Below are 72089 nucleotides of genomic sequence, written 5' to 3' on the forward strand. Positions count from 1 at the left end.
CCCCAGTCTGTTTTTTTTTTTTTTTTTTTTTAATATTGAGACAGAGTCTGGCTAAGTTGCTGAAGGTTCTTGCTAAGAGGCCTGTTGCTGAGACTGTCCTTCAACTGGCCATTCTCCTGCCTCAGCTTCCCGAGATGCTGGATTATAGGCTTGTGCCACCATGCCTGGCAGCATCACAGATTTTTTAAAAAAATCTTCCTTTCACTTGTATGCTGTCGAATCCTAGATCGTTAAAACCTGTGCTATCATTACTCAATAGACTGTATTTTAGCTTTACTCTGTGCTGCCCAGGGTAGGCCTGATGATCTGAGCCTTTCTCTTTTCATTGTGCTTTTGTTTAAGCACTCAAGTCCATTAGTGATACACCAATCCTGGAGTCGGGATGGAATTCAGACCCAAAACTTCCTTTTACCTTTGGTGTCCTTTGTATCTTAGTCTGTCCTCTTCTCTAAATGCCCTTGGTCAGACTAGTTCTTACTGGTCTCAAAAATAGGACTTCCCCAGCCCAATGAGGCAGCAGACTTCACATTTCAGTCATTAACAGGTACCGAAATGATTATCTCTGACACTACTGAATTTGTCTTAGTAACTATGATGCACTTTCAGGAATGGGGCAGACAGGAGGAAGAACGTCCTGCTTGGGACATTTGCAGGCTATTTATTATTCAAATAATGACCTCTGTTGGCCTGTCACCCAGAAGTAACCTTCCTTTCTACCTCATGCTAATTGATTTTTCTATTGATCTAACTGTCAATTCTTTCTCTTTTAAGACATCTGTAACACATAACTCGAAGAATCTGTATATACTGGGTTTTATTTTAGGACCCTCGGCCTTGGTATCCAAGGTCATCATCATCATACAGTTTACTCCAGCTGAACATTCAGAACTTTACACACATGCAATTTCTAAAAATCTACCAAAGCAAGCTAGTGACTTGAAACTAAGAAAGCATAAAGCATGCTTTAAAGGTGCAAATTTTGCATATTTTTACATATGTATTAACACATTGGAATAGTAAGGCTGAAAGATTACCCTGACACATTTTTGTGTGTGTGTGTGATGCTCTACCCTTGAACTATTTCCCCAGCCCTTTTAAAATTTTTGAATTTTATTTCGAGACAGGGTCTTGCTAAGTTGCCTAGGCTGGCCTTGAATTTGTAGTCCTCTTTCCTCAGCTTCCCAAGTAACTGGGATTATAGGTATGTGCTACCACATTAGCTTTGGAGTCCTTCAAATTCAGTATAAAGGAGGGAGGAGGCAGTGTGCACTGAGCTTTCATTTGGAATGTACGACTTGTCTACTATTTTTTTCTTTCCAGATTTTTTTAATACTGTGGCTCCTTAGTCTTATACAAATATGCTCGTGGAAATATTTGCACTAAAAGTTGAGGATTTAGGGATTTTCAAAAGCTGAGGTTCCTCATATATTAACATATATTAATTTCTTTTTTAAATTTTCTTTTATGAAACTAGAGATTGAACTCAGGGACCTTTTACCACTGAACTATACATTCTTTTTCCTTTTTATTTTCTATTTTGAGACAGGGTCTCCTAAGCTGCTGAAGGTCTTAATTTTTTTTTTTAAATGTTAAAATAAGTTTAAAATTGTGATTTCTTTCTTTCTTTCTTTCTTTCTTTCTTTTTTTCTTTCTTTCTTTCTTTCTTTCTTTCTTTCTTTCTTTCTTTCTTTCTTTCTTTCTTTCTTTCTTTCTTTCTTTCTTTCGTGCTGAGGAGCAAACCTAGGGCCTTGCACTTCCTAGGCAAGCATTCTATCACTAGGCTACATCCTCAGTTCAATTGTGATGTTTTAAATGTTTATATTTTAACAAATTAATGCCACTAACAGAAAAAAATTACTATACAGAATAGTTGTGCCAATGAGAAGATTAGTTAAAAGACAATTTAAAAAATTCCAGGTATACTAGGGTAATTCATTTTAGTCATGGATCTCAATTTTAAATCTGGTCTGGTCAGGAAGGGTGTTTTCTTTCAATCCTGTCCAAGTTTCTTTGTGAAACCTTCTTTGGAGGCAACACCAAGAGTCTAAATTCATAGTCCTTTTAAAATGCGGGGTCTAGACCAGAAGGCCTTTTGGCTCTGTGCTCTCTTGTTCCCCTTTCTCTTGCCATAAGCTGAGAATAATCAGTTAACATTGGGAGAAGCATGTTATTATTCAATAATAAAGAATCGAAGATGATCAGCAACAAATCTTATCCATTTTAACTGTATCAAGAAAAACTGAATAATCCTATCTTGGAGAAGAGCAACAAGAGGCAGATTGTAAGGCAAGTTTCTCCCTCAAATGCTGAGGCCTACATTTTCTTTAGCTAATTTTCCTATGTGCCAGCTTGCTATGTCTTGTTTAGATTACTGGTCCTCACAAAGAAACTCTATCCTGAGATAGCACTAAAAGAATAATTAATGTTATTGATTAATGCCCATTTAAACTATTTGAAATTTAAGCTGGAAAATAATGTTCCACTTACGGTATGCTATGCTAACATTTACTCGTCTTTATTTATAGATGTGGAAATATCCTGAAGTTCATACTTGTGAACACAGACACCAGCGCTGCTAGTCAGCACACAATACATATCCACATCCACACATCAGTAAGTATCACTCACCAAATGATTGCCTTTCATTTGGAAGCACCCTGTCTCAATTTTAGCTGCACAAAAGAGATTCAACCATCTGTGCATAATTTGTAGCTGAAACCACCCTTTTGTGTAGATGAACTGGTTGATCCATGGTGTTGATAAAAACAGATACGGTTGAACATAGGCCATTAGCCATCTTGCCCTGAGAGCTACTGGGTCAGTGGGTCACAGTATAGAGAGGGCAAATGATGCTGCAGAGATCCTCAAAGCAGCAACAGAGAGAAGAAGTTTAGGGTCACGGTCTTCCTGAGAGGGTGAGAACTCTCATAACCTCATCTTCTCTGGGTCAGCTGGGACCGAAAGTGGATTAATGAAGGTTAAGCAACCAGGTAGGAAGTTGAGCTTCTCCTTTTTATAAAGGAGGAAGGGCCAAGTGGAGATGTAATTTCAGCAGAGATCGGAAAAGAGGGCAGAGAAAAAAAGAGTTTAACAATAAAGGGCATTGACCAATATTCCCCTACTTAACAAACAGAATGAGACTGAGGTTGTAACCCAGAGATAGAGGCTGTGGGCTCAATTCCCAGCACCCCTTTCCTGCAAAATGGTGTCTCTGTTTCTCTTCTTTTTGGATATTGGGGATTGAACTCAGGACCTCACAAATGCTAAATACCCTAGGTTTGATGACATACCCCAGTAATCCCAGCTGCTCAGGAGGCTGAGGTAGGAGGATCACAACTTCAAGGTCAATCTAGGCAACTTAGGAAGACTCTGTCTCAAAAATAAAATTAAAAGGGCTCCGGATCTAGGTCAGTGGTAGAGCTCTTGCCTAGCAGGTACAGGACCCTGGGTCCAGTCCCCATTACCAAACGGGGAGAAAACATCTCACTAGTATTAAACCTTAGCAGTTTGAAAAGAGAGGGTGTCTAGCTGTGCCAGTTATGCTTTCTAGGAGGCAGATATGAGACAGGGTAGGGGTGACCAAGATTTTTCATGGGGGAATAAAAACTGTTAAGAAGCCCCATGTGGTGGACCACGTCTGTAATCCAAATTCAAGGCCAGTCTGGCAATTTAGTTAGACCCTGTCTCAAAAGAAAAGATAAAATCGGCTGGGGATGTAGTTCAGTGGCAGGGCACCTGCCTAGCACATGCAAGGCCCTGAGTTCATTCCCCAGTTCTGGGTGTGGGGTGGAGACAGCTGTGAAGACAAAGGGGAGGGAGACAGGCTTGGGTGGGGGAGCCACTGGACCCATACAGGTCTAACAAACGCTCTGGCAAAATGAGAGGAGCTTTAAGTACTGGGCACACTGAATCTGGTGGAGACACCTAAGCCCGTGTCCACTGCCTGCCTTCGTCAGTGCAGGGAATGCCTCCCCACCAAGAGCGGAGACCTCTCATCCCAAATTGAAGCTGGTCCCGAGGGAGCCATAAACTGGGGACTGTTACCAACCATGCTGCTCCCAGATGTGCTGCAGAGCCTTGCTGGTACCACCGGGCCGTCAGGGACATGTGCTAGAAGCACTCCTCCTTTTAGTCTGAAAATTCCTCAAATCTCACCCATTTCCTTGCCCCTCACCTTCTCCCTGTCGCCAGGAACATCTGGTTTTCTCTCAGTTTGTAACACAGACAACCCTTCTCTCTGCAGGGTAGGGGAGTCGTCTTCAAAGGGGCCCACCAAGCACATCCCCTGAATAAGAGAAAATGGCTGTGGGAAATTCTTGCTCCAAGCAGCACGTTCCCTTCTTATTACAGACCAGAGCACATAGGGACAATGAGAGGAAAGAGCGACAGTTGGGAGAAAAGCCAAGAATTCCCCTGCCACAGATGCAGGGGGAGGCCTTCAGTGCACACCCTTCTGATCTTTCACCTTCTAAGCTCACCTTTGAGGCCTACCATGTTATATAGGTCTGAGACTGGTTAAGGGAGTGAGGTATGAAAATTCAAGGGTCATTTTCTTAAACTTTCATGACCTAACACCCAAAGCAGAATTTTAAGGACTCAGACCTCTGCCTCTAGTTGATATTTGATAAATGTTGATTGTGATGTTTGATTAATAATTAAATCTGTTCAGAGCAGGAATTTTACCCCTTAAATTCAGAAGAATAGAGTATATTCTTGCCAGGCAGAGTGGTGTATGCCTGTAATCCCAGCAACTCAGGAGGCTGAGGCAGGAGGATCACAAGTTTGAGGCCAGCCTGAGTAACTTAGTGAGACCCTGTCTCAAAGCAAGAAATAAAAGGAACTGGAGACAGAGCTCAGTGGTAAAGCATCCTTGGGTTCAATCCCCAATTCCCCAAAAAGAGAACTTTCAGAGACTTATTGATAGTGTCATTATGAGGGTTCCCTTTTTTGTGGACTAGATCCCTCAATATGGGACTTTCAGGATAAAAGGTAAGTATATTTTGAATTTGAATATACTGTTCTGAATTCTGTCCAACTCCCAAAAGCATGAATGACTGATTATCCATATCCTCACCAGCCTTATGTCATCAATCTTTTCAATTTTTACTAAGCTGGTGGATAAAATGCAACTTTATTATGATTTTTGTTTAAATTTCCCTGGCTACTGATGAAATTGAGCAATTTTTCATGTGATTATATGGCCTCTGCATTTCCTTTGATCCTTTGGATCTTTTGTCTTCTTACAGATGAATGAAGGCCTCATGTAAATATGGGCTCAACTCTTTTGAGTGTGCTGATGCTGCAAATATTCTCTTTTGAAGAAAGAAAAAATTCACTTGTGTTTCAATTGTTTATAGGCTAGCAAAGATTCTACTCCCTGCTTCTAGCTCATATTCCAGAAAGGGCAAGAGATGAAAGACAATGATAATACAATCTGAAAAAGTTACACACATATAGTGTATCTCACAAAATACTGATGTGGGGGCACTTCTAATATCTGCTGTTTTCACATTAAAACTACTTTTTCAATGGGAAATGAAAAGCTGTAACTCCACTGAAGACCACTGGCATACTTTTATCATGATATCAAGCACATGATCACTACTATTAGATTTTGCCAGAACTTGACCATACTAAACCTCACTCAGCTTCTAACCCTTCTCACTTTCCCCTTGAAGTAGAACAGAAGAAATAAAAGACAGGTAGAAAGGAGCAAAAGACAAAGAGATGATAACTAACCCAAAAGCCTTGTGCTTAAGTTTCTCATACCTTCACTCCCCAAGCCAGTTTTCCCCTAGGCCTGTCACTCCCAAATTTCTGGGAAATCTACAAATCTTTACTCACAATCTTAAAATACAGGAAATTGAAGCACTGACGAAAATTGGCCTGTGTACTATTAATTAGCCCACAAACCACAAGTATTTTTAGATTGGATTGAGCAAAGGGAGATGACCTAAAATATAGGGTGTTTTCTAATTCTCTATGGATCAGATAGTGAAGATGTCAACCTAAGGATCCTGAGACCTGCTGGACCACTATAAACTGTCTTGGGATCAACAGGCTGATATTGAAGGAGGACAGAAGAAATAAAAAATAGGTAGAAAGGAGACCAAAAATAAATAAATAAATAAATAAGTAAATAAATAAATAAATTTAAAGAAAAAAAGAAAAAGACAAAGAAATGTAATTTAAAAAAAAATGTTTTGTTTTAGTTATAGGTGGATGCAATATCTTGATTCTATTTTTATGTGGTGCTGAGGATCGAACTCAGGGCCCCATGCTCACCTATAGGTGAGTACTCCACCACTGAGTCACAACCCCAGTCCAAGAAAGGCAATTTTAAAGTTCCACATACTTTTCCAGGCCTGTGACTCCAAATTTCTAGAAATCTGTAAGTCTTAGAGTCACCATAAATTCACTAGTTAGATAGGTAGATAGGGTCTCGCTAAGTTGCTTAGGCCCTCACTAAGTTGCTGGCTGGTTTTGAACTCGTGATCCTCCTGCCTCAACCTCCAGATTTGCTGGAATTACAGGTGTATACCACCATGCCCAGCATAAGAGGGGTGTTTTAAGTTGAACTGTGTTTCATCCAAAGTTGTGGAAATCCCAGTCCCCAGTACTTGTGACTGTGATTTTAATTGGAAATGAGATCTTTGCAGATAATCAAGTCAAGATGAAATTGTTACAGTGGGTCCTTATTCAGTATGACTGATGACCTTTAAAACAAACAGACCTTTGGACACACAAACACAGGAAGAATACAATGTGAAGATATTTTGCTTCAGAATCTTTAAACAAATAGAATAGTACAGAGTTGAAGACTTCTTTTTTCACACTCTTATTCATTTATTCATTAATGCCTTCATTAATTTCCATTTAAGAAACTGAAAATTATTCATTATACTATAAAGTTAGGAGATAAATAGAAATGATCATGAGACTTGTTCCCTTTCCTCACACTGCTCCTAGTCTGTAGTGTGGGGTCAGATAAGAAAATATCTGGGAAGAAAGGTGGGGATGAGGGAGGGAACTGTACATCCTAGACAATGATAAAAAATACAAAATGTATTGAACTAATCTCTGTATAGTTGTGGATGGCAACCTAATGCAGGGGCCAAGAGAGGAACAAGGAAGAAAGAACAGGATGAGACGAAGAAAGAAGACAAGAATTAAGAGAAGAAATGCCATCATAAGCTCTTAGGCTTCCTTACAACAGGCACAGTGGTTGATGGGTAATATTCACAGTGATAGAGTGATAGGCCATATTCTCCAGTCACTTGAGCTGGGTTATGACATACATAAAGTACTTGCAGTTATGGTACAGAACTGCAACTCCACCTTTTTTTTCCTCCCATGTTGCAATGACATTATCACAAAGATAACATGGAATCATTATCTATCTATCTATCATACAATTGTTAAACTTTGGTTCTTCAGTTCTTATTAGAAACAGCTTGCCAGGTGTGACATAGCGTTGTACACCTGTAGTCCTGACAACTCAGGAGGGTGAAGCAGGAGGTTTGCAAGTTCCAGTACAGCCTGGGCAACTTAGCAAGACCCTATCTCAAAAAAAGAGGGTTGGATTGGGGATGTAGCTCAGTGATAGACGCCCCCAGCTCAATCCCCAATACTGTGAAAGAAAAGAAAAGGCTGGGAATGTAGCTCAGGGGTACAGTACTTACCCAGCATGCATGAGGCCCTGGGTTTGATCCCTAGTACCACAAGAAAGAAAAAACAAAAAAGTGAGAAACAATTTGTGCAAATGCAGTTCAACATAACTGTGTGAAAGCTATGATAGATATTGTGTAGGGGCCACCATCAATCTTCCTTCTTTACACATATGATTTTGTGCATTAAATCTATGGAACATTTAGTGGCAATATACCCAGAATGACTAATAGTCTATTTATGATAGGTGAATAGGAAGAGATAGAGAGAAAGCTGAACAAATTAAAGAAAAAGCAGTCTCTGCATTGAAAATTTGGCCAGATAAGACCACAGTGGAAACTAAAGAACAATAGATAAATAAAACTACAATTGTACTACTGTAGGGACCACTTTGCCCCTTGTTTCTGATAGAATAGCATGGTAGGCGCCCTTTTAGCAAATAAAAATACCTGCCGTTGGACAGGTATTTGACACTGGCCAATTTTATTATAATTCATAGTGCTTGGTTCATGGTAAACATATAACCAGTATGAAAAACTCAAAAAATGTTTATTGAATCAATAGAAGACTAACTTTCAGGTCTGAAATTGTATAATTCTATATTTTAAAAAGATGGAAATTATGGTACTAGGAAAAACAATACATTCATGTTCTTCTTATTTAGAATTGACAGATAAATACAAGATTTGACTATTAAATGAGTAGTGGAAACTTTTCACAAGGGGAAATATTATTTTCAACTTTGTATTTTCTTCATACTCTGCCATTCTTGAAGTTGCTGGATCTGATTTGCTCTTCTGGTTGGAACAATTGCAAGTGCATGGTGCAAGCTAGGAGCTGTCCCTGCAGGGCAGATGCAGCCCAGTAAGCATGTGCCTGTGTGACCAGAAAGGCTCCCCTTCCTGAGGGGAAGGGACAATCCCACACCAGTCCACGCCAGCCCCTCTTGCTCTCTGGGCTGGGCATGCCTGTGCAGTATACAAACTGCTCAACCAGATGCCTTGTTCCCAGTGCCAAAACTCTGGGCTTTCAGAACAATACAGTAAACACCTCCCAATGCTGGGCACTCGGCCAGGCACTAGAGATAAAAAGAGGAATAACACAGAGGCTACCATTGGTGGTTGGGGAAGAGGGCCATGTAAACAGATTAGTACAATAACAGCAGGTAGTGTGATCAAAGAGAAACGCACAAGCTACTCAGGATCACAAGTGAAGGAACTAATTTTTCTTGCATGTGTCTATGGTCAAAGAAAATTCAAGAAGGAAGAGGCATTTGAATAGGGTTATAGGATGCGTAGAAGTTCATGAGGTAGGTAAAGGACATTTAAACTTTTGGTGAGTAAGATGAACTCAAGGCTCTCTTCCTGTGCCCTGAAACCTCAGGAAAGCGTGGGGCTGCAGCTTAGTCAGTTTGATCTAGGTCTTGGGTCACACCATTTGTGTTGGGTTTGTCATTCTATGTGTCTTTCTGCCTTTGAAGTGATTCGGACAAGCCCAGCAGTGGGGTTTGTAAAAACAGCATAATAAACAGTGTTCGTCTGCCAGCACTTTCCCCCTGTGTAGCTCTCTTGGGAGTTTGTAGAGGCCCTAGGTGGCTGGTCAAAGGCCAGGGATTTGGAATCATTGCCAAATGGCCTCCTTGAAGATACAGCACACAAGGACATTCCAGGAAGAGGGAACAACATAATCTCACAGTATTTTGTTTGCCAGATGGAAATATCCTTGGTGACAAACAGGTGTGACCTTTAGTTATGCAATAAAATTGTGGATCAGCTAGAACGTAATTTCTGAAAGATGTAAACTGCTTATTTCTCAAGAAAGAGCAGTTAGTTTTGCCCAGACAAACTGTTCCAAGATCACAGATTACTAACCCTAGTGAGCCTTTTCCCCTTATTGGCACATGCCATTGGTTGCCAGAAGGCTCCAGGGGGAGTGTGTGCACAGAATAGCTCCTCGCAAGCCACGGTAGCTCTTTGAAAAACAATTCAGAATGTGTGCTTTTGGCAGGAAGTCAGAGACATCTTCTCTGGGTCATTAAGAGAGCACAAATATAGTATCAAACTGATTATAGGGGCTGGGGAGATAGCCCAGTTGGGGCTGGGGAGATAGTTCGGTCGGTAGAGTGCTTTCCTTGCAAGCACAAGGCCCTGGGTTTGATTCCCCAGCACTGCAAAAAAAAAAAAAAAAAAAAAAAAAAACCCAAACAAAAACAAAAAAAACAAAAAAAACAAAAACTGATTATATTGGGGGTGAGATGGGGAGGAGATGAGGAGGCGATGGGGAGGAGAGGAGAGACTATGACTTTTATCTCTTCCTCTGTAGTAGGCACTCTGATGTTGCTCTGATGTTTTGAAGTGATGGTGTCTTCTGAACCTGTTTGTGAGTTCAAGGTGGACTAGAAGCTTCACTGGGCACTGTTCTGCACAGTAACCACGTCGTCAACAACAAAAAACTCATCAACTGTGTTTTTGCTGATTAGTTCCAAACTAACCGTTCCAGGCACACACCCATAAGCTAGGTCCTCCCTTGATGACCCCTGTGCTCAGGAACTGCCAAGGGCCCTCATTGCAAAAGTCTGATAAAGCAGAGAGTATCGAGGAGCACCTCCCACCTTTTTATGATCCTCCAGGCCCAAGACATGCCTTCTCAAGCACCCCACTGGCCAGGTAATGAAAACCTAGCTTACATTAGTACCCAGGAAGCAGTCATCAAAGAGAACAGAAAGTAAACTCAAGAATACTTTGTAAACACTAGGAGAACATTCCTACCAAGAAGGCAAGTACATCAGAACAGGGCAGGTTAAAGAGTAAAAAACCAGGGCAAAAGCAGAGTTCAGGGATGTGGAAACTTGCATTAAAGGATCCTGCTCAAGGGGATCGAATGTCAATGAAAATCACCAAGGAAGCGTGCATCAAAACATTCTCCATCATCCCTTAAACACTTCACTTCCTCAGTTCAAGAAAATACACACCCATCTCCCAATTGCTTCCATTAAAAAAACTAGGATCCATTACTTATTTCTTTTATTCATTACTCCCTCCATCCAACCCTCAATCAATTAGTAAGTCAACCTGCAAATTAATTTTATATTTTCCATATTTTTATGGGTGCGTTTTAGTTGTATATAATGGTGAGATATGTTGTTTGTTGTTACATATTTGTGCGTGCACATGATATAACAATATAATTTGACCAATATCATTTGCTAGTAATTCCTCTTTCCCTTCTCTCTTCCCTCCCCTGGACCCTTTCCTCTATTCTACTGATCAACCTTAGATTTTCATGACACTCCGCCCCACCTTTCTTGTTTTGGTTTTCCCTATCTTGCACATAGAAGAGAAAAATCAACCTGCGAAGTATAGTATCTACCTCTTTTTTTGTGTACGCTGCTGCCATCCTAGTCCAAGCCACAGTGATTCTCGCCGGGATGATCTCCATAGTCTACCTACTGAAGTTTTCATATTCAGGTTGGTTTCCCTCCATCTGTGATTTATGCATAGGGAAACTCTTTCTAACAAAAACAAACAGTATACATTAACCAGGGAAAAGTTCTGCCACGTGTAGTGGTATATGCCACTAATTCCCAGCAACTGAGGAGGCTGAGGCAAGAAGATTGCAAGTTCTAGGACAGTCTCAGCACCTTAGTGAGATCCTCAGTAACTTAGTGAGACTGTAGCTCAAAATAAAAATAAATAGATAAAAAGGATTGGGGGTGTGGCTCAGTGATAAAGCACCCCTGAGTTCAATCTTCAGTACCAAACACAAAAACAAGAAGAAAACTCTCAAAGAAAAAGTTCTATAGATTTGACAACATTAAAAAAAAAAAAAAAAAACAACCAAAAACAGAACTGGGGATATAGCTCAGTGGTAGAGCACTTAGCTAGCATGAACAAGGCTCTGGGGTCAAACCCCAACACTACTTAAAAAAAAATATGACACATACTCCTTAGCCCTAGGAGTTAGGGGACAGAGAGCTTTTACTTTTTACTACAGATGGTTCTGTATTATTTAACTTATTCAATGATTATGTACATATTTTAAAACAAAAATATTACAAGGGCTAGGGTATATAGTTCAGTTGTGGAGGACTTGCCTAGAATGCATGAGGCCCTGGGATGTAATTCTCAGCACTACAAACAAACAAACAAACAAAAACAATATACAGATCTGAAAGAAAAACATTAAGAGCATCAAAATTAAAGTGGGTAATAAAAAATTACACTTTGAAATAAACTTCAGGTTTTTAACAAAAAAGGTAAAGATGTTAACAATAAAACACTGAAAATTAAGTACAGACATATACTAAACAAGAAATGTTCCATCTCATTAATTAAACAAATGAAAATTAAAAGTGAGATATTAGTTTTTTTCCCATTAGAGTAGCAAGACTGTGCTTTATAAATGGAATAAATCCAATATTTTCATCTACTGTTTGTGGGAGTACCTAATCTTCTAGATAAGAAATTTGGCAATTTTAGATTATCTCAAAGATTTGATCTTTGATTAGCAATTCTAGTTCTAGAAAAACATAAAGTAAAAATTACAGCTAAGGACAAAGATTCAACTATAAGTTGTTACAAAGTGAAAAACAGATATTTGTTCTCTGCCTCCTAAAGCCCTTGTAATTTCCTGAATGACAAGGGTAACAAGAGCATCTTTTGTTATATATTGTTATAGTATTTGTCTTTGTCCCTGTCCTAACACAGAGTTCCTAAGTCCCTTGGAATTTCCTGGGTGGTAGGAAAGTCTTTTGTTTTAATGAGGTGAGTGCTGGTGGGTTCCTGGATAGCTTCAGGATGGGGTCTGGTCACAAGAAGTCTTGACTAGAAGTTTGGAACTCCCAGTTCCAACCCCCTCCAGGAAGGGGAGAGGAGTTGGCAGTTGAGTTAATAATCAATTGTGCCTGCAGGATGAAGCCTCCATAAAAATCCTTCCACTCTGTGGTTCAGAGATGTTCACAGCTAGGGAACATATCAAGGTGCTGGGAGAATGGTTGGCCCAGAGATGGCATGGAAGCACTGTGTCCCTTCTCATAAACCTTGTCCTATGTCCTTCTTCCTCTGGCTGTTCATCTATACTCTTTACTATATCCCATAGGATACACCAGAAAATGTGTGTGTTTTCCAGCATTCTGTGAGCCATTATAGTGAATTACTGAACCTAAAGAAAACAGTTCTGACAAACCCTGATCTGTAGACAAGTCAAACTGAAGCGTGGGTAACCTGGGAACCCGCTACTTGCTCTGGGTTTCTGAAGTAGGAGACAATCTTGTGGGACTAATTTCTTAACCAGTGGAATCTGCTAACTCCAAGTAGTTCATGTTAGAATTACTGGGTATGAAAGACCCCCCCCTCCACATTTGGTGTCAGAAGTGTTGTATGAGTATAGAAACATAATTTTTTTTCTTTTTGATAATGATTAATTTAAGAATTATTTAGTTGGCAAAAATATGAGAACTGATTAAGGGCATATATTAATGTTTTGCATATATCAGTAAGATCACTGAATGCTGTCATCAAAAAATGTTTTAGCTACTTTGCTAGCCGTCAACCTATTGGGAACATTATTTTTTAAATGCTTTAAAATGTTCATTATAATAAAAATGCCAATTTCTCATAAGTTAGGTATAAATTTAACATAATCCTAAGGCAAACATCTTCTGAAATTTGTAACAGAAAATGGACCCTAACAGTTAAACGGAAAAATAAAGAAAAGTGCCCAGGAAAACTCTGAGGAAGGAAAAGAGTAATGAGGAAAGATTAATTCTAACATATATATATGGGAACATATTGTAAATCCTCAGCAACATCCAGAGGGTAGTAGGAGAACATTAAGAGACAAAAGCAATGGTAATGACACAAAATACACACATGAGCTCTCCCGTGAAAAAGGAAGCACCTCAAATCAAAGGGGGGAAGGTGGACTGTTAAATAAGTCAACGTAATAGATATAAAGAAAAAAATTGGGTCCCTACCTTCATAATACTTATTCCTCCAAAAAACCAAATGTTAAAAAAACAGATAAAATCCTTCCTTCCTTTTTTCCTTTCTTCTTTCTTTCTTTTTCTCCAGCTCCTCCTTCTTTTTCTCTTTTTCAGATACTGCCTTTCTAAATATGACATAAAACCCAGAGATTATAAAAGTAAAGATTGATATATTTGACTACATAAAGATATATTACAAAATATCTACACGGAAAAGATTTCACAAGCAAAACCAAACCAAACGTCGAGAAAATCCATGATTCCGATCACAGACAAAGGACTGATCTCCCTCACATGACATGGCAGATGACTGCCATAGAGAAAGTGATGCAAAGGTCAATTGATCACAGAGTTTTTTCTCAAGTCACAGTGGCCAGATCAGGGACATGTGCACTGTTTTGGGACAATTATTAGCAATGGAAGTGGTAACACCAAACAAATTCATTAATCAAATGTATGGTGCCAAACTCCTCTAGAAGAGGATGGATATGTGAAGGAAAGGGGCTCCTCCAAAAGGAGGAATCAGGCCTTATCCTTTCCCTGACTCTCCTGTGCATCAACAAATTCTGCTGGCCCTAAGTCTACCATATGTCTGAAATCCACCCAGTTTTCTCCATCTTCACAGTTATACTCATCAATGTCACCAACAACTCTGGCTTGGGTCTCCAGCAATAAAGCTCCTATCTGGTCTCCTTGCTTTCAAGCTATTTCCCAAGCAAAAACCAGAGCTGCCTTTTCAAATCGAAGCTGGAGGGACTGGGGATGTAACTCAGTGGGTGGAGCACTTGCCCAGCATGCATGAGGCATTGGGTTTAATCCCCAGTAAAGAAAAAATAAAAATTAAAATAAAAAATTAAATAAAATCTAGCTAAATTACGTCAAACACTGCTTTAATTTCTCCAATGGCTTCCCAACTTATTTAATGTAAATTCCTCAAATCTCAACTTGTCCTGCAAGGCCCTATATCATTTATTCTTGCTTACGATGCCAGGATCACATGATCTATCCTCCTGCATAGTCAGATCCAAGTACAGCTTTCACTCCGTTCTTTGAGGGCTCTGAATCCTTCGCTAATTCAGGGATTTTGTAAATGGAGTTACCTCTTGGGGAATATTCTTCTTCCTATTTACTCTTTGTCTGGTAGTAAAATTTACAGGCGAGTCAAGTAGATTCTGGAGAGGCCTTCCTAGGTGCAAAGTCTGCCTCTGCCAATTACTAAGTGTGTACTGTTGGGCAAATTACTTATTCTTTCCATACTTTGTTTTAAAATGGGGATGATAACATTAGTATCAGTAGGGTGACTACTGTCCAGTTTGCCTGGGACTGAGGAGTTTCTTAGGCTGCATGACTTTCATGACCTTGGGATATCCATGCAGCTCTAGATTCCTTATACCTAAATGGCTACTTGAGAATCTATCTTTTTCAAATTACTGTTATTTTGTATCTTTATTTACACAGCTGCATTTATAGCAGTTATTGCATTTTGTATTTACATGTTCATTTGTGATGGCATATTTTTCGTGTGTGTGTGTGTGTGTGTGTGTGTGTGTGTGTGTGTGTGTGTGTAGGCTAGACAAGTAGGTGCTGTACCACTGAGCTACACCCACTACCTCTTGTGATCGTTTTTATTTGTTTACTGTCTTTATCTACCAGTAAATATTATGCCCTTTGAGGATATGGGAGATTTCTATTTATCCATCTTGGCAACTCAGAAATTGGTCCAGTGTAGGCACATAGTAAACGCCCAATAAATATAATTATTTATTCATTCATTCATTCGTTTATTGTGGTACTGAGGCTTGAACCCAGGGGTAGTCTACCACTGAGATATATTGCCAATCATTTTATTTTTTATTTTGAGACAGGTTCTTGCTAAGTTGGTGAAGCTGGCTTTGAACTTGCAATCCTCCTTCATTAGCCTCCCAAATTGCTGGGATTACTGGTATGTGCTACTGTACATACTTTTAAATGAATGAAATAATAGCATAAGGAAATGCTTATGACAATGTTAGGCCAGTAAAACAATATTGTATAGTCAATACGTACAAACAAGCAAAAAGCCTTTGCACAGAAAAAGAATGGAAGAAAATTTAAAAATATTAATAGTAATTGTTTGAATTACAGGTTTTAGCATGATATTTTTCTAAATCTGCCTGTGTTTTCCAGATTTCTTGTACTGAACACTATATGTCTATATACACTTTTCAATGGAAAACAAAATGAAGAAGTTAGTTGATTCTTTAGATTAGAGGGAATTTTTGTCCAGGGAAGTTTAACCAGCTGTGGTCTGATGTAGATTATCAGTCCCTTTAGACACACAAGGTATCATGTGATAGCTGAGGGCCAGCCTGACAATATAATCAGTGGAGTTCACTTCTTACAAAAAGGCCATGGAAAAAATAAAGGGTGGAGTGAAAGTTGGAAAAATAAGAAATAACTAACATGCTATAAGGCATAACTTACAATGTAGCAGTCAACCCAAGAATAATCTTTACTGGGTTAAAGTTTGGAAAGAAATGTTATTCTGTTTCATTGACAACTACACGGATCAGTTATATCTTTATGGAGAGAGTCATATACTTGAAGGGAACCCAGTGAGCAAATGACTCAGCTAAAGGTGAAGTTAACAAATTATTCTTCTGCGGTCATTTATGTTTACATCATTTTTCGATAAGCACAGAGCTTCAGCCTTGATTATAAATTGAACAAAGTATATTCATATTTCAAAAACACTGGTTTTTACATCAGGGAATTAGACAAAGGAAGTAAATTCACATACTCACAATTCTTTAAAAAGCCCGTCGCAGAGCTAGGTGTAGTGATGCACGCCTGTAATCCCACTGATTTGGGAGGCTGAGGTTGAGGAAGCACAAGTTTGAGGCTAGCCTGGACAATTTAGTAAGACTCCATTTAAAAAAAAAAATGCTGGGGATGTGAATCCAGTACCACAAAAACAAACCTGTAGTAGTACATATAAGAAAAAAATCAATCTCACATTTTTGTAATACTAGATGTTCAATTAGCGTTAGTTGGCAATAATCTGTTCTTCCTGGTATGATTTTTAAAGTTCTTAATTTTTCCTTACTGACATTAATTGGAGCTCTGCTGCCATAGTTTGGTTTTGGGATGTCCCTGAAAAGTTCATGTGTTAAGGGCTTGGTCATCAGCCTGTGGTACTGCTGTGAACTATTGCACCCTTTGGGGGATGGGCCTAATTAGAGGAAGGCATGCCCCTTCATGGAAGGGGATATTCTTCTCTTTCTCTTTGCTTCTTTGATGGCGTGAGATGAATATGCTTCCTTTACCATGTGCTTCTGCCATGATGTGCTGTGTTGCTATAAGGCCAAGTGAACATACACTGAAACCTTGATCCAAAATAAAATGATCCATTATCCTCCTTTTTTTTTTTTTTTTTTTGGTGGTGGTACTTGGAACTGAACCCATTGAACACAGGGGTGCTTTACCACTAAGATATCCCCAACCCTTTTTATTTTTTGAGACAATGTCTTGCTAAGTTGCCCAGGTTGATCTCTAACTTGTGACCCCCTGCCTCCACCTCCCAAGTAGCTGGGATTACAGGTGTGCACCATCATACCTGTTGAGTGTTCCCTCTTTTAGGTTGATTTATTCTAGGTATTTGTTATAGCAACTAAAAGCTAAATAACAGATTTGCCTTCAGATTTAATATCGCTAATAGGCTTATAACACCTTTAGTATGCATTTCTGGTAATTAGAAATAGTTGCACTTTTCAACATAAACTCAGTTGACCGAGACTAATTAGGAAATAAATGAAACAGGTTCATCAGAAAGATATGAAACTGGATAATGGAAATAAAATGGAATAGCTAAAGATAGATGTTAATAATTTTTAAAATGCTTTTAATAATGACTTTCATATGGATTTATGATGAAAGCATCAAAAATTTCATTCAACTCATTAATTAATTAATGAGAGAACCAGTAAGATTTTGCAACCAGTTCAAAGGAGTACCTAAGGTACTAGACAAATGTAGGCAGTCAGGAGTTCATAGGTTAATCTCCTTAAACTGGTAAAACTGGTCAATAGTCATAGAATAATAATCAATGGAATTTCCATTGAACAATATGCACAATTTGCATATTTATGGGCAAGAATCATTTGAATTATGGTCACTATTCTAAAACTTTCAAAACTGTAAAATAGCTCAAAGACAATGAAATGTGCACCTACACCACAAAGGCAAATATTCTGGACAATGTCTGGCTTTCTATTGAAGAAATCCAGCAACCTTTTTATTCCATTTGAAAAGTCTTTCATAATGTCTTCCCTACATAGCTGATTTTTGTTGAGTGCTTATTATGGGCTGGGTATTCTCTCAGGTACTTCAGATGTGTTAATTTACTTAATTATGATAATAATCTTGTGAGGTTGGTTCTACATTATTTCCAATTTATAGGTGAGAAAGAGGCACAAGAAAGGGCAGATAATTCACCCAACGTCACAAAGCAAGAGGAGGCAGAAGCAGGAGATGGAGCCAGGATCTGAAAACAGGTACTTTGGCACCTGGCTATGCTGCTGTGGATGCAATATGTGAAGGAAAAACAGTAAGTAGGACCAGTTAGATTACACCAGATACAGAAAAGAAAAGATGAAAAGATGACTCCGAAGTGTTTCCACTGATTGTGAGAAGGGGGACACCATTCAAACAAAAAGACTAGGAAGAAAGTTGGTTTGATTTGGTTTTCAAACATATGGACTTTGAAGTAATAAGAAGATATAAAGATGGAAAAAGACCAGTTAGGCAGGAGATCAAAATGAAAATGTGGATGGGTAAATTTTTTTTAGTGGAGCAGATTTAAACTGTGGTGTTGAAAACAGTGGCATGTGTCTGTCAGAGCTAAAAGACAAGTTCAGTGAGAAGAGAGGACATTATTACAGAAAGGGCTCGAGCAGGACTACTGTATAGGCCTAAGAGAGGCAATTTCAAAGAGTAAAACCAAAGCTAAGTGAAGGGGTTAGGGTTCTTTAGGTCCAGAGAACAAGGTGCTCTCCCTGAGGGTGACCAGTGGTTCCCAACCAGGGCGACACTGCCAGAAACCTCCGGGAATGTGTATGGGTTTCTAGTGGTCACCATACCTGGCCATTTGGGTATAGCAAACTTCTATCTAGCAATATGCAGGACAGTCCCTCCCAGAAGGTGCTGCTGCTCCCAAGTGCCACAAGTGCACCTGTTTGCCAAATTCAGAAGGTCAAGGGACGTGTGTTTTCTCACATAATGCAGAGAGGAAAAAGAAAAAAGGGGGGGGGGTGTGCGCGCGCGCTCGCGTATCTTATTAAAATCCGAGGGAGATCAGAAAAGGAAAGGGACCGCGGGGTGGAAGGAAGCGAGTGCTGGGGAGGGATATTGGCCAAATTATATTGTTACATTGTGTGCATGTGAGGATATGTACAACGAATCCCATCATTATGTACAACTTTAATGCACAAATAAAAAATGTGGAAACACACACACACACACACACACACACACACACACACACACCAAGAGCGCCCCTGTTAAGAAACAGGGCAAGGTGTTCCGCTCTCAAGGTAGATTTGGGACGCAGGGGTGTCATTGGGGCAGCCCCTTTTAGAACCTGGCACCCCTCACATCCCAGGTCCTGGGGGCAGTGGGGGAGGGGTCCCTGTCTGGATGTGGGAGGGGGTAGCCCAGGAGGGATGGGCCGGACTTGGGCGGGCTTTTCCGCAACCGAGGCAGAGAGCGCGGCGTCCCAGTGCAGAGGACCACAGCGCCATCTGGCTCTTCTCGGAGCGGCGTCTGGAGGCGGCCCTCCCCGGTGCTAGGCGGGCGCGGGACCTGCAGGGGGCGTCGCTGTGCGCCGTCGGCGCGGGGTCGAAGGGCACGCGGTGCCAGCGTCATGGCGGCCTCCACGTTGGGCTCGGTCTGCCGCCCGCTGCAGCTTGGCGTCCCCGGCCTGTGCCGCCGGCGGCCGGGGCCCCGGAGTATGTGGGCGCGCGTACTGCGGTTCCCGGGGCCCGCGGTGACCCGGCGGAGCGTGGCGGCGACCAGTGGACTGGGCGCCTCGGGCACTGACCACTACTGCCTGGAGTTGCTGCGGTGAGCCAGCCCGGCCTGCCCCGGCGGCAGGTGGTACTGCTGCCCTTGGGTCGGGTGGGCGCTGCCGGGACCAGTGTCCTGCTCCGCTTGGGGGACCAACGCCTTCCTCGGGTCGCTTTGGGCTCTGTGCGTTGTGGTGCGTCCGGGTGCGCGCGTGTGGAGGGAGTGAGGCAACAGGGACAGTCACACGCGCCACTAAATCGTGGCAAGATTTCTTCGCCTGCCCGCACCCGTCACCTTGCCAGAACCTTGATTTTTAACCTTCGTATACGTTTTTGCATGCATACCCCTTTTTATTCACATAAGAGCTAGTAGTAAGTTTTAACAACGGTAGTTTACAGCGTGTTCTATGACGATGTGCGTTGTTAAAAGTAGTTTATAGTTAATTTGTTTAATCCCCATTATAAATTGTGACGGACAGATGTAGACCTACTGTTTAGGGTTGTGAGAAAGCATCTAGAACGATGCCTGGCACATAAATAAGGGCACTTTGAGTGCAGTGTAAATCGTTATTATCTGATGTGATAGATGAGGAAATGGGGTTTCGGGGAGTTTGCCAGAGGTTCACTAGAGTAGCCTCATGAAGTCAGAGACTTGAAGTGTTTTGTTTCTTCAGGTAGCTCTGGGAAAGGTTGGCATTTGCGAATGGCTCCTTAATATTTGTAGAGGTGGGTTGGGGCTGCCTTGTCATCCAGGTTTGACTCTAGAGACCAGTGGCTTAACATCTCCCCGCATTCCTTCATTGGAAACAATAGGGTAAAGGTTTTGTTTTTTATGTTTTTTTGTTTTTTTTTTTTTCCACTCCTGCTAGGGATGAACCCAGGGCCTTGCTTTTACTAGGTCATCATTCTAAGTGGTATAGTGTCTTAAGGTACCTGGTCCCAAGGGCTTCTGATACTAGAATAACTAAACTACCTTGGATTTGATTAGGCACAGAAATTTTAAAAATACAAGTGTTTCAGTGCATTGTTTGCCTTTTTTTTTTTTCCTTGCAGTGCTGGAGCTTGAACCCAGCTCCTTCCATGGGCTAGGCATATACTCAACCACTGAGCTACATCTCCAGCGATTATTTTGTTGTTTTTAGACAAGGTCTTCTCTGTTACCCAAACTGACCTTGAGTTCCTGGACTCAAGTGATCCTTCTGCATTAGCCTCCTGAGCATACCACTATATCCAACTGTCTTTATTCTTTTGATGTTCAAGCTGTTGCGCACCATGCCAAGCCAGTTTCTGTGTTCTTTTGACAAATTTCCCCCTTTCTTTAAACATATCTTCCTGCTCAAGAAGATATTTCAGGCTTGTCCTTTATTTTACTGCCCCAGCCCTGGAGTCAGTTGTTCCTCTAAGGACCCCTAGGTTCTTTCAGTGAAGAATAGTTTTAGGAACCAAGATCCAGGTGCTTGGTATGTTCACTGATGCTGGGAATATGTGGGGGATATTGTTTCTAGATTTTTTTCAGCAAATGCTGCTGGAAAACATGTGCACATACACTCCTACATTGGTTTCCATGTCTTTTTGTTTTGTTTTGTTTTGTTTTGTTTTGGTACCAGGAATTGAGCTCAGGGGCACTCAACCACTGAGCCACATCCCCAGCCCTATTTTGTATTTTATTTAGAGACAGGGTCTCACTGAGTTGCTTAGCGCCTCACCATTGCTGAGGCTGGCTTTGAACTCTCAATCCTCCTGTCTTAGCCTCCCAAGGTGCTGGTATTACAGGTGTGTGACACCATGCCCAACTTCATGTCTTATCTCTAATCTCTATTTATCTATGTATTGAAGAACTCTGAATTCATACCAGTACTTGCATAAACTATTTTCTTAACTTGATTTCTTCTTTTGTAGCTCATTTGAACTTTTACTACAAGCAAAATGACTCTGAAACAATTAAAATTATGAGTACTATGTAAATAATAATAAAATGAGATTTTTTTTTAACTGTTCTGAGATTGGGAGCAAGTACTTTTTTTTATAGTTAAAAAGAAGTAATTGTACAAGATAAGAAAGGTCAGACCTATTCTGAATGAAAGCCTCATTGTTTTCAGTTAATTTTGGTCAGTATTTTTGTGTGCAGTTTGAAAAGTGAAGAGTAACTACCTTTTTTTTTTTCTATTTGTTACAGGAAACGAGATTATGAAAGTTATTTATGTTCCCTGCTGCTCCCTGCAGAATCTCGAAGCTCTGCTTTTGCACTGAGAGCCTTCAATGTGGAACTGGCTCAGGCTGGTATTAAAATACCTTAAAATATTCTTTGCAAGATGGTGATATAATGTGTTTAATACAGAACAAATATAACTATATTAAAGAAATATGGTTGTAATAGTTATATTAGATGTATTTAAGATCTCTGCTGGTGTTTTCTTTTTTCTGGTAAATGCTTAGGCTTAATTCAATACCAAAAAATAAAACTAGCTGATGAACTTAATTTCTCTAGAAATAACGTGCTGAAATTTTAAATTTCTTTTCTGAGAATATTACAAAACTATGCAATTAACATTGCACATTTATCTGTTCATTGAGTAGGTTAATCAGAGTATTACTACTTATTCTCTTCAAGTACATAATCTACATGTACATGGAAGTTTTTCCAGCATTTGTGTGTGTGTGTTTGTGTGTGTGAGAGAGAGAGAGAGGGAGAGAGGGAGAGAGAGAGAGAGAGAGAGGGAGAGAGAGAGAGAGAGAGAGAGAGAGAGAGACTGGGGATTGAACCCAGGGTACTTTACCACTGAGCTACATCTCTGCCCTTTTTTTTTTTTTTTTTTTTCTGTACTAGGAATTGAACCCAGGGCTTTGTGCATGCTAGGCAAGTGCTCTACCATTAAACTATATCCCCAGCCCATCTTCTCCTTTTAATTTTTTTTTTTTGAGACAAGTTTTAGGCAAGTTGCCTAGGCTGGCCTTGAACTTGTAATCCTCCTGCCTCAACTTCCCAAGTAGCTGGTATTGTAAGTATTTGTCCCCAAGCCCAGCTTTCAAAACGCTTTTAAAATTGATGTTATAACTTCAATGTGAAGTGGGGATGAAAGAAATTTTAGCAAACTCAGACCTTAGAGCATGCTTACTTATTTTTGTCTTAAGAGTTACAAAGGAAGGAGAGAGACTTTTTCTTTACAAATGTAGATTATGTGTGCCAATACAAGGCAAATTGAAATGAGGAGTGGAAATGAGGAAGTTTAAGTAAAATGGCCTTGTTCTACTCAGTAAATTGATTGGGGAGTTGAGATATTGAGAGTGAAGGAGCAGGAAAGAATTTGGAGTCTTGAAAAGAATGGCAAGTTTGGCACAGTTTCTCTCCTGAATTAGATAGGAAATGAACAAGAAATGCATAAAAGGTAAAGCTGAGATTCACAACTATGAATTGACAGAGTCTATTAGACTGGCTATTTTTTTTTCTCTAAAGTATTCCTAGATGTCATGGGTCATGAGTTTTCACCTCATCCTTTGTCAGATTTAAACTACACATCAGCATGTTAAGTCCGTCACAGTCTGGCCATAAACAATCACCACTGTGGTATTCCATTATAATTCATAAATGATTAAAATTCCATTTTTAATAAGCTCTCAGGGTTCCTCTGAATTCTGTCACTTTTTAGGAGCATCTTGCTACTTCTTTGCATGTATACTCTTTTTTGTCCACTCATTCAGCAAGAATTGATTGTCTAAAATATGCTAGATACTATTTTGGGTCCTGGGGTTATAGCATTGAATAAAATTTGCAAAGTTCCTGCATTTAGTGAACAAATAAATGTATAATGTATCAGAGAAGACAATTTCTGTGGGGAACAGTAAAGTGGGATAAGGGAGAGGGAAAACTGAGCATAGCAAGGTTTCCTATTTTACATAGAGTGGTCAGGAAAAACCTCACTGAGAAGGAGGTATTGGAGCAAAAATTTGAAGGTGAGGGAGTGAATTGTGCAGATAGAGGGGCAGGGTGTTCTAGGCAGAAAGAATAGCAAGTATAAAAGCTCCAAGGCTTGTGCGTACCTGATAAATTCAGAGAACAGAAAGCCAGTGTGGATGCAGGGAGAAAGGGAGCATGGGAGATGAAGATGGAGACACCTGAGTCAGAAAGATCAGGTCTGGAGATGACTGTGGTCACTTGATCTTTATGCTGAATGAGAGGGGCAGCCATTGGAGGGGGACATCATCTCTTGGTCACATTTTAAAAGGATTACCTTTGCTGCTGTATTGCTGTACTCTTTGCTACTGGGATGTGAATCCTAAACTTTGCCAAGAAACCCAAACTCCTTCACAATCTCAGAATCTGTTTTTTTAGAAAAACTTTATTTGGAAATAATTTTATATACAGAAAAGTAAGAGTAGTAAAAAGAATATCCATATTCCTTTTGTTAATATTTTTTCCTCCTTAATCATTCTGTCTACATATATACATACCTTTTTTTTTTTTTTAACAAATACTGTTCTTTCAGACTGCTGACAGTGTATTTATTAAAATTTTTAAATGCTATTTACAGGTCAAGGACTCAGTCTCTGAGAAAACAATTGGACTGATGCGAATGCAGTTTTGGAAAAAAACTGTAGAAGAAATATATCATGACAATCCACCACATCAACCTGTGGCCATTGAACTATGGAAGGTAAAAAAATAAATAAATAAATAAATAAAAGAAATTGTTGCTTTTGATTTATAAGGATATTTTTTGAGCCAAATTGTAGGATACAATTTGGTTAGAGGTGATAATAGTGGAATCCTGAAAATTTTTCTTAGGTCCACATAATGTTTAGGTCTTTGTTAATTTTGGCAGAAGAATGAATTTATTTATTTGGGTACTGGGTATTGAACTCAGAGGCACTTGACCACTAAGCCACATCACCAGCCCTATTTGTATTATATTTAGAGATAGGGTCTCACTGAGTTGTTTAGCACCTTGCTTTTGTTGAGGCTGACTTTGAATTCACAATGCTCCTGCCTCGTCCTCCTGAGCCCCTGGGATTACAGGCATGCGCCACCCCTAGAAGAATTTATTTTTTATCTTATTTTTCTTTGCAGAGGTATTTAAAATCATCCATTGGTAATTTGTACAGGTTTTTGTTGTATTACTTATTGGAGGAAAAAAGAAGAATGTGGTCTCTTTATACTGTAAATTACTCATATATTTCCATATTTGGTTGCAGAATTTAAACCTTGCACATTCTGATGCAGTGGCAGATAAATTTTCTGTTCTGTCTGCCCAGCAGCTCCTCGTACCAGTGTTTTGATCCAAACTCTGTGCTCTAGAACAAACTATTAATTTTTTTGTGAAGAAAGACTTGTTCTCAGCATATTCCAAACACAAATCTAAAACTAGCTTATCCAGTTTAATAAAATTGCTCATAATTGATAAATTTTAGGTGTTAGAGAATGGATCCCTATGGGCTAGAATATTACTTCTATTGCTAGATGTATAGAGTAAATAACTTTATATTAAAGTAGGTATATGGATTCCTCATTCATAAACAGTCAGACATAAACAGTCATAGTTTAGAGACATGGTAAATTATGCATGATGGAAGGGAATTAGATGTCATTTGTCACTGATCTGTGTCCCTATTGTAATATGATAAGTGCCAAAAGAGGGTTTCTGTAATAGGAACCACTAACAGACCTGACAGTGGTACACCTCTTCTCAGGTCTGTGCACCAGCAGAGGCAGGCCTGGTTTCTAGGCTCCAGATTGACTTCACAGAGCCCCAGTAAAGATGGAAAGCCAGACCCCCACACCGGGGACTCAGAAGAAAGAGTGGATGGGAAGCTGTGAGTATTAGACTAGTTGTTTACTACCTCTGTTTGTTCCACTTCAAGAAGGTCCACCAGGGTACCTAGTAGAGAGAAAAGCTGCTCTAAGATCCAGAAACCCTGTTTATTGTTTTACACATAAACTCTGCTGCAGTATGGGTTTATGTTGACTTGTATCAAAAGTTCTGTGGCCTCTGTTAGGAAATACAGTAGAAGATCAGAAATTTCTTTAATACAAATTTATATTTCCTTACCATCTCTTAAAAAACCATCTGAATTGTTGTATGTGTACATATGCACCAATTTTGGATCGACACTTTGTTGAATTTTAATAAATGCTTGTTATTTATTATTTATTTTTGTGGTGCTGAGGATCACAGGGTCTTGAGCATGTCAAGCAGTGCTCTATCTCTGAACTATATATCCAACACAAGGTGCTTAAATTTTGATGATTAATGTTGACTGACTTTCCAATGTGACCTATAAGGTTAATATGAATATTTGAAAGAAGCAGGTAGTGTCCGGAGCACTTGTTCTTGTTGCATATTCTCTGTCCCTTGCCAGTCTGTTGAACTATATGCTCATTGTAATCTAGTAAAGCTTCCCATTGGTTCTTTGAAGACTGTCAGGTCCTTTTTAGAGGGGAAGCAGTGACATTTTTCTGTATTCTATTCCATTGACATTTTTCAGGGTACAAAATAGTTGAATATTTATGATTTCTTTTACATGCTAGATAGACTTCTCTGACTTCGCCATTTCTCTGTGTATGATCATGAGTTGTAGTTTGAATTTATGTTGAGTCAAGGTTTTTATTCAATTTGGCTTCATTTTCCAAAGTTGATACTTTATTCAGCTCTTTTTAAATATTCATTCTTTTACCTTGATCTCTAAGTTCCTTCAGAATGAGACTGAACGATATTTTGTGGTCAAGGAATTGTGGCCATTATAGTTTCATCCTTAAGTAAATAGGAGTTTGACTTTTCACTGATGAAATATTAAGTATTTTTACATGTCAGGAACAGCACTAAATGGCATAGTTACAAAGATCAAACATGCCTAACACCCTCAAACACATAAAATAAAACAAGAGCAGGAGTTTGTAATGACTGGCTGACTTCTGGAATTTGGGAGAGAAGCCCATGGGGAGCCCTGAGAGAAAATAGCAATAGTGCTGAGAACATTTTGGAACCAACTTCACACAGCCCTTTTAGCCCTGTCAGGCTCCTGCCAGGCATTGTGGGCTCCGTTCTTTATACTTACACCTTTGTCACATAAATGTGTATTGATGAGCATGCTGCCACTTGCTTTCTAGTATCAATGACATCTGAGATTCTTAGTTGAAGTATAGGATATCCCCAAAACTTTGTTTCACTGCTATATTTATATTTATGTTATACCTAGTGTTGACTTGGCAAAAAATAGTGTTTTAAAAACTTACTTGGGAATAATTCAAACTTTCAGAAAGGTTACAAATTAAAAATAGTACAATGAACATCTTTATATCCTTTACCTACATTGGCGTATTAACATTTTATCTCATTTTTAGATCTATTGTGAGCATTCCTCCTTCCCCTTTCATCCCTCTCTCCTGCTTCTGTATATTCATATATATGTGTGTGTGTATATGTATATTTGTGTTCATAATTTTTTTCCTGACTCAGTTATATACTTTGTGACTCTAACCTAAATCATTTTGATATTTCCTAAGAACGGGGGTATTCTCTTATATAATACTTTTATCTAATTTTCCATTCATATTACAATTTTGTTAGTTGACCTAATAATGTCCACTATAGCATTTTCCCTCTAGTGTAGGATACGGTCTGGGGTCAAGTATTTAATTGTTATATCTCTCTCTTTGTCCCCCCGACCTTCTCTAGCAGTACTTGGGACTGAATCCAGGGATGCTTTACCACTGAGCTTTGCCCAGATTTGCGTTTTTGTTTTGTTTTTGTTTTTGTTTTTTTTTAAAGATAGGTTCTCACTAAGTTGTTCAGGCTGGCTTTGAACTTGTGATCCTCCTGCTTCTGCCTCCCAGGTAACTGAGATTACAGGTAGTGCCATTGCACCCAGCCCATATCTTTATCCTTTTATGACAGTGACTTTGTTTTGGGTGATACTGGGGATTAAACCCAGAACCTTTTGTGTTCTAGGCAAGTGCTTTACCACTGACCTACGTCCCCATCCTGACATTGATGTTTTTTTTTTAAGTATAGTCTTCCTACTATTTTTCCTCCTAGAGTAAATCCTCCTGGATTTGTCTAATGTTTTCTCATTATTAGATTCAGGTTATAGAATCTTGACTGGAACTTAGTAGGCGATAGGTCCTTCTCAAGGGATCATATTTGGAAGAATACTTTGTCCATCTGTCCTTTATTGGCATTCTTAATTTTGAATACCCAGTCAAGATGTTCCCTGTTTTCCTCACTCTGTAATCATAATCCTCTTTGTAACTAAAAAATCAACTTTGGGGAGATACTTTAAAATGCACAAATGTCCTGCTTGTCCTCAAAAATTTTCCCATAAACTTAGCAGTCATTGATGGTTCTTATATATTCAATATTTATCATTGTGGTTGTAAAATGATAATTTCTCAGCCAGGCATAGAGGCACACACCTGTGATCCCAGCTGCTTGGTATGCTGAGGCAGGAGGATTCCAAGTTCAAGACCAGCCTGGGCACCTTAGCAAGACCCTGTCTCAAAATAAAATTAAAAGGACTGGGATATTTATAGCTCAGTGGTAGAGAGCTTGCCTACCATGTACAAGTTCAATCCCTAGTATTGCAAAACCGAAGCACAACAAAAAGTCCCAAAAAGATAATTTCTCAACTCCAACACATTTGGCACTTGATATTCTGTAAAAATAAGCTTTTCCTCTCCTGTATTTATTTTTTTGCTTACCAATTACTGGTGTGGACTTGAGAATTTGTGTGTATTTTTTGTTTTGTTTTGTTTTTTGCAGTGTTTTATAATTCATTAGTGTATTTAATCATTTTGGTGTTCAGATTGTTCCAGAACTCTCCCAGACTGGGAGCCCCTTCAAATTGACATCTGTGTCCTTATAACATCCCTCCATCTTTTTTTTTTTTTTTGCACAATTAGATATTCTGGGATTTTCTTGAACCTCCCCTTTTCCCAACTCTGGAAGCACACATTTTCCAGAGCCCCAATTCCTTTGCAGGGAGTTATTTTGAGACTACTTTTTGGGTACAGGTGAGCTCCCTCCTGCTAGAGTATATTTCCTTGCTAATATAACAGTCTGCCCTGCAGAGTATTTTCACAGGAGTTTTAGTTACTCTTTCATTTTTAGAGAAGTGGTTATTTTTGCTAAATAAAATCTTTATCCTATGAGGAAAAGCTCATATGTGACGTGTAAACATAGACATCAAGGTGCATCACATAATACAGAAGCTCAGTAGTTAATTCTTATTTTTATATGAAAGTGGAGCTGTTAAATTACTAATGGTATAGAGGGGCAATACATTTATTAGAAAAATATTAGAAATATTATCTTAGAAGTGGTTTTTTTAGATCCCTAAATTTATTTTAATTTTATTATCAAAGGTGTTTAAATGTTGATACATTTGTTTTATTTTTACTTTTGAGAAAATAAGCTAACTCTATTCCAATGGGAGGTGTGGAAGAGAAAATGTTCTATCACTAATGTCTTTTGTAAGATTATATTTTAGGAAATAAATGGAACAGGGAATTGTGAGATTACATTTCAACCTTCTTTTGTCTTCTCTTCCTAAGTAATCTTTATTTCTGCTTCTAATAACCTTATTATCAGTATTCTCAATAAATGGAATGGGAAAGAGGAGGATAACAACCACAGGATCAAATTTTGCTTCTAACCTGCAGAAAATAGTCTATTTCTCCAAACTTCTATATTTTAAGAAATAAATGTTGTTGCCAGGCACAGTGGCAAACATGTGAAATCCCAGTGATTCAGGAATGCTGAACCAGGAGGATTTCAAGTTTGGGGCCAGCCTCAGCAACTTAGTGAGACCCTGTCTCAAAATTTAAAAAAGGACTGGGAATGTAGCTCAGTGGTAAAACTCCCCTGGATTCAATCCCCAGTACCCCTTCCCATCCCCCCGAAAAAAGAAAAAAAAAATCTAGGAGCAACTTCACTGGTTGTGTTTGGCTTAGAGACTTATGGGGTTACACTTTATAGAGGGGCTGAAGATTTACTTCTAAGTTGGGTCACTTGTGTGATTGTTGCCTCAGCTCTGTACCTCTGCATAGGACTTTGAGTATCCTCATGGCAGAGAACCTGTTTTCTTTGAGTGAGTGATGGCATCATGTTTTAGTTCATAGTCACTTGGCCCAATTGCTGTGAGGGCTTGCGAGGCATAACGTCATGGTGGCTGTGGCAGAGCAAAGCTGCTCACCTCATGGCAGCCAAGGAAGCACACAGAGAAAGAGGCTGGAAATGTTTTTAAATGTTTTCTAGTGATACTTTCCTAACACGGCTATCTTATATGGTGATGACTTATTACAGATGCTACTTTACTTAGTTTTTAATTTGATTTGTCTATTTTAGTCTAGTCTGTGTAAGTCATTTTTAATACTTTCCAAAAACTTACAACACTCTTGTTTTCTTTTAGGCTGTCAGAAGACATAATCTGACTAAAAGATGGCTTATGAAAATCATTGATGAAAGAGTAAGTTGAAATTGTCCAAGTCTTAAGGTTTATTTCTTTTTAATCCTTAAGCTAATTCTTCAGGGAAGATATCTATGTGTATTAATATTTTAGATGAAGTTTTTTGAGAACTATGCCATTTTATCTGTCCTTCATCTTTATATGCCACTACCCTTGGCTCTCTATTCCTATACTCGGAGACACAGGTGAAGACAGGCACCTAGGCAGAAGCATGTGTCTGCACAGCTACACACTTTTTTTTTTTTTTAAATCTTATTTTATTTTTTATTTTGTGATACTGGGGTTTGAACCCAGGGGCACTTCACCACTAAACTACATCCCAAGCCCTTTTTATTTATTATTTTGAGACAGGGCCTCACTAAGTTGCTGAGGTTGGCCTTGAACTTGTGATCCTCCTCAAGCCTCCTACCTTAGTCTCTCTAGTCACTGGGATTACAGGAATGCACCGCCACATCTGGCTATTTGGTTTTCTTTTTTGTTTGTTTGTTTGTTTTTAGTTTAATTTAATTTAAAAAAAAATTTTTATTGTAAACAAATGGGATGCATGTTGTTTCTGTTTGTACATGGAGTAACAGCATACCATTTGCGTATTTGGTTTTCTTAATTGGACATTTTCATACTTTTGCAGAAGTAGAATACTATAATATACTTTTGGGTATTTGTCACCTGGCTTTAATAGTTACTAACACATATCCAATCTTGTTGCATCTGTATTCTACCAACTCCCCGTCTGACGCGGTCCAACAGAGTCAATTTGGCGCAGGAGACAATTAGTAGTGAGACTCTTGAATTCTAAATGGTTTATTGATGATTCAGAAACCCGGAACCCGGTGCTCAAGGAGAGCCGGCTTATATCCCCTCCAGGAGGCGAAGGGTAGGGTCAACGCTAGTTAAGCAAAGATCAGGCAAGGAGCTAGCTGTCCAATCACGGTAAAGGTCAAAACGAGCAGGCAAGAGCAGGAGTACTCGGGAACACATGTGCACGCTTTGTGTGCGTGGACTCACTTGAATACAGCCAAAAATAAAGCACCTGAGTGTGTTTATGTTAACCGACTTTCTCACCGCCGATGTGATCAAAACAACTTCTGGCTGGCTGCCAGGCGCCATCTTGGCATAGTCCGCATAGCATAGCCCCCAACACTCCTCAAAATAATCCCATTGGCTTATTTTAAAGTCTATCCCAGCTGTACCATTTGATCTGCAAATGCATATATATCTTAATAATGTAAAGACTTTTCAAAAACATAACTACCACACAATTATCATACCTTAAAGAATTACTAGTATCTTCTTAATGTCATTTACTCAAGTAGTCATTTGCATACATCCAAGTAGTCATTTTATGTACATCCAAGTGCATGGATATGTGTCCATATTTCTGAGGGAAGAAAGTAAGTCTGACAATTCCAGTGATTGGAATCCTGTAGTAAATTCTTAGAACTGAATTCTGGGTGATGACTTTAGCATTAAAAATGAAATTGCTCAGAGTGAATTAGCATTAAGAAAATCTGTTTTTATGGTGTTTTTTGTTTTTACAAGATAAAATGAGTGCTGGAGTTGTGGCTCAGTGGTAGAGCGCTTGCCCGGCATGTGTGAAGCCCTGGATTCAAGACTTGGCACCACATTTAAATAAATAAATAAAATAAAAGATCCATTGACAACTAAAAATAATATTGAAGAAAAAGATAAAATGAGAAAACTCAAGACAGAGGTACCTTTTATTTAATGAAAAATAACATTTGGCATTTGAAGAGGAAGATGTTTAAAAGTAAAAAACTGAGATCAAATATTGATCTACAGATTTGACAGAACTCTTATCAAAATTACAACTTCTTTGCTCTATAGATTGGCAAGCTCAACTTAAAATTCATGAGAAAATGCAAATGACCTAGAATAGCCAAAACAATCTTGACAAAGAACAAAGTTGGAACAAAGCCCTTATTTTCACACTAAGCTATAAAGCTATAGTAACCAAGCTATGTGGTATTGATAAAGGGTATAGATCGACAAAATAGAAATGAGGTTCCAGATATAAACCCACTTATTTATGGTCAGGTGAGCGATAAGGGTGTCAAGATAATTCAGTGGGGGAAAAATACTCTCTCTCGTTTTTTTGGTTTTTTTTTTTTTTTGGTGCTGGGGCGAAATAGCCTTTTCAGCACATGGTGCTGGGACAACTGGATATCCATATGCAAAAGAAAGAATCCTGCACCCCCTACCTCACACTATATATGAAAACTAACAAAGTGGATCAGAGACCTAAATGCAAGAGTTAAAACTACAAAACTCTGGAGAAAACATAGGTATGAATCTTTGTGATTTTAGGTTAGGCGATTATTTTTTTATTTAGGATATCAAAGACAGTTCAAGAAATGGGAAAATAGATAAATTGGACTTCATCAAAATTAAATACTTTAAGAAGATGAAAAGTCAGAGAATGGGAGAAAATATTCTCCAGTTATATAGTAGTGTCTTATGGGATCAGGAGGAGCTCTTGCAACTCAACAGTGAAAAGACAGTTTGAAAAGGGGCAAAGGACAAATTAAAAAAAGATTAATTTGCAAATGCATAAAATACAAAAAAGTTTGAAAAAAAAAAAGGAGTGCCAAGGACTCAAATAGACATTTCTCCAAAGAAGATATACAAATGATTAATAAACACTTGAAAAGATGGAAAGTGCAAATCAAGGCCATGAAATCACACATGATTAGGCTGGCTATCATAAATGAACAATTCTAATCATACCCATTGGGATGGATATAATAAAAAAGAAGAGCAAGAACAAGTATTTGTGAGAATGAGGAGAAATTAGAACTCTTCATACATTGCTGGTGGGCATGTAAAATGGTATAACTGCTTTGGAAAAACAGTTTGGCGTTTGGTCCAAAAGTTAAACATAGAGTTACCATATACCCACCTAGTAAAATCAAGGTTTCTTATTACCTTGGGTTTTAGGAGGAATAAAAATTAAGCCAACTCCATGTCTGTGGTGATTTGTGCACTAAGATTTTTCCTTAGTTTTATTTTGAAAGCTGATTTGTAACTTGAATTTGTAGGACTATAATATTTTAATGAATGTTATTTTAATCTTATTGTATACTAAACAAATGTGCTAAATGATATTTCTTTAGGATAAAAATAGCAATTTTCTATATAAAATATTGATAATTCAACAAACTTTACTTGCATTTTCTTTATAGGAAAAAAATTTAGATGACAAAGCATATCGTAATATCCAGGAACTTGAACATTATGCTGAAAACACACAGAGTTCTCTGCTTTATTTAACACTAGAAATATTGGGTAAGTTGTTTTTCTATTTCATATTTCTCTTTTCAAATAAAATACCTTTCAGATTTCACTATTTCCTAATGTGACAATCTAACCAGTTTAGCACTGAAATTTTTCTTTATGTTATCTGTAAAGGTACATTTTTTTTTTTTTTTTTTTAATAGCAAAAGGGGAATATGTATATTCTCCTTTGCAGTACAGACTATTCCAAGTACTCAGTCTCTCACAAAGGCACTTTAGGTACTTTGCAGGAATGCTATAGTTAATAATCTGGTAATTGCTGAATGTTTTACTTTTTTACTATAGCATCTCCTACAGTTTGAAAGGCCTGTAGCCTGATTCTTTCTTCTCTGTCAATAATATTTCACCAGACACAATCTGGTAGGATTTTTTCTTCCTGTGTCCGCCATTCTTGCCATTCCGCTCTAGGATTCATTTTCACATTTTGGAGTCCCTTGTTGCTGTGCTGTGGGGGTGCTGAAGATCCCCAGGGAGCAGACCTGGCTCCTGAGCACCAAGAAATGGAACTGTTGACATTCTGGGATGTGGCCATTGATTTCACTGAAGAGGAGTGGGAATACCTACAGCCTGCTCAGAAAAACTTACATAGAGATGTAATGTTAGAAAACTATAGAAACTTGGTCTTCCTGGAAGCACCCACCCCCAGATGACTTTACAACCTGCTCTTCCCCAACCAGACTTCTACCTTGGACCCCTCGATTGACCCGATTTTTAAAAAAGGGAACTCCAAACTGCTTGCCCCTCACTGCCCCCTTTCAGCTTCGAAGCAGCCAGAATGATCGGCACCCCCTTTCTTTTTTATAGCAGTTAGGAGTTCCTATAGCAAAAGGGGGGGATGAAGCCAGAATTAAGAACAGGTAGTTAGTGTAGAAATAGGGGATTGGGTCAAATCGAGGAAATGAAGGCCATGAAACCCATCTGCCTCTGGAAATTGGAGACTGCCCCTGGGAGAATAAAATGTTAAGGATCTCCAAAGCTCATTGATTACCAAATTTACCTGCCTTTAAAGACTGTAAGCAAGGAGGTCTATGTTCATCCCTGGGAGAAGAATGTTGTTTTTATATAGATCACTCTGGGATAATAAAGGATAATATGGCAAAAGTCAGAGAAGGACTAACAAACAGAAAGAACGGGAAGCTAGTCAGAGCTGGTTTGAATCCTGGTTCAATTTTTCCCCTTGGTTAACTACTCTGGTGTCCGCTATAGTGGGACCCCTAATATTGTTGCTACTAGCTTTAACTATAGGACCTTGTATAATCAATAAGTTAATTGCTTTCATTAAAGATAGAATAAATACAGTACAGCTAATGGTGCTAAGGGCCCAATATTAGCCTGTGAAGCAGCAAGGGTTAAAACTATAGAGACCCAAGATTGGCTCTTTAAATGTTCTTGGAAAGGGGGGAATGTAAAGATAGAAAGAGCCCGCACCTGTGTAAATACAAATACGAGGCTCTTCCCAAACTGACCTCAACCCCTCATAAAAACTGCAAAGAATTTTCATCTCTTATCTGTAAAGGCTAGGTGACTGACCCAAAAGCAAACCTTGCTGGCACAAAAGCAAACTTAAAGATAATGATAACCCTCCTCTCGGAAGTCAGGGTGACCCAGAACTTAAAATAACATGCTTTGTATACAATTTTATATGTTAACGAATTAAAAAGAACACTGTAAAACTGCTTGCCTTTCATTATAAAAACCCTGCTAAACAAGGGCTTGGGGCCTCTTAGCATCACTGGTTACCGAGTGCACGGAGGAGCAGGCTCGAGCTTGCTAGTAAATGACTCTTTGTTGTTTGCATTAAAAAAAAAAAAAAAAAAAATTTCACCATATTAAAAAAAAAAAACTGTCTTTATAAAAGTCTTAATGAGATTTTTCTTTCGCTTTAAAAATGTTTTTGATGGTTCTTTTCCTCCTCTGACTTTGTTCCGAGTTAGTGATGTCTTGTAATGAGGAAATTATTTGGGCTGAGGATAATATCATCTCATTTGAAGAAGGTTATGTACTTTATGTCACCCTAAAAGAGTAATAAAAGTCCCCAGGCCTGTTCTGCATCCTTGGTGATATATGCCATTACAATGAAAGAGGAAGCAAAGAGCAGATTGCTTGTCAAGCTTATGTTTTTAATGAGGTCATATGGAAATTGCACAGAGGAGAAAAAATGGAAGACTTGTACTGTTTTTCTTTGATAACTGATTAAAATTCTAACTGTGTTCTTGGTGTGCTGAAGTTTGGGGAAAACATTTTAAAGTTGTGGAACAGATACCTGCTAATAGGAAAATGGTCAACTTGTCCTTTGCCCAGTTTGTCCTGCCTAAGTCCTGTTTTTTGTATATAAAAAAATAGGACAAACATCTACTTTTGTGTATTTAGGTGGTTTCTCTGTGCTGTTTCTATTGATTTGTCACATACTTGAATGGCCATGTTTAATTTCCAAAATCATAGGTATAAAGGATGTTCATGCAGATCATGCTGCAAGTCACATTGGAAAAGCACAAGGCATTGTCACTTGCTTGAGAGCAACACCCTATCATGGTAGCAAAAGAAAAGTGTTCCTTCCTATGGATATTTGTATGCAGGTAAGGCTGTAATTTGTACATTCTAATAATTTACCTCAGGAATGCAGGGAGTGAAGTTATCTCTTGGTTCTTTGCTTAGTCTTTTCCAATAACTGCTTTGAAAGTAAAGCTGAGGGGCTGGGGTTGTGACTTAGTGGTAGAGCACTTGTCTAGCATGTGTGAGGCACTGGGTTCAATTCCCAGCACCACATATAAATAAACGAATAAAGGTTCATCAACATCTAAAAAAAATGAAAAAAAAAAAAAAAAAAGAAAGTAAAACTGATTACTTCCTGTCAGTGTTCTTCCTCTTTTTTGCCCCAGAGTTAATCAAGTCAGAATTTTGTGTCATGTGTGTTTGGTCTTTGGAGGAACTATGAGTAAAAAGGTCTAGAGAACCTCATTTTGTGTAGCTGCATATTGATGCTTTATTTCCTTCTCTTCCAAGCAATCACAGTAGTTATTCCTAGTGTTTGTCTTGGTCTGTTCTTTATTTTATTGGAGGAAGTAATCTTTTTTTTTTTTTCCCAGTGCTGGGGATTGAACCCAGAGCCTCATGCATGTAGGCAAGTGCTATACCACTGAGCCATACCCCTGGCTCAGTCTAAATTTTAAAAATTTTGCTTATCAGAACTTTAGTTTTGTGTGTGAGGTTCTTTGTTGTCTATTATTTTAAACTTCTTAGGTGTTTGATTTTTGGCTTATATAATTTTGTTCTTCCTACAACTGTTGTTAGTTAATATCTTGTTGCATATTTCAGCAGTGTGTTTCTCTGTCCCCATACACACACATGCACACATATATTTAGTTTTTAAAAAATAAGCATTACACTATATATACTGTTCTATCATTCTTTTTTCATTCTGGGGATCAAATCCTGGGCCTCACATATCCCAAGCATGTATTCTACCATTGAATTACAACCTCAGCCTCACTTGTTTTCTTGAGCTAAGATAGTTTTAAGTATGCTGATAGAGTCCTAATGTAATGTATATTTTCATACATAGCATGGTGTTTCACAAGAGGACTTTCTACGGAGGACCCAAGATAAAAATGTGAGGGATGTAGTATATGACATTGCCAGCCAGGCACACTTGCACCTAAAGCATGTAAGTAGCCTCTTTTTTGACAAATCATTTTAAGAAATTATCATTTCTAGATGTGTCTGTTCCTAGAACATGGTTCTGGTATTCTTACCTTAGCAGTCTTTATTCCATTATTCATTAAATTCCCTGTAGATTTATCTCAGGGACTATCATAAACTTTGCCCACTTAAAAAAAAAAAAAATCCCCTTTCCTCCCCAGCAGACGAATGCACCCTTTACTAAGTCAGCCCTGAACTTGGCTATGTGGGCCTCCTGTGCTCTATCCACAGGGTGTCTTGCCATGGCTGCTGGTGTCTCTCTTCTCCCTTTTTTAGAACCTTGCATCTCAGCAGTCCCCCACTGGTGTTTTCACTTGCATCTCTGATAACTTGCTCCCCAACCCCTTACCTTTTTATTTTTTTGAGATGAGGTCTCACTATGTTGCCCAGGCTGGTTTCATACTCCTGAGCTGAAGTGATCCCTCTTCTGCTTCCTGTTAGGTTGCCCCTTTTATCTTTTGGTTTGTTGCTACTGAATTTATAGGCAGCCCGTGGAGCCTTCTATTTCTTCTTTTTCTTTCCTAGTTAAACTTGTTGAATAAGTGATTTGTAATTTAATAGACTCTCCCCGCTTGATTCTCTAACTTGGCTTTTTAATTGGTCCCTGATTGCTCCTGCATACCTCTTTAGATATTCTCCAAGAGTTTGTTTTTCTTCTCTTCTCAGTCTTGAACTCATCTTCAGTTTGGGATTTGATACTGTTGTCTCTCTCTCTCTTTCTTGACTCTGTGTCCTGTATCTCTGTGCTATTCTGTACCAAAGCTCCTTGCACTATTTCTTGATTTCAGTGGCTCCGGAGGAGTTAGCCTTCAGTGTATCCTAAAGACTTGATCATTTACATGTGCACCGAAGGCCTTTCTACTTGCTGTTTTTCTGCTTTCTGTCCTCTCTGCCTTACTCTTAAATATATCTCTTGGCCAGCTTATTTAAAATAACATCTTCCCTTTTCATCACCCTCAGTACCTTTACCCAGATTAGCACTTTTCACTTCCTGACATGAAAAGTGTGTTTATTTGTTTATTGCCTTCCTACTTCATGGAATGTGAGTGACTTTGGTTCTGTGCTGTATTGTTCAGCATCTAAAGTGCCCAGTACATTATAGGTACCCTCACATTTATTAAATAAATAAATAATTAGATTGAAAGCTCTTTGAGCTTAAAAACTCTGTCTTAAGCTTTTATATTTCTTGAGGAATCTAACCCAGTTCTCTGCCATGACAGAAACATTGATAAAATACATGAGACTTTATTTGAGAAATTGCTCAAGACTAGCCAAGTTTTGGGTCAGATCTGAGAACACTATAGACTTGCAGAGGTGGGAAAGCCCTGGACCTGTATGTGGAACTGAGTATTCCTAGTCAATGGACATGTATAGTGCCTAGGAAATAGCAACTGCCATGCCTTACTTTCTAGAGATGGGTATAGTAAAACTAGAGGTAGTAGAAATTAAAATTTCCAAATTCTTTTAAATAGCCAGATTTGAAAACTAGTTTATAGGTTATATGAAATCCAGTCTTAGAAAATAGGTGGAGCAGTGGATGGACAGAAATTTAGGGAGCTGTGGAGGCTTTTAAGAAACAAAGAACATAGGGGTGAATGTGTAAACTCTAGAAGCAGAAACCTGACTTTAATTTTAGCCCTGCCATTTACTAATCAAGTGATAGTAACCTTGCTGTTCCTCAGTTTCCTCATCTGTAAAAGAGTATCAGCCCCTAGCTCAAAGAGTCATTTGAGTAAATGAGTGAACTTACATGAAGAGTTTATAACAGTGCCTGGCATGTAGAAAGTGAAATAGAATTATCCTTCATCATCATCATCATCATCATCATCATCATCATCAAGTAAAGCGGTGGCATTAGTGTTGCACAGTAGAAAACGGCCACCAGTATTTGAGAAAACACATTTTGGAGGTTGGGAGATCAGTTAGAAGACTTACTTAGGAGAGAGAAAAAGTGCGATTTAAAGAGAATAGATGTTTATATGTCACACACACATGTATACATAACTGAAGTGAAATCAGTGACTTGAAAGCTGATTGGATTGAGGCAGGATCCGGAAGCAGGAAAGTCACAGGTGCATGAAGTGTTCAAGTATAGATGATAATGGTGCCATTCAGAAATAAACACAGTAAAAAAGCAATGGTATGCTTTGTGCTGATCTCTAGACTTGGACTAACTGCTGGACATTATTAAACTTGAGGGGATTAGAGGACCTTTAGGGAGAGGGGCTATTGAAGAATGCAGGATCGTGACTTTGAAAGGAGGTCAGGACTGGAGATGATAGATTTGGGAGTCATCCCTATAAAAGGTTTACAATTAAAGCTCTAAGTTTGGATGTTATAGTTCAAGAATATACATCTAGACAAGAGGACCAGGGACAGAGAACCTTTAGGCCTACCTCCATTTATAAGGTGAAAAGAGAAAGAACTTTATTAGAAAGAAGGAAAAGATAGAATGATTAAAAAAATAGGAAAATTGAGTTACTCTCTTGAAAATGTAGGGAAGAAGGAAATATCAAAGTATTATAAACTGGAGAGAGACTGAAGAGAAAAAACATGGGTGTGGTGATTAGTAAATTATGGATTATCTTTGACAGACTTTAATAGACATTTGGGGGTAAACCCAAAGTGCAATGTAGGAAGTAGAGACAATGAGTGTGTGCTCTTCCTAGTATAAGGAACACTGTAAGTAAAGACATAGGAATAAGAGGGCCTGATGATTGCAGAATGATGGGCATCTGTCTGAGTGGACCAGATGTTCACAGCCCAGAGTAGTAAGGAGTGTGGTTGGACAGATGAGATTACAGGTGTGAAGGCCTTTCAGTTCCAGGATGAACAGCTGATACTTGACTTAACCAGAGAGTTAAGTTTAAAAAAAAGAAGGAAAAAACAAAATGAAATGATACCCTGAGGACATTAATGTGCCTGTCTGTGTGTAATGAATTAAAGATTGGAAACACAAAAGTAGGAAGATCACTTAGGAGGATCTTCTGTTCATCTAAACAGGAGGTAATGTCACTCTAAACTAGGGAGGTGCTGGAATTTATTGATTCAAGTATTTCTTCATTTACCCTTTATCACAGTGCCAGAGGGCCAAAGTTATTATAAAATGCTATAAGTTAGGCAGAAAATGTCAAAGCCAATCCATAAGAAAGAATGGAATTTTTAATATAGTACAGTAGCTGCTTTCTCTCAAGTCCATTTTGCTTTGGAAACTAATCTCAATTGGCAAGAGATGAGCCGTTTTTTGTTGTTGTTGTTTTTTTTTTAAGAGGCCTCAGTTGTGTTATTAAACTACTGGTGTTGCTTGGTGTTCACTTTCAGAAAGAGAGTGTTTATTTGTAGAAATATTTCAAACCAGTTTCCTTTTCTCTTCCTTTTTAGGCTAGGTCCTTCCATAAAAGTGTTCCTGTGAAAGCATTTCCTGCTTTTCTTCAAACGGTAAGTACATTAGCAGAGAAGGCGTATAATTAGCAAAGCAGATGTGTGATTTCCTTTTATATTTTACAAAGTTCACCATGGAATTCTTTCATTTGGAGCCTTTAGTCTTATTTCCTCCAATATAGTAGGCTTTATTAATTACATGATGTTTTTGGTGATGGTTATTCCTGTATTTCTAGAGGCTGATGAGCTGAGTTGTCATTAGCACTGAATCTGCAACCAGACCGCATGGGGTTGAATCTGCTTTGCCCTTATTAGTCACGGGACCTTAACTTTCTTAACTCCTGTGTTCCTCAGTTTACCCATTGATAAAATGGGGAATAATAGGACAAGCTATCTTATAGGATTGTTTGGCTACTAGAAGCTATATAAGTATTGCTTATTCTAGTATTTTTTTTCTCCACACTGAATTGAGCATATTGCAGAATTGGTTCGTAGCCCAGTGCTGAGCTGGCTATATCAGAATAGCATGGAGAACTTTTTAAAAATGTAGATTTCTGGGGTCTTCTAAATAAAACTCTTAAGATTGAAGAGGAGTCAGTTCCTATGAGAATCTGTGAGTTTTAAAGAATAACCTAGGTGATTCTCCAGTGTAGCCAGTTTTGAGAACCATTGTTCTAAAATACATAGAGAAATTTAATTTCTACCAATTACCTGGCACCCATCATGAGACAGGCTCTGAACTAGATTTTTCCATTATATTATTCCTAGTCTTCCTGGGATAAACCTAGGTATGGCTACTATATTTTATAAATAGAAAACAAAGTTCAAAGATTTGTGATCTTTGAAAATTGTGAACTCAGATTTTCTATAATACCAGACATACCTTCTACCTTTTCCCTCCAAAATGTATTTGAAAACTTATTTCTATTCCTTCACATATTCTATCCTAGTTTTATCCTAAGTTTCTAGTTCTGTGTGTTTGAAATAATTTTCTTTTTTTATTGGTTTGCTTATTATAAAAGCATTATGTTACCATTTCAAATGTTTGCATAATATGAGAGAATGCAAAAGAAGGAATTAGAACCCCCACAATTCCACCCTAGCCAGAAATAATGTCTTATCTTAATATTGTTGTAATTATCTTTTTAAATATTTATTTGAAGCAAGTACCACCAACTATTTACATGCTGAGTAAGCTCAATAAAGGTTAAGGACTTTGTTATATTTACTTCTGTGAAAAAAGTTGTCAATCTTTCCTGCCCGTTAGAATCACTTTTGGGAATTTTAAAATAAAAACTAGAACAATGCTTGCACCCCTCCCCAATTAAATCATAATACCTAAGAGATTGGGCCTAGGCATTGATACTTTTTAAAAGGTTCCTAGCAGTCGTAAAATACAGCTTGACCCAAGAACCACTAACCTAGTCCCACTGTTCTCAGTGTGTGTCCTGAAACCAATTGCCCAAGGATACTGAGATGTGAGTATACACAAAATATTTTCAGATAAAGAAAACATGTGAAATAGGTACATTAGAATGTTTGCTTAGATTTTTTTTTACTATTATTTATAATTTTTAATATTTTATATACAAATGAATCTATACACGTATGCATGTTTGCTTGTATTGTACAGCACAGCATAGTAAATACTCATGAACTCATCACTCAGTCCAGGAACTACAGTGTCACTATTAAATTGTACTTGTTTTAGCCGATCTCCATGGCCCATGCCTGTAATCCCAGCTACCTGGGAGACTGAGGCAGGAGGATCAGAGTTCAAAGTCAGCCTCAGCAACTTAGCGAGACCCTCCTGGGAATGTGGCTCAGTTGCCCCTGGTTCAGTCCCCAGTACAAAAAAAAAAAAGAATTGTTTTCCCCATTTTATCCCCCTGCATTTGCCTTCCTCTTGTAGATAACCATTCCTAAATTTTGTGCTTACTATCCCCTGGCATTGATTTCATAAAACTTTCCCATTTTATATTTTTCTAAATAGTATGTTCCTTAATTTCATTTCTAAGCTTTGTAAAAATGGATCACTTTCTTTTTATATCTTCTAGGACACACAGCATTTAAGATTTTTTTTCCATATTGCATCTGGCAATGGTACATTCATTTCACTGCATATATATATATCACTATATATAAACAGTTTATCTTTCTTCTTTGTCAGAGAATTTCTAGGATTTTTCCAGGTCTTTCATTAATATAAAACAAGGCAGCTGTGCATTTTCATGCACATATCTGTTGTACATAGATGTACAATTAGGGTTTTTAAGAAGTAACTGCTAAATATGTATGTATACACTCTTGTTTATAAGTATATAGGAAGAAAATAACTTTAGTTTTCTTTCCGGCTATGTATTTTAAGGAATTTTCAGGCATAATGCCTGTGTTGGATCACCCAGGTTCTGTGCTGCAGAACTCTAGGGGGCACAGGCACATGACTTGAGAAGGGAGCGGTGCCTCAGAATCATGGAGTGCAAAATTAAGGGGCTTCTTGTTTAATAAAGTTCTTAAAATAGAATTTTATAAATTAACAAAAAATAACAGAAAACAAAACCAAAAAACAGAGTACCACATGTTGCTATTTTTCTTTGCTCTTCTTCTGGTTGGGTACTGCTGTTGTGGTTCAAACCCACTTTTCCACTGAGCTACATCTCCAGCCCTTTTTTCTTTCTTTTTTTTTTTTTTTTTTTTTTTTTTTTTATTATTTTGAGACAGGATCTCATTGAGTTGCTAATGGCTTCACTAAGCAGCTGAGGCTGGCCTTGAACTTGCGAACCTCTTGCCTCAGCCTCCTGAGTTGCTGGATTACAGATGCGCATCACTATACCTGACTTGTTGGCATTTTCTATCCTGCCTCTATCTGGAAAAATTTTGTAAAATTTTATGTGATGAGGGAAAGATGGGTGACATTTATAGGAACCTTGTGATCCTTGTGATCATTCTGTCTAGTTGAAAGATCATGTTTTCTAGCAAGAACATGGTAACTCATTAAACTTTTTACAAAATAGATTTTTAAAAAGACAACTTGATCTCCCTCTTGCCATACCGCATTTTGTGGGGTGGGATAGAGACTGTTTTACGTACCATGGTTAAAACATCCTTGTGTAAGACCAGGAGAACATAATTTCTCTAATCCTTACATCTTGACTAGAACATTATTTACTATAAGCAGAAGTGCTTGGTATTTTGTACTAGCTTTGTGATACTTTGTCCTAATAGAAACTTATTGGAAGATGTTGTTATTTTCTCTCTCCCTTTTTAAGTTCCCACTTAAATTTTTATTATGTAGAAGACCATCTTAGAAATCTAAAATAGCCTTAATACTTGTACTTTTTCCTTAATTGGTTTGAAAGACTTGATTATTTTATGACCTAGTATCCACTATTCTCTTTTTTAGGTTTCTTTAGAGGACTATTTAAAGAAAATTCAACAAGTGGATTTTGATATATTCCACCCATCTTTACAGAAGAAGAATACATTACTCCCATTATCTTTGTATATTCAATCATGGAGGAAAAGATATTAGAAAAATTTCATGGTGTTGATGTGAGTTTACTTTTTAGTTCAAGGTTAGTTTTACAGAAGTTTACTAGTTAGGGTTCCTGTTTAATAACAATAGCAACTGTTTGCTTAAGGAGAAAAAGAATTTTTGGGTGGGAGTTGAGTTAGCTCACAGAACTGATCTGAAGTCGCTGTGGGACTCGGGTGCCAAGACACTGCCAAGAAATCTGCCAGACATACCACCCTTGGCACCACCAGCCCAAACAGGGTCTATTGCGCCATCCCTGGGAAGTCAGAGCCCAGGAGGGAGCCATGCTCCAGCCAGAGGGTGGGCAGAGGGAATACCTTCCTTCCTCTCTCACCCTTAGGAAGGGAAAGAGGAAGCACTGGAATTTGTATGCCAAGATCTAAAACTCAGGTGTTCTGTATACCTGGAAATGCATTTATTTGGGGGTCATGAAGGATGAATTTAACCTCTGAATAGTATCAGTTTCTATGTAGAGGACTTTATATCCCTAATGTTTCATCTTTATAATTTTGTGTGAAAGTTTATCCGTGATGATGAGACAATTTATCTAAGATAAGGCACCTACTGGGTGAGAACTGGAGCCCTAACTTGATTTTAGGTTTGGTTGGTCTGGAAGCTTTAACTTTATTGTTAAGCTCACTGCTTCTGTCTGTCAGTCAGTATTATCATGATCATGAAAAAAATGAATTGGCAAAATTTGTATTTGTGTAAATTATATTAATATATATTGAACATCCATTAAATGTATATTTTTAAAACTTGTATACATGAGCTTCCCAGTGATAAGCACTGTAAACACACACATTGTGTGTGTATTTTCACTTAATCTTTTTAAAAGCCCTATGAAATAAATGGTAATTAATGTATTTTGTGTGTGTGTATGTGGTGCTCGGGATTAAGCCCAGGACTTCATGCATGCTAGGTAAACACTCCACCACTGAGCTCCATCCCCAACCCTCTTTTGGTAATTAAAAATTTAAATTATAAAATACACACCAGGTATAATAAGACAATTAAGCTAATAATGAAACTGTGAATTGATGTGTTAATTCAGATTAAGGATTATCTATTATTAGTTATTAAGATAATATCTATTATTAGTTATTAAGGATATTAATTAATAGATAATATCTATTATTAGTTATTAAGGAATAACTAACATTATTTTCCTTGCTGGTAATTGGTAACTTTGGAGTCTGAATGAGTCTCTAACTCCCAGGACTGTGCAGTTAATGCCACTGTTTCCTATGTCTTGCATTTCCCCTTTCCTTTTTTCCATGGTTTTGTCTCCTACCCCACTAACATCTCTAGGGTATTTGTCCCATTTCTCCAAAGTCTCTGGTCTTAGTTATGACTTAGTTCCTACTTAAATTGTGAGTTAATGCCTTTAAAAAAATTATATTTTGTAAATAAAATTCAAACTGAGAGGTTTTCAAGGGCAAGGATGCATTGTTTCATTCATCTTGGTATCCTCCACAATAACTAGAATGACTTCTGAGCAAGCCACTCTTACTTAGAGCAAGTAGAAATTAATAAATGTTTAGTTGAAGGAAGGTATAACATGGTTGTGAATGTTATACTTGGTTGATATTGATGCTGAAAGATCATCCTCTTGTTTAATGCTGTGGCTTTAGAGAGCCTTTCAGCTTATCTTCAAAGACAAGTACAAGGAAATGGGACATGTTTCCTCTTGGGATTGTGAATGCTCTGGGGTTGAAGAGTTCATTAGAGAGAGTCTTTGTTAGCATTGTCTGTGGGTCTTCCCAGGTTAAATTTGTCTTTGTTCCTGTCTAAGGGTATTAAAAAGAAGGGTCTAAGAGCACTCAACTAGATTACTAGATTTTTCACTGGCTCAGAAGCCAATTTACTATTAAGTAAATCATTTCAAAATACTTTCTAAGCTGTTTTAAATTTGATGCTTAGAGATTTGGATGAATTAAAGTTACCAATCTCCTAGAGATTAAAATGGAGTCTTACTCAGTAACATTTACTGTATTATTAATTTCCTGGCCTAAAAACTTCCTGAGATGGTGCCAGTATTTCTTTTTACTTTGCAAATCTCTAGGTTCTTATTAATATTTGAGGGAGTCAGATACATTTTAAAACCATTTCAGATGTATCTTGATGCTAAATAGGTGGAGAGCAACCAATAACAAATATTAAGTGTATGTTACAGATTAAATGTAGGTAGTTGTCTGTCATTAAGAAATAAGTTTTGAGTAGTTCCTAATCAATTGGCAATGTCATTTCTCTCCTTTTGATGAAATTTCTATTGAGAAATGTAATAATTGGTAACATTTCTTGAAAATGAACAGGTGGTGTACTTGTACTTTTATGCTTTCATCTTCACAGTAAGTAGGACTTTTTTTTTTTTTTTTTTTTTTTTTTTTTTTTGATACTGGGAATTGAACCCAGGGACATTCTATTACTGAGCTATATTCCAGCCCTTTTCATTTTTTGAGACAGGTTCTTGTTAAGTTGCCCAGGCTGGCCTTGAACTTTCTTTCCTCCTGCCTCAGCCTCCCAGTAGCTGAAAAGTAGGTCTTTATTTTCCAAATGATAAAACTATCTCAGAGATAGTAAGTTCTAGGACACATAGCCATTAATACTAAAGCTGGATGGCAAACCCATGTCAGTTCAGTGCCAAAACACCAAACCCATTATTTTTACCATTCTTGTGATTTGTAAAACTGCCAAGTTTAGAAGCTCAGGGGTACACAGTTTAAAGAAATAAATATTACTGAATAAATTTCAGGTACAAATGAGATTGAAAAGTAACCACTCCACAAGTTCCAAACACAAATAAGGTGAGGAAGAAATTGAAACAGCAAGCTTTGGTTAGTGAGTACTTAAAACTGTCTTGGAGGCCAAAGGTTTCCCAGACAGGTAACCAGTAAATAGTGTCAGGAAGGTTGGGCAGAAGCCAGGACTTAGAGAGTGGGTATGAATGTTCTTGTGGGGAGGTCCTGGTGGAAGGAGCAGTATATACAAAGGCCAGGAGGCAGAATGTTAAGACTCTTAATTCTTTGGTTTTAGCCTAAGTAGAAAGAACAGAATGTAATATCCAGCATTCTTAGGAAAGTTTGTGGATAAAAAGTGGCCAGAGTTTGACTCTGGTCTAGTGAAATGCTTTGAATTAAGATCGAAGACTTGGGGGCTTGTATTTTGCCCATTTCAACAAATCTCCAGGTGTGCTTGGGTATGTTTAGGCTCATAGGGATTGGTTTTCGCTAAAGACATTGACCTAATTGATTGTCCAGAAAAAGCCACAGAGTTGTAAACATTTTGCAGACAGTTACTGAACATAGAACATTATCCTAGTTCTTGTTCCTGTAAGGAGGACTGAATAAGAAACCACACACACCCAGGAGTGGGAAGTATATTGGAAATGGGTCAGAGGAGGAAAGAGAAGTTGGAGGAATACATTAAAGTAATGTGGACATTTTGCCTACTTTTTCCTGTAGCGAACATATATTTCTTGGGTAACTGCAAAGTTATTTCTTAAAAACTAGAATCCTTTGAGAAATGTGGTGGACAGGGAAGGTGATTAAATTTATAGAACAATGAGTAGATAGGTGCACATTAGTTTTCTTTTTTTTCTGTTGTATATACCAGGTTGAAGAGTTCAACAACAAAAAGGGATATTGGCACAATAAATTTTTAGATATGTGATTCATTCTGCAGTATAAACTGAAAAGAAATTCAAGAGTTTAGATACGGATCAATAGAGTGATGATATAAAGCACTTATCTGGCTGGCGCAGTGGCGCATACCTGTAATCCCAGTGACTCAGGAGGTCAAGGTAGGAGGATCATAAGTTCAAGGTCAGTCTTAGCAACTTGGTAAGAACCTGTCTCAAAATAAAAATAAGGACTGGGACTGGCACTGATTTCCTTAATAAGACCCCTAAATCTCAAGAAATAAAACCAAGAGTAAGTGGGATGCCATCAAATTAAAAAGCTTTCAGCACAATGAAGGAAATGAGCATAAGAGAGAGCCTGCAGAATGGGAGAAAATCTTTGCCAGCTGCTGCTTTGATAGGGAACTAATTTCAAGAATATATAAAGTACTCAAAAAACCCAAATAAACCAATCAATAAATGGGCAAAAGACTAAGAAGACATTTCTCAAAAGAAAAAACACAAATGGCTAACATCTATATGGAAAAATGTTCAACATCTCTAGGGAAATGCAAATCAAAACTACACTATCATTCCAATCAGAATGGAAATTATAAAGGACACAATAATAAATGCTGGCGAGCATGTGGGGAAAAAGGTACACGTGTACATTGTTGGTAGGACTGCACCATAGTACAACCACCCTGGAAAGCAATAGGGAGATTCCTCAAAAAACTAGGAATGAAACTACCATATCGCCAAGTTATCCCACTCCCACTCCTTGATATTTATCCAAAACAATTAAAAGCATACAATAGCGATACAGCCTCCTCAATGTTTATAATAACACAGTTCACAATAGTCAAATTGTGGAATCAACCCAGAAACCTGTGGATAGATGAATGGACAATGGAGTTTTACGCAGCTATAAAAAAGAATGAAATTATGGCATTTGCTGCAGGTCAATAGATGGAAATGGAGAACATCATGCTAAGTGAAGTCAGCCAGTCTCAGAAAATCAAGAACTGAATGTTTTCTTTCATATGTGGAAGCTGAAGCAAAATAAAGGAACGAAAGGGGAGGATTGGATATTATAAAGATGGAAGAACAAGAGAGTAGGAGGAGATTGAGAGGAAGAGAGGAGGGACAGAAAAGGGGAGGAAATGACAAGTTAATTTTTTAAAATCATGCTATGTGTGTATATAAATATACCACAGGGAATTTCACCTTTATATTTAAGTAGAGCCAATCAAAAATAGGTAGAGGAGCAAAAGGAAGATCAGTAGAGGAGGAAATGGAAGGAGAGGAGGGAAGAGGTGCGGAACATGAACTGAAATAAAATTTTATGCCTGTATGATTTTGTCAAGATGAACCCAACTGCTATGTACAATGATAATGCTTTAATAAAATAAAAAAAAAAAAAGAAGAAGAAGAAAAAGAAAAAAGAGTAGATCTGGAAAAGTCTGATTGCCTGGGTTCAATCCCAGCCTCACCTCACTGATAACCTACCTCAGCAAGTTTGTAAAATAGGTGAAGTCATAGCAACCTCAACAGTTGTGTGAGGAGCAAATGAGTTAACACCTGCCAACTAGTTAGAACAGTGACTTACATGTGGCAATAAATGTTATTACATTCTTAAGTCAGAAATTGGCAGCCTGATCCAAATTAGGCTTACAGGCATGGCTTTTGAAAAACAGAAGTTGAATGCCTGTAGACAGGACATGGACTCGCCAACCGTTCACAGGTCCCAGGATGAGCAAACCTCACATCCAGCCTGATTCACACATTTGCAGTACTTGCTTGCTCTGTAGACACTCTAGTTGGCAGCAGTGGTTTAGGAGAATTGGTGGATACAGGATTAATAAGTGATCTGCAACTGAAGGCTGGCCTCAGGAAGCATAGCCAGGCTGTCTCCCCAAATGCTGACCATATTATATTATTGTTTATGCCTTTCTCCCTCACTTGGCCAAGTTCCTTGAGTGCAAGACAATATTTTACTCATTGTAATATCTTCAGAAGTTACCGTAGATTCCGATGCTGCTCCAAAAATCTTAACATGCTATAGTCTAATGGGGGTAGTGGACTTCCAGGGAATATTAATGAGGATGTGATCAGTAGAGTGAAGGATGAACTGGAAGTGTGTGTCCAAGGTGTAATAGTTGGGCAATGCACATGGCATTCAAGAAACTAGGTTTTTGGGTACAAATGGAAAGCAGGGTGAGAGAAAGGAAAAGTGTACCTGGAAAGAAAAATAAATCATAGGTCACGTTAAGGTGTTTGGACTTTAGGAATGGTATAAGATAAGCATTTCACAAACAGCCCATGACACATACATTCTGTACATGTACTCATGGTTATTATTACTAGTGGAGCCATGTCTTCAGATAAGCAATGCCTTTTGAATCAGGATTGAGCGAGCATGTCCTCGTTGCTGTTTGATCAGTCTGTGGGTTGGCTTTATTCCCCTGCACAAATACTATTTTCCTTTGAGTCGCCCTTTTCTCATCAAACAGTCCGGCCGCAGCATGCTGTTGTCCCTTTCATTTTTAATCGTGATTAATCTTCCCAGCTGCTTGGTTATATAATAATATCCTGTGTGTTTAAACACAGGCCTCCATAATGAATTTCTCAGAGAACATGTTCAAGAGTGTTTTTCAAGACCACAAGATTTCTTTTTTGGGGTGCTGCAAGGATCCTTTAGGAACTCAACATTTATGATCTGAAAAGCTATTTCACTTTATCCTATATTCGTTCTTCCTGCAGTCATCTTGTATGATGTTAATTTTCTAAATTGACCAATAAGTTGAGTGTTTTCTCACGATGACATAAAGACACTGCCCCCACCCCTTTTTTGTAAGCTGTTCCACATGGTTGTTAGAAATAGCTCTGTTGTAATCTTGTTTTGAGGGAACATGTGATATTCTTTCCTAAGAGGTCATTTAAAAAAGTAATATGTTCATTTTATTACACAGCCAATTACATGTGCCATTGCAGAAATCTTGAGAAACTAAACACGAAAGTGTAGAGAAAATTATTTTTTAAGCCACACATAATTTCATTAGGTAAGCAATAACCACCATTAACATTTTGGTCTCTGTCCTTCCTATTTTTCCCCTGTACATACAAATAATATACAAAAATGGTGCAGTTGACATGTTTTTCAGTCTCATTATAGTTTAATACACTATGAAAGAAATCATATTAGAAAAATATTCTTAGTATTTTTAATTCCATAGGAGATCATTTAGTGGGACCATGTCTTCTCTCTTATTTTGCAGTTATAATCCAGGTGAATTTAAGGGTCCAGCAGTAGGAAGTTGGCCTTTCCTTTTATTACCAAATAATGTATTTACACCACTATCCCATGTGATATTCTCTGAAAAATTGGCATAAGCTTTGCCAGTATTTAAAAGGAGTTCCAAGGTAGAGTGGAATATGGAATTTGCATATTTTTGTCCCTCCTCAGTATAATTTCATTTGTTCTTATTATGGATGAATGTGAGCATCTTTCCGTATATTAAAAGCCATTTGTTTATCCTTTGATGTAATTATTTCTATTCTGTGCCAACTTCAAGATTATAAAAAAAACTTTCTTCCCATACCTTCTTTTAATACTTTTGTGGTTTTATTTTCTTGCATTTATATTTACATGGAATTTGTTTGAAGCAAGGTGTGAGGTATGGATCCACAGATAGTTGTCAGTGGAGCCTTTACCATCAGTTTCTGAAAGTCATATGAGCCTATATTCAATTTTCCTATGTATTTGAATCTGAAAGATATTTTAAATAATTTAGAAGAGCTCACCTTTTTAAGAAACGTTTTCCTAAGTCCCTTTTATTAAAAATGCTTTTTGAAAAAAAGTACTTTTTAAGAAGTGGGTAGTCATTCTCTATTTGGGTTATTATTATAAATTTATTTTTTAATTACTTTTTGTTTAAAGGGGTGTAATCTAATTCAATTTTAGTCAGTTCCTTAGCTTTTTCTTCCACTGTCTTTTACTAGAACAAGACAAAAATAAGGCATTTAAATAAGGCATTTTCTCTTTAGGTCCTCCCCCTGCCCCTGCCCCATCTTTTCCCTCTTCAAATAGACAACAGGCAGCAGAAGAGAGGAAGAGGGTACATCACAGGCCTTTGTAAACCACACTGCAAATCCACATACCTGAGTGAAAAGTGACACATTAAATAACCCTAAATTTTCTGGACTATCTATCTGTGTTATTTTTATTCTCTTGGTGTTAGATCCGAAATTGAAAAAAGTTTTTCAGTTTGTTGATCTCTCCAGTTTCCCGATGGGGTAACTCAGATAGGAGCCGTAACAACCAAGAGAAGTAGTGATGTGCTGGTCCCAGGGCTTTAACCAAGGAATGTCAGGCAGATTAACAACTTAAGTCTAGTAAACTAATGTTCATTTAAATAAAATTTCAAGATTCCTTTAATGTGGATGGAATTGGTGCTGGGAGGACTGTTTTCCCCACTCGAGACCCTGTCTTCTTAAACCTCTTCTGTATTAGCTGACTCTTCTTATACCAACACCAATCTGGCAGGGGAAGGGGGAGCAGAAGTCCAGCTTTCCTGCCTGACGTGTTGACACTAGAGAGGGAAGGGGCTCCTAGTTACTCCTGGGTGGGGCTGGGAGTGCAGTATTTCCTACTGAGTCCTCTAGACATCCCCCAAGACCCCTTGGATGGGAGGGGTAGAATGTCTCCCTTACAGTTGCCCATGTGGCTCTGCCTACTGCGTGGGCAGCGGTGAAGGCCCTAACTCCACTACATCTCCTCTGACACCACCCAGAGAGAGGGAGGGAGTGCCTTACTGTGGTGTGTGAAAGCCCAGACTCTCCATGTGGTCTCTCCATGGACACATGGGGAAAGAGCTTTTATATTGTCAGGTGGGGATGAAAGTTGTGGCTTCCTGTGGCCTTCTCTGATGCCACACCCATGAAGGGTGGAGCTACTTGTTATGGCCCAATGAAGCAGGAAGTCTGGGTTTCCACTCCTCCTTCTCTATTGGGGGTGGGATGTGGCCACAGTTTTATCTGTGCTTTTTAGCTGGAATAAGTAGTTGCTGTCTATAAGATTTTTTGTTTGTGTTCTTTGTTTTGTTTTTTTTTAAAAGTTGTGTGTGTGTTTGTGTTTTGGTCTAGTTAGCCTGTCCCTTTCCAGGTCCTTTGGCAAGTGTCTTAGTCCATTCTGTATTGCTGTAACAAAATAATTGAGGCTTGATATTATATAAAGAAAAGAAATTTATTTGGTTTATGATTCTGGTGGCTGGAAAGTCCAGTCAACATGACAGCAGCATCTAGTGAAGACTCCATGGCTTTGTCACATGGTAGATGGCATCACATGATGGGCACATGCTTAGCGAGTTCATGCAGTGCAAGACAAAGTGGGACAGTTGCGAGGGCCAGGTTCACATTTTTTTTATAACAACTCGTTCCTACAGGAACTAAGTGAGTTCTGCTCCTGAGATCTACCATTAATCCATTCATGAGGGTAGAGCCCCCATGACCTAATTGCCTTCCATAGGCCACACCTTTTAAAGGTCTTGCAATGTCAGCACTGCCAAGTTTCCAGCACATGAATTTTGAGGGGGACAAACCACATCCAAACTGTGGCTACTAGAAAGAACAGGCTTTGTGGGGTTTTATTTTGATTGCTCCTCTGGACATTTCTGGGTTTCCAGATTCTTCAGCTCCAAGTCTAGGATATAGGAGGCTAAAAGAAAATCCAGAAAACTCATCACAAGGTTGTTCTTGAATCCTAAAGTGCTAGGTAGCTGTTCTGCCTTCTTCCTGACATTTCAGCAGGTTTTTAGTTTTACTTTATGAGAGCAATAGGGAAAAATACATCCTTACTACATCTTCCTGAAAATGGAGTTAAGAGATAATTTAAAAATATTAGTTGACCTCCTGATTTGGAAATGACACAGAGATGTGTTTACCACTGGTATGCCGAGTCCTCTACTAGGTCAGTGGAAGGAGTTTCATGATATTCAGTGACCAAATCCCTACTTTCCAGATGAGAAAACTCGAGGAATTAAGTCATTTCCCCTAAGCCACACAACTATTAATGGGAAGAACTGGGATCTGAACATGGGCAGTCTGATTCCAAAGCTCTAGCTCACAGAAGCATCACTGGGGGCTCTTGAAATTCAAGGCCTCTTTTGTTCTCTCAGGACAAAGGATGAATGAGAGGGAGCCCCTACTTGAGACAGTGACAACATGATAACATGACACTTTTCTACTGAATTAACAATGCCCTTGCTCTCTGTAAGCAAATGCCTAACGCTCTCATGTCTTTTCTTCCATTCACTGCCAAACTTCCTGCTTAGTGTCCTAATTATTCCTTAATTCCCGAGCAAATAGGGTCTCACTACAAATTCTCTCTTGCAGAGAAGACCAAGTTCAATGGTGTCTTCCAAAATCTCATCCTTTTATGTTTCTCTGCAGTATTTCCTCTAATGTCGCCCACTGAATCCCAAACTTCTACCTATCCTTGACATCACGATGCTTCACTTCCTTGATTTGCTTTCTGTCTTCCTCCTCAAGATCATGGACTTGTTCAAGATTCCACCTTTTTCTTCATTTTCCTTGGTCTCAGCATATCAAGTTCACAGTCTCAGCAAGGTAAATCCACTCATTCATTCACTATTCATTTACTGAGCACCTGCTGTGTACCTAGCCTTGCTCTGTGCAGTGAATGGTAAACAGGGTGGCTGTTCTCATGGAGCTGTTAATCTAATGGGAGACACAGAGAGCAAGCAGGAAGCACCACCAGGAATCTGCTGTGGAACCATACCACATTTCAGCATATTAACCTTTAAATTTTTGTGTGCACAATCTCAATTACCTATTAGATTCTAAAATTAATGAGGGTAAGCGCCTACAGAAGACTACGGTTGCCACCTTATATTTTTTGTATGATGTTCCCCCTGCCCACGCCACCCCTTCTGGTACTGGTCAACCCCGGGCCTTGTACATACTAGGCAAGCCACATGCTAGGAGCCACATCCCCTGCCCTTGTATACTGGTTTAAAGCTGAGATTTTACATAGCTGGTGATGTAAACATTCTGCTAAATTAGAAAATAAAATAATTTTTTTCTAAGAATTTTTATTTCAAAATACCTCTCAACAGTTTTAAATGTTCTTGAGTTACATAATGAATTCACAACCTGTCCAACCACATACCAGTGTCATGGTGTGGGACAAGTTTCTTAACCAAGCTGAACACTCATGAAATGTGTATCCAAGGCAGGTGCTTTGTTTACCTGTGTCCTGTGTCCCAAGGGGAAGACTTTTTTTTTTTTTTTTTTTTTAAAGGTAGAGCACCTAGGACCAGAATGTGACTCTGGAACTGGACATTTATTTATTTATATGTGGTGCTGAGACTCGAACCCAGGGCCTCACACATGCTAGGCAAGCGCTCTACCACTGAGCCACAACCCCGGCCCTCTCTTAGTGATTGATTGACTACCTCCCATGATCTCTTCCCATCCCCTCATCACTTTCTCTTTATTGTTTGATTATGGAGGGAGAAAATAATTTTAGAAAAAGAGTAAGCAGTAAAAAGCAATGTTTTTTTTTTTTTTTTTTTTTTTTTTTAAATTTTTTTTGCAGTGCTGGGTATTGAACCCAGGGCCTTGTGCTTGACAGATAAGTACTCTACACACTAAGCCATACCCCCAGCACTAAAAATTAAATATTTATAACAGGGAAACATCGGTGATAACCTAGATCGTGGAGAAATTAGCAAGTTATTTAATCTCTCTATGCTTCTATTTTCTCATTCATAAAATGGGATAATGTTAGTGGTAACTTCCTAGAATTGTCAAGCAGATTAAATGAGTTAAGACTCTAAAGTGCTGGAATAAGTGCTACATGTGTGGTTTCCATTTTAATCTATTTGTGGTCATACTTTCGTGACTTTCAGAAAAAGGTCACTTTATCTGTGATAATTTTCCTGACATTAAGGTTTGAATCTTGATATTTTCCATCTGGGATGCTTAATGATTTAAGGTTAACAAATAACTTTAAGAGAGGAAACATATTTTTACAATTTCCAACTTCAGAGAATGGACTTCTAAAAATGAGTGTTGAGTTTCTCTCCACTTTGGATTATGAAATAAAAAAAGTTGTACATAAAACAAAACAAAACCACATAAAAGTTTTTGAATTTGGAAGCTATATTTGAAATAAATAGACCAGATGGCAGATAATGAATACACAAATTTAATATCATGTGTAAGTATTAAAATATATCAAGATGGGCTGAGAACTTCTGATGTAATTCATTTTTATGACTTTTTGTCATGTAACTCAACTACAATTAAATGCAGAAAGCCCTTTCTGCCACACTTAACCTTTTTCTCAGTTTTATTTTTTGTTTTGTTTTTGTTTTTGGTACTGAGGATTGAACCCAGGGTGCTTTACCACCGAACCACATCCCCAGTCCTTTTTATTTCTTCATTCTGAAGCAGTGTCTTGCTAAGTTGCTGAGGGCCTCACTAAGTTGCCAGACTGGCCTCAACCTTTAGATCCTCCTGCCCAGCCCCCAGCCCCAGGTGTGTGCCACTGCACTGGGCTTTTCTCATGTTTTCTCATTCTGTCTCCCATGATCTCCCCACCACCTCACCTTCCCTTTATTATTTGAGTAGAGGGAGAAAATTTTTTTGAAAAACAGCAAGCAGGAAAAAGCAATATTTTTGTGTAAGAAGGAAGCAGCCTTGGTGATAAACAGCATTGGTGATCACGTGGAAGTTAAAGTCACCCTTCTTTAACAGTAAGATCAACTAGATTGCCTCTGTTAATATTAGATGGTTATTTTTTTGGTAGTGGAGATTGAACCCAGGGCCTGGTGCCTGCTAAGCACATGCTCTACCACTGATCTACATCCAGTCCCATGTAGGGTTATTTTAAAGCCTAAGGCAGACATCACAAACGCAGTGCCCCCGTCCAGTCTGGCCAACCACCACAATCTGTCCCTTGGAGCTCCTGGGCCTGCAGTGGTATTGAAGAGGTCAGCCATTCATCAGGGTTGACCTTTGTAGCTTATCTGTGGGCTCCAGGAGAACTGTGTCTGTTCAGTGGGCACAGGGAAAAGAGCTCACGTTCCAGAAATACCTAGGTATTTACAAATTCCTCAAATATCTCCATTTAGCAGTAAGTGGTTTCTGGCAAAGTCCCTCAGGAGATAAGAATTTGTATGGTGGTGGAGATGTGTCCCTCTGAGTTTACTCTAAGAGGTGGTGGCTTATGGGGAGTTCGAGGGCAACTGGCTGAAGTCATTGCTGTCCCAGGGTTCAACTCTAGCAGTGCCCTGGAAATCTCAGAAGCTGCTGCTCGCTGATAAAAACTGGGTACCCTGGGCAGCATTTGGGGCTGCAATTTGTTGGGAGGCTCTCAGTGAGAAAATGAGCTGCACTGGCAGGAATTTTGCTTCTGGTCGCAATTTTTTTTTTTTTTCCTGCCACTCACATCTATTCCTTTCAAGTCTTCATCCACTCTGCACACAGTGGTTTTACCTCAGGGGGAGAGGAATAATGAAATATGCTGGTTTCCAGTCATTTTTAACCCCTCGATCCTCAGAAATTAGTCTTCGTACACACCTGAAAGCCAGCACAATGCCAATCTCAATGCTCAATAAACTGTCCATGCCCACCCTTTCCAGAGCTTGTGCCTCCCTTCATTCTGGCCATCCTCTAAGACCCAGGACATTCATGTTGGTGAGCTCCACTTTGCAGCCCCACCTAGACCTGCCCAGGGCGACTCCACATACCAGGCCCTCCCTGGGCCCCATCTGAACCTAACTGTCCTTTGTTCCATTTCTTAAAAGCCTTACTTTTCAAGGTTGAGACTATGGCATAAGGGAGGAATATATGAATCTACATTTTGTATAGACTAGTGACATTGAACAGTCATTGGTACTTAGTTACTCCTGAACAGAGACGTGTGATGTCAATCTAAAGCAGTGACTGCCATGGAGAGTACAGGGTGCCTGGGCGGCCATAGCAGGAGAGCAGAATTGGCTGTTTCTAAGCTCACCTATTTCCTATTAGGGCTCAGAAGCCCTGACCAGCATTTCCTTCTGAAGGGACACCTTTGTGGCAAGGGCACACTTTTTCTAGGATTCTACAAGGCAGAGAAAGATTTGCTTCAGCTTCTGAATTGATGGGGGACAAAGCAATCAAACGGACATTGCAGGGTCACAAATGACCAAGCTGGCCTGATCCACCCACCTAAGACCAGGTCCATCTATGTGATGGTGCAACCTACAGCTTTTTCAGGTTGATGCTGCTGAATGGGAAAATCCACAAGCGATATCATCAATGGCCCGGCACAAGAGCGACTTCCCCGCGGGAAGCAGGACAGGGACACTTTGAAGAACAGCATGGCCCCCAAGTAGGGAGGGGAAGCAGGCCAATGACAAGGATTCCCCCCAGCACAGGAAAGGGAAGGCTAGGACCCAGTGCAGAAGCGACCAGGCCTGCAGGTGAGTGGGCGAGGGTGCAATTGCCAAGGCCGTTGCGGGGTCTACAGGGAGACCCCGACGTGGTGAGGGCCATGAGGACACCACTGAACTTCTCCAGGCCAGGGGGCGTCCAGTGTCCAGCCACCCGGGGACCCCCCATAAGGTCGAAGGATGTCAGGTCGATGCTCAGAACTGACAGCGCAGTGTTTCTGCGTTTCAAAAAGCCAGAGCGAATTTTTGCTTTTCTCTCGCCGGAACTGCCAGAATCCCCTGGAGAAGAGAGGTGGCGTTGCCTGGCGGTTTTCCCCGCGGGTGGGGCCGGTGAGCAGCGCCGCCTCCCGGTCGCACTCGCGCGCCTGCGCCGGCCGGGCGGGGACCGTGGGCGAGACGCCCGCGCGGCCCGGAGGTCCTCCTCCGCCTCGCCCTATCTGCCCTTCCGCCACTCCTTCCTTTCTTCTCTTTCTCTGCTTGTCCCTCAACAGTTGCGTTATCCTAGGATCGGTCCTCATGCCCTTGTCATTTTACCCTATTTCCTCCTACTCTCATCCATTGCTGTGGCTCCCTCTAACAACTTCACTGGCATAATTTTTGCACAACATGAAAATTAAAATGGATCTGAATCCGATTACAGCGTCCACCTTATAAGACACACAGAGGACAGAGGAACATGTTCAAGTATACCAAGGGGATGCAGCCAGCAAACTCCAGAATGCCGGAAAATCAGAGTGAGGCAAACCATTCCATTTCTTCAGGAATAAATTGCAAAGAGGGAAAAGGAGAATAGAAGGAAATCCAGAATAAAAGAAACGTGAAATCTGTGGGCCCAATTTGAATCTTGATTCAAATAAACTTAAAAATGGAAATTTGAATCTGACAATATCAGAAATCATGGTTAATTTTTAAGGCATGATGATGTTTTTTTTTTTTTTAATAGGGTTCTTTTCTTTAGAAATTCATAATGAAATGTTTCTGGTGAAAGTTCTGGTGCCTGACATTTCTTCAAAATAATGCAGAAAGATTGACTGTGATTTAATGTTGTTGAGGGTAAGTGATGGAACCTTGGGAATTCCCCAAATATGAATTTTCCATTTCTGTATATTTTTAAAAATTCTCCATTTAAAAGTTATTAAAATGAGAGAGAAAGACAAGGAAAGAAAGAAAAAAAGGATGAATTCCAGCTGATTGGCCTCAACATTTCAGGGCTACATATGAGTATGACCCTGAAAACATGTTAAATAGGTCAATAAAACCTGGGAGTCCTTCGTGGTACTGAATTGTGTGGCTCCTCTTGTGCACACTGCCCTCTCCCTAAGTTGGTTTTGTGCTTTATGTCAGCTAAAAGGCCAGTAGCAATTGGGACGGTCTGATCTGGGGCCAGGGACATGTCTGACCTTTGGCCAGGATTTCCACCTCTCTTCACTTTCCTTCCTGAACATTAACTAAAAGAGGCCCGGGTTTCCAACCACCTGAACATGATTTTCCATCTCCATCAGTCTCCATGTCTGAAACTACAGGTACATGCTCCACCTCCTAACTTCCCCATTTCTGTCAGTGGCAGAGCATTTCCTCTGGCTCTATTGTAGACTAGAAGCCTTTCACCATCTTTGACTTCCTCCTCCTCCTCTTTGTGTATATCCATTTAGTCTTCAAGTTTTTTTTTTTTTTTTAACAGTGTTTTTCAGACTCATCTCTTGCTTTCCACTTTCATTGCTATCATCCCACCCAGATGTGGATTTTCTTATGTACATGTACTTTCTCACCAGTTCCCTGCTTTTATTGTCATTGTCCTTCTTCCAACTCTCCTTCCTATCACTCATCATTAGAGAGAGTCATTGGAGCAAGGGCCTCATGTTTAGTTTGAAGGTAGAAGAGGAGGGAGTTAGGATTAGGATTTACAAAACTTTAAATACCTTCCCTTAGAATCTCAAGAGTCTCATTCAAAGAAAGTTGAAATGGCAATTATCAGGCAGGCAGCAATCTCACACCTCAAATAGAATCTAACATGGAAAACATTGTTTCTCAATTGCTAAGCGGATACATTCTTCACTGATGGTGCTAGGTCAACAATATCCCAGACTTAGACAGTCAACAAAGGTCCCAAGTTCCCAAGGATCACATTCAAGTGGGTCAATAGACAAATGAAAAACTCAAGGACAGAAGAAAGGTCCAGAGATTCCTTTAATTTCTGGTGTGCTCTAACATAAAGTAATGCATCAGGTTTCTAAACCGTGGGCACAAAATTTGACAAGTGACTTCCAGATTTGTGAATTCATTCATTCATATGAGATTGTGCAAACGTATGCAATAATAAACATTTATAGTTATGCACTTAAGAATCATATTTATTTAAAAAAAAAAAAACTACATGAAATAAGGACCACTCAGGGAAACAAGGCCACCAGATCAGCAGGGCCAAACACATAGACTTGAAATACTTGAAATGTAAACGACTTTTTTGAGAGCTCCAAAGAGACAGTTGTTGTTTTATCAATAAATTGATTAGCACCCCATTTTTTGAGTTGAAATTTTCTTTCTCTTGGTCAACCATAAACTCTTTTGGGGCAGGATAAGTAAATGACCAAACAGCATTTCCCTAGAATTTTCTAGTTGGTAGGAAGTGTGCTCTTTCCTCTTTGAAGGGAACTAGGAATGTAGCGACTCAGGATGCCAGTTTCAGCAAGCCAGACCAGGAAATAAAGCTAACTGGGAGAGTGACTTAAAGCCCTGGAGTTTCTGGATCCAGGCATACCTGAAGCCAACCCTCCCTTTTATCTTCATCAAAAAGTTGTTGACAAACACAGATCAATGACAGTGTGACCAGGTCTAGAAAAATGAAAATAATAAAAGAAGAGGGATCCACTTGCTGGGATCTCCCAGAAGGCTGCTGGGCTGACTGCAGCTCTTTGAAAACTTTGACCAAGGGTAGTGACTCACCCTTTCTAGCAATGGACCTGATTATGTCATAAAAGAGATTACGTTTTAAATGAGATCCTCAATGGTTCTGTTATCTCATGTTACATCATTACAAAAATGAACCTTTGTCCAGAAAAAGGCAGCCCCCCATTCATAATTTTCTGGAATTCTTAATAAAAATTGCATATCTTTAGGCAGAGGTTCTCCAATGCCAGATTTTTTTGTTAAGATTCAAATGCCATTTCCTTCAATACCTTCCTCTGCTCAGAACCTCTCAGGGCAGCCAGCTTGCAGGTGTTTAAGGATTGGGCCAAACCTTAGCCATCAACCTTATTTCTCTCAACTCTGCCAAATGAACACTTGGCCCTGGTCATACCAGTCTCTGCACTTCATCTCACGGTCATGCTCACTCCTGCACACCTTGGTTGAGGTGCTGACTAAATCATCCCTCCTATCTGTGTTTATTATCTTTCAAAAAAACCTGAGTGCCCACCGCATGCCATATAGGGTCCTGAGTGCTGGTGATAAAATGACATGTGGTGCATAACTTTTGACCTTATTGAAGTCCGAATCCTAGTACCTCAGAATGTGACTATACTTGGAGACAGGACCTTTAAAGAGGTAATTAAGATAAAATGAGCTGGGCACAGAGGTGCATGCCTGTAATCCCAGCGGCTTGGGAGGCTGAGGCAGGAGGATTATGAGTTCAAAGCCAGCCTCAGCAACTTAGTGAGGCCCAAAGCAACTTGGCAAGATCCTGTCTCTAAATAAAATATTTTTAAAAAGACTGGGGATGTGGCTCAGTGGTTAAGCAGCCCTGGGTTCACTCCCCAGTACCAAAATAATAATAATATTAATAATAATAAAAAGAAAAAATAAAATAAAAGGAGGTGATTAGGGTGGGCTTTATCTAATCTGATATGACTGGCGTGGATAGGCATGTACCACTGAGCCTTGCAGTATTAGCTTTTATGTACAATGGGCAGTGAACCCTTGCATGGTATCAATAGCATAGGCATCCTGGCCCATTCATTTCAATCTAGATCTACATGATGATCTTTATCTACATGACCAAGCATCATTGTTTGGTCCTGAATCATACTAAATAAAGGTGCAAAACATTACAATACCACTTGATAACTCCCTAGGAGTATTTTGGTCAAAGACAGATAGATGATTGATGGCCCCTCAAAACTGGTATTGAAGGGCAGTGGGTATAGCTCAGTGGTATAATACATGCTTTGCATGCTTGAGACCCTGGGTTCAATTCCCAGCACCACAAAATGAACAAAAACTGGTACTGGATTTGCAGGAGAAAAGCCTATTGACTCTTACTTGCAAACGTAACAGGGATCTATTATCTTGGTAAACTAATGCCTGTCTGCAAGATAGGCCCTGACATTATTCATGATCTGTTTGGCCTATAAAGTTCCCTTTATGGATAAAGAAGGCTTTAAATAATAAGATTCAAGAATGAGAGCTGGTTGCAGTAGCACCTGTAATCCCAGTGACTTGGAAGGCTGAGGTAGGAGGGCAAGTTGGAGATCAGCCTCAGCAATTTAGCAACACCCTCAACTCAACTTAATGAGACCCTGTTTCAAAGTAAAAAATAAAAAGGACTTGAGATGTAGCTCCATGGTAAAGTGCCCCTAGGTTCAATCTCCAGTACCAATAAATCGATCAATAAATGAAAGAATAAGAAAAGTTGGGGCTGGGGGTGCAGCTCAGTGATATCATGCTTGCCTACATGTGTGGGGTCCTAGGTTCAAGCCCCAGCACCACAGTGGGGGAAATCAAGAGAAAGGAAGAGAAATTGGACCTTGATCTGGGTTCAGAAATTTAATTGCTCAAAAGGAATTTTGAACTGTCTACTTCTCCCATGCGTCTTCATTCTTTACAAAAGTCCTAAAGAATGAGGAACTCTTATGGGCAGAAGATCAGAGAAGAGAAAGAGAGTTTGGTAGTGTCGTTGCCGCAGGCATCGAAAACCAGATTCAGGAGGGTCAGAAAACAGGGCAGGTGGTGGCTGGGAATAGAACTTTTCTAGATTCCTCCCAAGGTGGATGCACGCCACCTTAGAAGTATGTTGAACTTGTATTCCCACAGACCTTGCTAGAATTTTGAACATCATACTCAAGAAACAAACATACAAACCACATTAGGTAATCTACCTCATACCCACCTGTCTCGTAGTTCAGGCTCTGCAGATTGGGAATGGGATTTACACTCTCAGAATAATTTGAGAAAACCTGGGTTTTTATGTAAAAATGAACGACAAACCCTGAACATAATCTATTTTCCTAGTATACATTTGTGTTGCAGTTTTCAAATGTGTGATTTCCAGAGGCTTCCCTTCAATCAACCGCAAGTTGTTTCCTGACCAACTTTGGATCAACCTGGATTATGGTGAAAAACCTGGACATGGAAGAATAATGTCCTTGTCTGTCCTTGGCCAAAACAGGAGACTGAAAAAGAAAAACCTGAGCAGAACTGAAAGAGTAAAAATCAGTTCAAAAGGAAAGAGGAAGAAGCAGCCCTGGGAGGGCAGGGCAGGTAAGGGTATCTGAAACATTAACAGAAACACCACTTCCACCAGGTTTGGTGACTCCTGTAACCTCAGAGACTCTCAAGACTGAGGCTGGAGGATAGCGAGTTAAAGCCAGCCTCAGCAATTTAGCGAGGCCCTAAGCAGCTCAGCAAGACCCTGTCTCTAAATAAAATATAAAAAGGACTGGGAATGCGACTCAGTGGTTGAGTGTCCCCTGGGTTCCAAATAACACAAACAAAACAACAACAACAACAACAAAACCCCCGAACGCCCCCAAAGCTCTAAAATGCTATAATCTCTCTTTGAGTGGTTACACATTTGTAACAGTGACACCCCCAGGCCCACTTGGCTGTTTTAATTTTTTACCAGGACACACCATTGCTAAGCTCACTCCCCTCAGATAGCAGCACTCAATCCCTAGTTAATCACCACTTCTAATCCTGGTCTCAAAAATCACCATTGGTCCAGAAAGGTCCCCCTTCCCTCTCTCTCCTCAGAATCCTTCAGGGGGAATGCAAACCTGATGAAAGATGCTTTCCTCCTACCCCTTGTCCTTTGGAGTGCCCTCTGTCCCTCCCCAAATGAAGCCTGATGTCCCTAAATGAAGCCTTCAGCGGTGATCCCTGGTGGCACTCTTCCTGAGGAAGGGACATGCTATCCACAAGGTGTACCATTAGCAGTTTGTGGGAGTTACCTGGGGACAAACACAACTTTTCCTGCTCCCATCTCCCTTTTCTCCTTCCTATAATGTCCCCTCCCCCTCTTCTGAACCCTCTCCTTCTCCTTCTCCGTTTTTGGTCACTTATACCTTTATAGGCATCCATGTTTTTGCTATTCAAAGATTCTTCATCCCCAAATGTGATTCTTTGTATTTTTTTCCTTTCTTGAGTAAAAACCTGCTTATTCACTATTGAAATTCCCACGCACACTTTCCCCAAAGTTTCCCTAACCCTTTTCTCCTCCCTTTGTCTAAGGCATTTGTCTAATTGCATTTTTCTGTCTGATGATTCAAGTCCCTATTTCCTCCATTCATGCTTTCCATTTAAACTTCCATGCAGCCAGAAATCTATTTGCAGTATAAGACCTTTCTTTGGCATCTTTCTTTCCTTAAATGCTTTTATTTTAAAACATTTAAAAATATTTGTCACCATTCTGTGCCTCTGCGAAGAGATGCAAATTTCCATCTGTGTTTCTGGAGCACTGGGGATTGAATTCAGGGGTGCTTTACCCCTGAGCTGCATCCCCAGTCCTTATTTTTTTTTTTTAGTTTTTAAAACAACTTTATTGAGATATAATTTATATACCATAAAAGTCATCTATTTTAGGTGTACAGTTGAGTGATTCTTAGCAAATGCAGAGTTACGAAGTCATCACTGCCATCCAGTTTCAGAACATTTCCATCACCCCAGAAAGATCCCTCAGGCTAGTTTTCAGTCAGTCCTCATTTCTGCCCTAGCCTTAGGCAAATGGAAGTGAGCTTTCAACCTCTGTAGGTTTGCCTGTTATGGACATTTCATGTAAATGCAGTCAAACAATAATGTCGTCTTTTTCCATCTGGCTTCTTTTACTTAGCATAATGTTTTTAAGGTTTATTCATGTTGATGTTTATACTAATAGTTTATCTTTTTATTGCTGAGTAGTAAATATAGATATATTGTGCATAGATATACTACATTTTGTTAATCCATACCAGCTGGTGAACAATTGAATTGATTCCATTGAAGGACTTTTGTGAATAATGCTGCTATGAACATTTACATACAATGCTTTGCCACTGAGCCACAACCCCAGCCCTATTTATGTTTAACTTTTTAAACTGCCAAACTGTTTTCAAAAATGATTCTACCATTTTACTTTTCCACATGAATGTATGAAAATTCTAGTTTCTCCACATCCTCAGCAACACTTGTTATTGTCCCTTTTTTGGCGGGGGGAGGTGAAGGGGGTACTGGGGATTGAATTCAGGGGCACTCAGTCACTGAGCCACATCTCCAGACCTATTCTGTATTTTATTTAGAGCCCAGTCCTTTTTATTTTGTATTTTGAGACAGGGTCTTGCTAAGTTGTTTAGGGCCTGGATAGGTTGCCGGTCTGGCCTGGAACTTGCAATCCTCCTGCCTCAGCCTCCTAAGCCACTGGGTTAACAGGCATGCCCTCCCGCAGGCAGGGGGCTGCCTTTCTTCCTGTTCTAACGCACAGTTGCTAAAGCCCTGGGTGAAGCCGACCCATCACCAGTTTTTTGAGACCTGGATTTCCATTCTTAACCACAGAGCCACAGTTTCAGCGTCTTCTGCTACATTTCACAACCTCCCGCCTTTCTTGCACATTCGATTCAGGGCTGCGGGGATGGCACACACACAATTACAACACCATCCACGGTTTCTCAAGAATTTCCCTTCCCCCAGCGAATTGTGGCAACTTCAGCCTCCACCCGCCCTCCCGGGCTGCTTCCCAGTAGCAGAGGAGGATAGAAGCAGCATGGGAGTGGCTGCTCCTGCAGATGCCTTCCTTGTCCCGACTGGCACCTCTTCCACCACCAGGGAGTCGTCCACAGGTGCCCGCACTGCTGCCGCCACCACGCTTGAACCTCTGGTTGAAGACCTTAGGGCTGCAAGGACTGCAGAGTCGGTTAGAGCCGTCTGGGCTGACAGCCTCCCAGCCGGCCCAGTCTAAGCCACAGCCGCTTCTCCTGCTGCTGCCGCAGCCACGCCCCTTTGAGACCTCTAGGGTCCGGGGGAGTGCTGGAGAGGGATGTGCATTAGAGAGGGTTCTGACATGAAGCTGTCCGCTGTAGGTTCTCTCCAGATTCCCTCTGGAGACAGGGGCTGGAAGAATCAGTCATTCCTTCCCGAGAGTGCTAACGTGGAGTGTTCTTGCATTGCCCGTTGCCTGGCTGGTGCACCTCTACAGTGACTTCCCTTCTTCCCAATCTCCAAGCTCCCCTACCCATCGGCAGTTTCCCACAGTTTGTAAGACCACCAGGCTAATTCTCCTCTCAGCTGATTCTGCAGCCCATTCCTCTTTTTGAATTGCGTGAGATTTTGATAACTACGGATTCTCATACAGTGATCTCAGGCTTTGGCTTCGGAAGTCAGTTTTAGGTTATTTTCAGCCAGATCACTTTCCTGAAGGTTCCCACTGGTATCACTCTACAGGGAAGCACTATGTATATGAAGTATAAACTGTGTATCCAAAGAAAAGGGAAGGGGGAGTTGTCAATATTCTTACTTCTCATATTTCATGAATAGGACTTTCCCCTGCTCATCTTGTCTCCCGCTATTCTCTTAAACCTTGGGGCTTTCACCCACACATAGTGAATGGAAGCAGTAATTCTCCAGGAAGTCACTGGTATGGCTGTGTGAGTCACTCTGCCTCGAACCTAGGCAGCCTGGCATGTGCCACAGTTGGCAATGGGCACCCCTCTGCTAGGCAGGCCCAAATTTTATCTTGTGTGTGGGGTTGAGGTCACTAGCTCATTGCCTGATGATTATTTGCATTTGCTCAGTTCAGTTTGGGGTGAGCTGGGCACAAACTAAGTTTCTCTATTTTATATATTTTTTAGGAAATCCAAGACAAATAGTAAAGAGAAATAGTATTCTTAATTAACTTTATAGTAACAAGGCCCACTTTCCATGATATTATGGGGTTTTATAGTACTTTCCAACTGATTGGATAAATATCTGCCACCCTACCTCTGGCTTGTCTAAGTCCCTCCCTCAATGCTTTACACACTTATGGGATCTTAAAACAACAGGGAAGCAAGGGAAGTGGGGAGTCCCAGGACCCTGCATTTCAGCAGGTATCCTTTCTAATTGATAAGTGCTTACCCCTCATTCAATATTTCAGATCATTCCTAGTTGTACCCATGTGCTTCCTTTTTCCAAACAACTTGTGGGAAGACCCTACAGCTTTTCTGTGCCTAGGAAGTGGCCTTCTCTGTACCACATTGGGATTCTCCTCCCTGAAAATCTGTCTCTAGAATTTTCCATTCCTGGGCCACTTGAGTAGCGTGGCCCCAACTGCTATCTAAGTATCATAATGCTGGTATTTGTATGACTGTGTTTACTTCTTTAGTTCAGGCTCCAGATTCCTTGTTTCTTCCTGTTTTTGCCTTTTAGGTTCTTTCTCTATCTCATATTCTACTTTTGTTTTCAACTCCACGTTCCAACCATTCTCCTTTCTTGGAGACTAAGATTCTCGCAATGAACTTCACACTCTCATCCTACCTCACCTGTCCTTTGTTAATTCCTCTGGGTGGCCCCTTTTCTCCTCTGCTGCTTTGAAACAAAGTTGAGTCACGGTCCTCTCAAGAACTCTCTTTTCCCTCCTACTTCTTACTCTTACCTTGCTGACTGTTTAATATCGTGGACGTCATCTTTCCATTATCCGAATACTCATCAGAAGCTGAAATCTACCTTCTTTATTTTCAGCCTGAAGCTTTTCCACAAAACCCTCTCAATCCCTTAGGATACCCTCCCTTGCCCCCAGACAGCCCTTCCCTGCATTCCTTTGGGTGGATGAAAACTGATTCTATACTGACTGTCTCCATGTCAGACCCCAAACTGGTCAGCATTTTTTATTAGATCTATTTAATATTGAATGAAACCTTTTTGAATCAGTGTGATAAGAGAAAAATTCTGAGATGTCCTAACAGTAATTATAATGGTTGGAAGATGGAGGAGAGGAGAGATGGAGGAAGGAAATCAGTTATCGAGCTAAAGCCAAGCAAAAAATATTTTATAAAATATTTTTTAGTTGTAAATGGATACAATACCTTTATTTTGTTTATTTATTTTTATGTGGTGCTGAGGATCAAACCCAGTGTCTCTCAAGTGCTAAGCAAGCACTCTATCATTGAACCACAACTCCGGCCCCTTACATTCTTTTTTTTTTTTTTTATTGTAAACAAATGGGATACATGTTGTTTCTCTGTTTGTACATGGCGTAAAGGCATACCATTTGTGTAATCATAAATTTACATAGAGTAGTGTTGTTTGATTCATTGTTATTTTTTTCCCTTCCCCCCACCCCTCCCACCCCTCTTTACCCTCTATACAGTCCTTCCTTCCTTCATTCTTGCCCCCCTCCCTAACCCTAACTCTAACCCTAACACTAACCTTCCCTCCCCCCATTATGTGTCATCATCCACTTATTAGCGATATCATTCGTCCTTTGGCTTTTTGAGATTGGCTTATCTCACTTAGCATGATATTCTCCAATTTCATCCATTTACCTGCAAATGCCATAATTTTATCATTCTTTATGGCTAAGTAATATTCCATTGTATATATATACCACAGTTTCTTTATCCATTCATCAATTGAAGGACATCTAGGTTGGTTCCACAGTCTGGCTATTGTGAATTGAGCAGCTATGAACATTGATGTGGCTGTATCTCTGTAGTATGCTGATTTTAAGACCTTTGGGTATAGGCCAAGGAGTGGGATAGCTGGGTCAAATGGAGGGTCCATTCCAAGTTTTCTAAGGAATCTCCACACTGCTTTCCAGAGTGGCTGCACTAATTTGCAGTCCCACCAGCAATGTATGAGTGTACCTTTCTCCCCACATCCTCGCCAACACCTGTTGTTGCTTGTATTCTTGATAATCGCCATTCTAATTGGGGTGAGATTCTTGACTATATGGCAAAATCTTAACTCAAACCCCATCCCCACCTTAGGAACCACTTTGTCCTGCTTATAGCCCCAACCAATCCAGAAGGATCAACTACTTCTCCTTATGGACTACCCTCCTACTCCAAAGTGCTTATCTATAGCTGATGTAGGCTCAACACAAACAATTTCTGCCTGCCTTCCCCCAGAATTTCATTATGAAAAATGCTCTTAGCTCTGACCCAGTCATTTTCCAACTGCTACCTAGTCTTGCTTCTGGAACTTGTGGGACCTTGTTCCAGGACCTGGTCTATTTTCCTGGCCAGCATCTGAAATGACTCAATAACTTCTTATATTTCAGAGATCCCTCAGTCTCAAGAGTTTTGGCTTAACAAATGCAAAATCCTATATCCATTCTTACATTTGCAGTTATAGTATCCAAAATAAACCCAGTTTCTCTGTTGGTCTGCAATTTCATGAGAACATTTTATCCTAAGAATCTGAATTATAGAAAACATATGTTGAGTTCACTGAGTTGGTTCCAACTGCATTTATATCCACAGTGCTCATGCAGCTCACGCGGTAGCTCTTTGCTCCCTGGTATAGCCAGCTGTGAAGTGTGTGTGTTTGGCTGGAGGTGGAGCGCAGATGTGGCTTGGTTTTAGAGTTCACCTTGGTGGGTTTGCACTCCATCCCCATGGCTTGTTGCAGGACCTTGAGCAATCTGCTTTGTGCCTCAGGTTCCTCATCATGAAAATCAGGCACAGTATATGCCAAGTCCTGCAAATAATTCTTCACATGTAGTAGGTGGTCAGTAAATGTTAGCTAGTGTTATTGTGGCCATTCATCTTCCCTACAAAGGGCCAACCCGCTTTCTTCTCTTGCTTCGTTAGCCTGTATTTTTTCTTATGTTTTCTTTTCCTCAAGTCCTTCTTTAGACTTTCAAAAAATGCCTCTCTCCCCATACTTCCTCACTTCCCTCTGGACACTCTGTCCAACGTTTCCACTTTTGTTGTTGTTGTTGTTGTTGATCCTTTTCTAAGTTTGTTTGTTGGCACTTCACAAATGTTGTCCAACTCCTGATTAGAGTCAGGGAGAAGAAAAGAGACAAAGATGTGGACGCTGCACTTTTAAATTTGATTCATGGTAGTCCAGGGTCCTTTTCCCTCTTGCCGGCAGGGATCTATGTTTAATTGACGTGATATGCCTCAGGAGGTCAATAAGATGAAAGTCAGGTGTTCTGACAAACCCAGAGACTGAATGTGGAACTCGATGGAAAGATGGTCACCTTTGTACTGTCATAAAAGGAAGAACATCTGATAGGTACAGGTCAGATCAGGCCTGGTGGCCACATTCTCTCAATATAGTGGCAATTAACACTTGAGTCCCAGGGCAGAGAGCATAGGCAGACAGGGACCCTTGAAGATCTGTCTACCATGACTGTCCCAAGCTCTGGCCTGATCTTGTTAAATGCCCTGGCACTTACTTTTTGTAATCCCTTCAATTTTCCTTGCAAATTCTTTGCCATCTATCCCACCTCCATCCCCATTAGTCCATGTACAGATTTTCTGGTGTGTCTGAAAAAGGCAATTCAAATGGATTTTCTGTTTACTATTGTATTAACTTCTAAAAACTGGCTTCTTCTCCAGGTTTTGAATTTAGTTTACAAATTATTTGGATAAGTGTAGCAGGGTTTTGCATTGATTGATTGATTGATTGTACTAGGGATCGAACCCAGGAAAATTCTACCACTGAGTTAAATCCCTAACTCTCTTAGTTTTTATTTGGAGGCAGAGGCTCGCTTAAGTTGCCAGGATGGCCTTAAGCTGACTTTCTCCATGTGCTATCAACTTCCCAATTCACTGGGGTTACAAGTACACACCCCTGAGCCCAGTTTAGCAATCATATAAAGGGATCTTTGATACTTGACCTGATTTACTAATATCGTGATTGCTGACAATCATTCAAATCAGTATGAAAGTGCTCGCTTTCTTTAGGAGGGTGTGAAAGTTTGGGAACTATGTCAGGGGCACAGAACCTTGGGATGAGAGAGGTAGAGGAGGGTCAGGAGGATGGAGAATGCCAAGGTGTGTGGATACAAAGGGCAGGACTCAGAAGGAGTTACCAGACCTTTCAGGAGGTCAAGCAGGGAGATTCTGCTTCTCACCCACCTTGAACACCACCATTGATACCTGGGGCAAGTCACTGAACACATTCAAAGATCTGAAGCTACTATAGGTTTTATAAATAATCTAAGTGGCCACCACAAGCCCAGTGATTTGAGAGACTGAGGCAGAAGGATCACAAGTTCAAGGCCAGACTAGGCAACTTAGCGAGACCCTGTCTCAAAATAAAAAATAAACAGGGCTGAGGATGTACCTTAGTGTAGTCTTGGGCTCAATTCTCAGTACCAAAAAAGAAAATCCAAGTGACAAAAATCAACAGAGAGAAAAAAGTCCTTATTTAACAGATCAAGAAACAATAGCTGATAAAAGAGGGAATTAATGTTATTGAGCACATTTGCTAATTTAGCCTTCCCTGTGACCCTATGAGTCAACAGTATTCTTCCTATTCTATGTTTGTGAAAACTGCACCTCAAAGCCACCTAGCTAGAAAGTAGAAGGGACTAGATTCACAGTGCAAATACCTTTAGAACATATCTCTTGTTAAAAACGCTTCATAAACAAACATCTTACCAAAGCGTTCGGATGATCTAATTTAAATTTCATCGCACTGACTTTTTTCAAAACTGCCATATCGTTTGTGACCTGAGTCTCCGTGGGACAATGAGTCCAATTTTGTGAATTTCTTTCAAGAAAAACTGCAGGAAAGAGTTGGTTCTGCTATTGTCATT

At 39.4% G+C, this 72089-nt stretch overlaps 1 protein-coding gene across 2 annotated transcripts; it reads left to right on the plus strand.

The window, feature by feature from the left end:
- Window positions 1–19473: 19473 nt before the first annotated feature.
- NDUFAF6 (NADH:ubiquinone oxidoreductase complex assembly factor 6) lies at window positions 19474–44943 on the plus strand. Of its 2 annotated transcripts, none has more exons than XM_079141964.1 (9): window positions 19474–19750; window positions 21869–21968; window positions 24222–24344; window positions 30094–30150; window positions 33351–33453; window positions 35905–36038; window positions 37025–37126; window positions 40543–40599; window positions 43946–44943. In XM_079141964.1, the coding sequence occupies exons 1-9, from the start codon at window positions 19551–19553 to the stop codon at window positions 44072–44074; spliced, it is 1005 nt and encodes a 334-aa protein (XP_078998090.1). In that variant the 5' UTR covers window positions 19474–19550; the 3' UTR covers window positions 44075–44943. The 2 variants fall into 2 exon arrangements, with proteins under 2 accessions (XP_078998090.1, XP_078998089.1); XM_079141963.1 differs by having other exon boundaries at window positions 19613–19750; window positions 21869–21972.
- Window positions 44944–72089: the final 27146 nt, after the last annotated feature.

Source organism: Sciurus vulgaris (assembly GCF_902686455.1).
Source record: "Sciurus vulgaris genome assembly, chromosome: 1".
NCBI lineage: Eukaryota > Metazoa > Chordata > Mammalia > Rodentia > Sciuridae > Sciurus > Sciurus vulgaris.

Bases quoted from the DNA above. Each gene is read 5' to 3' on its own strand.
- NDUFAF6 (XM_079141964.1), top strand. From the start codon at position 19,551: ATGGCGGCCTCCACGTTGGGCTCGGTCTGCCGCCCGCTGCAGCTTGGC. The intron at 37,127-40,542 runs GTAAGTAGCCTC...CTTCCTTTTTAG, and splicing joins CACACTTGCACCTAAAGCAT to GCTAGGTCCTTCCATAAAAG. The intron at 40,600-43,945 runs GTAAGTACATTA...TCTCTTTTTTAG, and splicing joins TTCCTGCTTTTCTTCAAACG to GTTTCTTTAGAGGACTATTT.